At 32.7% G+C, this 72,089-nt stretch overlaps 1 pseudogene; it reads left to right on the top strand.

Annotated features, from left to right (window-relative positions):
* The first annotated feature begins 58,727 nt into the window (after positions 1–58,727).
* On the top strand, positions 58,728–64,562 carry LOC149567551 (26S proteasome regulatory subunit S10B homolog B-like; annotated as a pseudogene).
* The last annotated feature ends 7,527 nt before the right edge of the window (positions 64,563–72,089 follow it).

The raw sequence follows: 72,089 nt of genomic DNA, 5'->3' as shown, positions 1-72,089 counted from the left end.
TTTAAATGCTTATCTAATATCATCATCATCAAAATATTCTTCAAAATTCTTCCAAAATTGTGTGACAACTACTTCTATAGTCATCAATTTGTCCCTTAAATCATCTTCAAAAATCTCTGAACATGCATCACTGTAATGTTTCTCTGCCTCCAAAATTTTCTCTTGGGTTTGATCCTTGAGCTTATGAATATCCGCATGTAATTTTTCCATTACTTTATTTCCATCCACAATATTCTCTATCTAATCATCAATTTTATCTAACTCTTTTTCTGTATATACCTCCATTAACATCTGATACCTTTGACCCTTGATTGACTATAGTACTTGTAGCTCCTTGCCCCAGGTATTTACTTCATCCATTAACCCAAAATCCTAGTTCAAAATGGCCACTAGCTTATCTATATTATTCTACATATGGTGTAGTAGTTTAAGATTTCCATGTATAATTTGAACACCTTTCTCTTCAAAAATTTCTAGGCATTGTTGATAAGCTTTCAAAAATGGATCTAATTGTGCAGTCTCTGTATCCCTTTTCTCCAGTGCTGCATTTAAAGTATCCTCTAGATTTTTAGGATCTAAAGGACCAACAACTTCATTCAGATATCCTTTTAGGATCTCATTCTACTTCTAAAGTGTTATCAATTTCATGGCATCATGTTCTAAGTGCCTAAACACTTCTTTGATTCCCATTGTCACCATTAACTTAGCAGTCTCCAACATGGGTTCCCAAGCACAAACTCCCTGATTTGATAATCTTTCAAAGTCAATTCCTCAATATTTGCATGCAAAGGAGGGATAGAAACATGAGAAAATAAGTCCTAATTCTAATCACTCATCACAAATGCCACTATTTGTGCATCTTTTGGAGGTGACTCAAGCTTCCTGAGTGCTTCAATTAATTCTCTCATTGCTTCTTCCTTAGTATCATATCACTGTCTTTTGTTTCTAAACACCTCTTTCCTCAACCATCTTGGAATATATTCCATTAGAGATTTACCTTTTGATGACAAAGGAGTTTTCTTTGCTATGCTCTTCCCCTTATCACTTCTCTTTGGGGTCTAGTCCCTTTGTGAGAGATCCACATTGTGAGTCTCTGTATTTGTTGAGTCCATAGTTCTCACCTCTATATCTTGGGAAGTTTGCTAAGGCTACTCACATATTTGATCTTCTTTTGACACTTCATTGGTGGGTATTTTTCATGGCTCTTCCTCCTGTTCCACTTGGACCTAGTCTTCTTCATTGCTTCAAGGAAGAGGAGTAACTGAACCTTTATCCACACAAAATGTAGCTTGATTTGGTGATGGTAGAGCTACTTCAGGTCCTTATGGCTAAGATGGAAACTAACTTCATCCCTCCTATTGAGGTTGATTAGTTGGAGTATCCCTTATCTTATCTCCCACTAGTTCAATGCCAATCAACATAAAATCAAATTCTAACATTTGAAAGACATCAGCCTCTTCACCCTCATGCTCATCAATCCATTGTTGCATCTCATCCTCAAGAGTTGTAGATTAAATAGGTTGTGTGGGAATGGATGGTGATGTAATAGTGGAGCTTCTTCTCCATTCTAAATCTATTTCTCTAGCAAGATGATTCCTTCGACTCAAAGGAAGGTTATCTTCATCTTCATCATCCTCTTCTTCCTCTTCTAGAATGACTTCTGAGACTAGTGGAAAAGGGATAACCTTTCTAATCACCTTTTATCTCCTCTTGACTAGATTTTTGGCCTTGCTTCTTTTAGGAGCAAATGGTCCCTCCTTGCTCTTGATCTGGTGGCACTTGAGGATTATCTTGGGTCTACATAGTTTCCACATTCTATGACCCTTGTATATTTTATACACCTTATTGTGGTGATGCTTGGGTTGGTTCTTATTTTGGCTCAACTTGTTGGGGAGAATTTCTCTTCCTCTTGCCTTTACTCTTCTAAGCCTTATAATATCCAACTTCTTTGTCAAGTTGGTGCACTATTTCTGGCCTCACTCAGGAATGAGTTATAAAAGTGGGTACTATAACCTTGGCTCCTCTACCTCTTGTTGGGCAGGCTATAGCAAGGAAAACTATTGCTTGAGGAATTGGATCCAATTTGAAAGTTATTTTAATCCAATCCTTGGTCAATTTGATGATGTGCTTAGCCCTATGATTAATATCTGAGTTTTCTTCCTTATCAATCTCTGCATTCATAATGGGTCGATAAAAAATTTTGTCTCTATTATACAATGCATCAAGGAAATCCTTAGTATCTTGTTGTACTACCTTTAAAGGAACCTTTATTTTCAAAGCACTACTTCCCAAATAGAGAGTCATCCTACAATAATCCCTTATACAAATATTGTAGTCATCCATTGCATTCATCCAATGCTCCTCAATTGCATCTTCATGTTGGAATGTTTTGCTCGCTAAGTACTACATTATTCCAATGTTATCAAAATAAGAACAATTAAATTTATATTCCTCCAAGGGATACTAATCCCATTTAGGCTCAAAAGATGGAATATCATATCTCTAGACCACACTAAACAATCCTATAGTAATGGACCACACCTAGGTTATGTAGACAAGAGATGTCAAGCGATCTCCAATAATAGAAGTCTATCACTTGGAAACCTAGGGAGCTTCTTGGGATTGATAGTCGTACTTGCTACACTCAAATAGGTGAATGTCCAAAATTGGATGTAATAGGTGCTAACTTCCAAAATCTTGGCCACTACCTCATCTAACATCCTTTTCACATAATCCCCTTAAATGAACCAGATAATCATAAAAATAAAAGCATCATTCACTATCCTATATTCCTTGTTGTGCTCTAGAAGCTTTTTCTTCACCAATTGGGGATATACTATATAGGTCCATGCATTTGCATCTTGCATGATGCCCTTTTTGAAGAGTCCCAGATAATTTGTTGCCCTCTCCACTAATAGGTACACTAAATAGGATGTCATGTAGAACTTACAATTGTTCTTAATTGTCACTAACTACTCATCCAAATTCTTACTAAGAATGTGTTGGCTCCTAATTTAATAATTTTACAAACAACTAAGAAACCAAACAAATGCATCTAAGGCTAGAAACTTCCTATGATGGATACACTTGACTATAGTCTTAAGCCAACTATAAGGCTTAATTCCTTCTTCACTTCAGGCTCTGCAAGACCTAGGGGGGTTAACCTTGAGGTTCTGATGAATGGTACCAATGCATTTAAAACATAAATCTAAATCTAATTACTGTAGATGAAAACCCTTATATCTCCTAATAACTCATGAAACAACATAGATCTACAGCAACTAAATGCAAATCTATGAATCTCATAAGTTGAGTGAGGGTTAATTATTTTCAGCCCACTACAAAACATGAAATACTGAATTTATTTTGAATAAAATATTTTGTGAAAATGACATTCATATCAGCTTGCATCTGATTTGGTGATCAGTGCCTTATCCATTGAAACATAGAGCCATTACCAACAGGATGCCCTAACTTGCTTGCATTACAATCAAGTTTATCAATTGAAATCCCCAAATCCCATTCTTATGAAATATCCCCTTCATACACCCAAAAACCCTATCAAAACACTGAAGCATTTACCTAATCTCCTTGAGTCAGAAGCAACAATAGATCTGATACACAAATCATCCAAGCTATCTTAAATTGAATAAACCTTATTTACTCAATTACAAAGTTAATGGCATATGAAGAATTAGGAGATAGAATAAGAAAACCTAGATAAATCATTGTAAATCCCCTTTTTTATTTATCCTTGAAAACACCAAATACACAAACTTGCAACACAAGATGAAGCTCAAGATATGTCACATAACTAGCATCCATTATCATATCTCAGAAACAACACATGAAAATGAAATGCAAATCTACACAGGTGCGGGTGTGTGGTCTTCACTACTAGAGCTCAACTCAATAAACAGGAAGCAAAACCAATCACATCCATGGTTTCATAGTAGAACACTGGAACCTTGCTGGTATTACCCAAAGAAAACTACCAACCTCTACAATGAAGGAAAAACAGAAAGATATAGAAGAAGATGAATTCCCAGATCTGATCTTTGCCTAACATGTGTCCACTTGGAATACAATCTTCTACAACTGAATAACCTCTTTCTTCCTTCTCCCATTTTGATCTGATTTGGTTTCATCATTTTTCTATTACTGATTCTGAAAATATCTTATAACTTTATGAAATGTTGGTAAAACTGAGTTTTTACTGAGTGAATGTGATCAGAATTCTACCCAAACTATTTTTCTATTGCCTTTTAACCACATTTAGATCATTATCATGTTATAAATCAATTCTGAACTGTGATTCCTGAATGTAATTGCAAATAGGGAACCTAGGAGAAAACCTTGAATTACTTGAATAGATGGTGTCCTGTGTGAAAATGAACTCCAAAATCAAAAAGTTCATCTTCTCTTGATTCTGGCGATATATAATACTACTATGTTTGCCTCTTAGAAACCTCCAGGAAATCAGTTTCAAAAATGCCCCCATCTTACAAAGCTCAGATCTGCAACTCTTTGAAATTTTAAATTTTGAAAAATTTAAATGTTCTAAAGTTAAAACTTTAGAAAAATGCCCTTTTGAATTTAAAATGAATTCTCAACGTGCATTCATTTGAAAGAATAATAAAATATTATTTTTATTATTTCCAAATTTTTTGCCTATCCTCTGAATTCGAGGTCAAACCTAGTTTGACCAATCGCCATGTGGTGCTCCATGATTGGCCTGCCTAATCTGCATCATCTGCCATGTCATCAGTTGAGCGGGACCCTTTGCCACATGGTGATCACCCGCATACTCACATTACTTAACCATCGAGCAACTTTTTATTACAGGGATGCCCAAGCCGTCGAATCTGACACATGGTGGCATCTGGTGAATCTGTCTTGAATTGCTCCTTTGGCACCACCTCACAACCAGCTGGGACCCGCTACCATGTGGCATGATCCCACTTTCCCACACTTTTTAACAATCGAGCACTTTGGAAATTCGGGCATAAGGTAAGGTAAGGTAAGGTGGTTTTATAGTCCACGACACTATGCCATAGTTTTTGGGTTTACATATGGTGACAGTGATATGGGACTACCTCGTACTCTTTTTCGAGAGGCGCTTGGCGCTACAAACGAGGCGTACATACCCTACCCCCCAGTGGGATTTGAACTTGTGACCTCTCTTTCAAGAGTACAAGTTCTCCACCACTAGGCCAACTCAGGCTGTACACACAATTGAGACACGTGTCATCATCTAGCGCGATCTTCATTCTTTGTGCCATGTCATCAATCTCTCATTTTTGTTTAAAATTTTATGTTTGTTTCCTTCGGCTAATGTCATTAAGCCCCACCTCGCACCACAAGGCTTCCAAAAGCCTAGTCTTTAAGACACTACACTAGTTGAACTGAATTGTATTTAAATATGAAAAAGTCAATCCACACAAGGAATGTGGGATAATCGGTTTGAGACTCTGCAGTTTTAAACAGCGTTGGTTTTGTTTAGTCTTAAATAGAAATGGCACGATGTTACTGCTAATGTTCTTTCCCTACAACTTTAGGTGCCTCCTCTCCTTCCATGATAACGTGATTGCCTTCCATGGCATTTTGCAATCTGCAGCTTATAACGTTGATATGGCTTTATTTAACAAGGAGTGGGTGTCCTCTATGCATTTCATTTGGAGGCTTCCTTGACTTTGACCTTCATTCCTTGAATGTGTGCTCTTTACAAGCTGCAGCTTCTTTGCCTCACTCTATGCTAGTCTCTTATTTCTTCCACATGGGCTGCCTAAAAACTTTGACCCCGCCCCTGTCCAAGCTTTCGCCCCTGCAAACTACTCCCTCCTATCACACGTGGAGCTCCCTTCATTCCTGTCACCTTGGATTGCCCCTGCTCCTCTTGTGCATGCTCTAAAACTAATTGTTTCCTCCTTATAATCGCAGGCCTCTAGGCCATTGATGTTATGCATTGCCTCAAAAAGAACGTTGGCAATTTCTCTAAAGCGTAGATGCACTTTTACAGACTGCCCCGCCTTCTTCCTCTGTTGTGGGCCTTTCCTTTTATGCTGATTACATCTTCAACATGGAGGAAGCCAACATTTTGTTGCGGTCGTCCAAAGATTTTTCTGTCAACATGGAGAACAAGGCTCCCTTGTCCATGCCACAGCCTTGCTATATTCCTTCAAGTCACTATCTATTGTGTGAGCTATTGCCCAAGTGTAGGTGCTTTGTTCATTTCTTTGTAACTTGGTTAACATGATTTAAAAAATGGTTTGGCAGACTTTATTACTGAGTTCCACTTTAGCCCAATGCACCACATTGTACTGAGAGAAGTCTTATCTGTGCATTTAAGTTGTAATATTTACTGAGTCCCCTAAGCCAGACTATATAGGAAATATTAAGAGCGATGACAGATGAGATATTATGTTGATCTTGTTTGATGTATAGATATAAGTTGTTCAATAGTTATGCAGCACGAGATTGACTATTGCGGGTTCTCCATAATTATTTGACCTTTCACTTCTTCTCTAGCCTCTTGTCCATCATCAACATTATGTCTTATCAACTTTATTCCACAAGTATTACTTTGCAATCTGATGTAGATTAGTCAGGCCCCAAAGTGGGTCCGGCTAAAAAAAATTTCATTTTCAAACACCTGACTTCTCAAACTGGCCTATTGAACCCATCATACTGATTGGAACCCAATTTTGATCCCTAACTGATCATTTAAAACTCACTTTATCACTTTCTTGCACACTGTCAACTTTGTGCCAGGAGGTCCTTTGACTGGCCTTAAAAACTGACCAGAACACTTGATCAGGCTCTGAAAATTGACCCACTGATTCTCTGTTCTACATACTTTCACCCTATCAAATCTCATCTCATGAAAAATTTGGGGTCAAAAGATATTCGTTTTCAAAGTTGACCGCTTAGAACTGCCTGCAAGTAAACAAGTCAGAAAACAATAAACTGGGTTCAGAATCGGCTTCAAAAATTGGGTAAAGTGATACTTGGGGAAACAAAACTTGGGGCGTTGATTCTCTATCATGAGGAAATTATGAGTTTGGGATTTGGGCTCATGAAAAATAATAGGATGAAAATGGCAATCGGTCAAAGTAGGCTACTTGGAATTTGCAAACTGGAAACACTGACAAAAAGCGATTTTTGCAAATGGAATTAACCTAGAAAAGTGTGCAAATAGATTCGTCATGACTCGTAAACTGACACACTTAAAGTATTTTTGAAGGAAAACACAAAGGTACAATCCATTTGATCTAGGCAATCACAAATCTCAAGTTATAATGTCACGAACAGGGGTTCCAATCAATCTGCACTTTGACACCAGTAAAAAGATAGAAATTGCATTTAGAATCGCATTTGAGAACTGATCAAACGGATTCTTCATAAGCTGAAACTTGAAACATAACAAGTCTCTGACGTCTACAATGTAACGCAAAAGGAAATTTCACATTTTGGTCAACTGGGTCAAAATTATAACATGTCAAATAGGGCTTCCTAGAATTATGAGCAATGTGCATCAACATGAAAACAGTAAACTACCAAATTTGAGGGATTCAAAACCTAGTCAAATGGACTCGAAATGACTCAAAATTTGAAACATAGGTTCTTGAGTATGGACATTAGATACTCCCAAAGAAGCAAGTCACAAAAAAATTTTGGGCATGAGATATTCAATGACAAACACAGCCTCCTGTCGCTATTTGACACTTAGGGTAAAATGCAGATTTGGCAAATGCTCAAGATAGGACTTCACGGAATGACTCGGAATGACAATTTAACTTCATAGAACACTTAGAGGCACTGAATGCAAGGTTTTAGAAACATTAAACACCTCACAAGGCTCAAAGGTACAGCCAAGTATACAGGCATGTAAAAGCGTTTATGAGACTTAATTTTCTCAATGGTGCTCAAAATCAGGGCTACAATTTTGAGTGCCAATAGAATGGAAGTCCAATCAATTGGTATCTTCATTATTTTGAGAGACTCAATAAAGTCTACCATCCATATATTCAGGTGTCCTGATGCTGGTAAATCCATGACTCTACTCAAAAGTATTATAGAATATCCAATATCCTCTTTCATATAACCCCTTGTCATGTCCACTTTACTTGCTTTACGTCTGAGAGGAGTTTTCCCGATGAGGTATGAGGATTGGATGGTTTATGATGCTTCTTCTACATGTTCTGTATACCATCTTTCCACCTGGTGATAGGTTAATCTAATAAACTGACCTACCCTTGAAAGATGGAACACCTTTTCTATGTTCTTAGGTCAAAGATCTAGCATGATCTCTCGAGTTTTACTCTTCATGACCCTTTCCTCATAAACATTTTTTTTTCCAATGCCGTGATCAACTTCGAGGACTATGTTGATACTAGGTATAATGTTGCGTTCACTAGTCCCAATTAGATAAGAGTAGATATCAATGGGGACCTTTTTGTGGGTTTATTACACAACACAAGGAATGCATTCTAGTCAGTATGGCCAAGTTTAGTGTCCTAGATCTCTAAATAGTCATCTTGGAAGCATGACTTTGCAGGAACATCTTGAAACTTGAAAATCACTAGTTTCAAGACCATCTTTGTAGCGAGGGAGGACGATGAAGAAGCCATTAAATTTGTACAAAATCAAGATCCATTAGTCTAGAGGATTGAAAAAATTAATTAAGACAAAACTTAAAAAAAATATGACCAAGAAACCATAATTTACCAAAACTAACTAAAAACATCAAAAAACCCTATTAAACTCTTTGAAAAACATAAATGTGCACCTGGCGCACCTCATATGTGTGCTAGGTGCACATTTCTTTACCAAAGCTCTTAAAAATAAGGATGTGCAACTAGTGCACCTCTAGTGCACCCTCATTTTACAAAGGTGATGTTCGCCTTTAGTATAATGTGCTCAACAATGCACCTTGGATAGGTGCGCTGCTGCGCACCTTATACTAGGCAAAAGTTAAACTTAGGGCTTTTAGTTTAGTTAATGAAAAATAAGTTTTTTAGAAATACAAGGTGTGCACCTAGTGCACCTCATGAGGTGTGCTAAATGCACACCTTGTTTTGGATACAATTAAAAAAAAATTGGTTGTATTGTGTGCAGGTGTGAGGAGGCAAGGCACACCTTGGGAGGTGCAGCGATGTGAGAAGCAGAGCTTAGAGGAAGAAAATAAAGGTGAGGAGGGGGGTGGGGTCTCAGGTTTTATAAAACTAAGACTCAACATACCTCTTGGAGTTGCTTAGCTATGCACTTCCAAGAAGGAAGTGATTTCCTTTAGTGATTCAACACACTAGCACACCTGGATAGGTGCGGTAGTGCACATATTTTCCTTAGCAGATTTGATTTTCTCTCTCCAAAACAAGGTTTTTGAAATCTAGGTTTTTAGGCAAAGACCTAGATTGGCCAAAGACATTAGAAAAAACCCTTAAAAAGACTCAAAACCCAGACTAGGGATCTAGAAAGCTAAAAAATAAAGTAGGGGGTCCCCATTTCTAGGCGAAATGGGGCGTGCATTGTGAAGCCACAACACCTCCTCTAGAGTTGTTTTGAGAGGTGCTTGCGCCCTCTTGGCTACTTGCTCTTCCTAAGCTTTCTAGACCAGCATTCCTTTGACCATTCCTTCCATGACCTTTACTTCTTGAGCCTTTACCAAAGCCATTTCTTCCTCTACCCCTACCTCTTGAATTCTCTTGTGCCTTGAAAGACTACTCTTGGGAAGTTGTTGCTGATCTATTAATCCAGTGCTCATGGGTTTGAAAAGTTCCCATCAGCTCATCCATGGTTAATGTAGTGGGGTCCTTTGCTTCCTCTATGGTCATCACAAGGTTGTCATATTTCTATGGTAAACTCCTCAATATATTTTCCACAATCCTCTGCTCTATATAATCTTCTCCATTTGATTTGAGTTGGTTTATCAAAGTGGAGATTTGTGAGTTAAACTCTACAATAGGTTCTTTGTCTTTCATCTAAAGGTTCTCAAACTCTCTTCTGAACATCTATAGCTTCACTACTCTAACCTTATCAATCCCCTTGAAGTTCATCTCAAGGATATCCCATGCTTCCTTTGCATAATTTTTTGCCGCAATCCTGGGAAAGACTATCTCTGTCATTGCTGCCTCAATCAGACTTAATGCCTTTGCATCCTTTCTCCTTGAATCTTTCAACTAAAGCTTATGTGGATTTGTGAGGGTAGCATACAATCCTAGGACTGTGACATCATTAAATCCATTTACCACAAACTCCCACAAATAATTTGCTACCATTATGGTTTTAATCTTCTTTGCCCATGTGTCATAATTAAATCAATTAAAGGATGGTGGCTACTACCATATATTTCCTGCATCTCCTACCATGTCAAATATCCTAGAAAACAAATGCCCTAACTCACTATGGATATGGGGCCTTAAAGCTTTAATACCATGTGAAGAATAAATCACAACATTTAATCATTTTGCTTAGCACAAGAAGGCGTCAAGTGACGATTTTCTCAACACACAAAGGATGCCGAGTTATAGGTAGTAGGTTTCAAGTAAGCTTGTCATATGAAGCAACCAAGTAGCTCAACACAAGGGAAACTTGGCATAGAGTATGTCGAGTCAGCTTAGTAATGTGGATGCTGAGTGAGCTTGATCACCACTGCAAGGTGGAGCTCAGTAATAGGATACCGAGTGAACTTGATAGGAACAGTAGAGAGAGAGAGAGAGAGAGAGAGAGAGAGAGAGAGAGAGAGAGAGAGAGAGAGAGAGAGAGAGAGAGAGATAACTCGGTTAAAGAAAAAACCAAGTGGGTTGTATTTTGGACTTACAGCCTAGATATTTGCACCATTAAAATTATGGAGAGCCAAAGGATGAAGCTTTAAATATGAACTTCTCAAACGCAAAATACCATGCAATGACGAATAGAAGAAAGGAACAATAAATATTTGTATGCTTGCTTGCTTACTTTCTTTGTATTAAAATAAGATAAAACTATTACAAAATCTGGGAGCATTTGGCTTCAACCAGAAAACCCTAGAAATCTTCAAACTGATAAAACTTCAGGCTTCAAACTTGCACCACTAATGGTTGCATACCATAATGCTTGGAGCAATCATTGCTTCACAGGAAAAATTAAAAATGAACTTACAAAATAACAAGAGGATCCAACACGTGCAACTGCAAACATGAAATTGAAACTTCCTTTTGTCTTTTGAACTTTAACTTGATCTATTGATCAACTTCCTTCTCTACTCTGCTTTGCTCTCTTCAAAAACTCTTCCACACACTCTGCTCATTGAATGAATCAAATTCATTCCTTTTTGTCTCTTGGCAAAAATGTTTTCCCTCTCATTTTGAATTTGAACTTACCTACTGAGTTGAATTTTGTCAGGTGGGTAGGTGGGCATTTGGCTTCAGGGGCAACAAACATATTGCATTAAATTTCTGACAATAACTCGGTTTAGTAGAGGACTTCTTTGCTTATACATGATTGGATTATTTAATAATTTGTTTCATGGAAAGCCAAAATTGATTTATGAATAAATAGAATAGAATTGAGTTAATGGAGTTTAGTTTTTAGTGAATTAATTAATGCATTTTTCAAATTTTTTGAAATGAAAATAGCTAGCTTTGTACCCAACTCATAGCATATGCAACATTGGAATTAAAAATATATCGGTTGATGAATTTGGCACTATGTTGATTCCTGTCAGTGTGTTGGCCATAAATGAAGATTGAAAGAATTAGTTTAAATAATATTTCTAAAGCTTGGATCGATTATTTTAATATTGAAATTAAAGATTGAATTTTATGAATGAAATTGGGAAAAGAATAGTGTATTCTTATTAATCAGTGAATATGAGTTTTCATCTCAAAGAATATGAAAATTTCCTCTTTATTGAAAATGATGTGAAAGTAAAAAGAAGTGTGAATTCACATATTTCCAAATTGTTTACAGTTTTGGGAAAGGTATTCAAATGCTTTGCATCAATTGTCCATCGATTCTTTTTAGGCTGCATAACTTCAATCAATATCCATAATATACTTTCTTGTCTTAAAACAGCAAGGATATGAGAAATGATGTGAAATAAATTTTGATTGCTTTATTTAAGATTTTTTTTCCAAGAGTAGGTTTGGTCATGAAACATATAATTGTACTGTATAGTCTATTTTTTAGAGAAATTGTAGTTATCTTACTCTACAAAAATTTAAGCAAATCAAGAAAGAGGTGGATTAATAAAGAGGTCACATTAATTTACAAAAATCTATACACAACTTCCTCTTATATAGACCCTATATCATAAAACATGGGTTCTTTAATTTTCCCAACAATCATACTTCCCTTCAACTAGGATTGGATTTTGAGGAGTAGAAATCAAAAGATCGTCAATAATTTTAAGCATTCAAAGATTGATGAACCCTAACCAAATAGAGGAAATAATCTACTTAAACTTGTGGTAAAAGATATTGATTCATAGGATGAGATAGATCCTCCAATTGGAGTGCACAATTATGCTAACACTAGTTCAAATGTAAAAGGACTATGGAGATTGTCATGTTATGTAATAGAATTTTTGAGATGTAATGATATCCATTATGATGGTTTAAAAGATTAAAATCCATAATTTTTATAATTGGGTTATTATTATGGACTTGTGGAGAACAACTCATAATGTAATCTATTTTGTAATCGATATCTAGCATTGGAAAAAAAATACAAATGCAATTGAGGGGAATCTGAATATCTAATAATATTACAATTCTTGTGTGGCACAAGTCATATTTTTGGACTTACAAATATTGGTTGAAATTTGAATGCTTTAGAAACCTACCTCTATCAAATTCAAATCTAATAAGTGTACATTAAGAATTGACTTGTAATTTTTTCTTTTCAATTCGATTGTGTATGCTTTTTTTAGAATTAATGTTTCAAATCACACTTTGTGATCTATCATCAGGATCCTAATTCTCAACATCTCTAACTTCTTAGATTTGAAACAAATTTCCTTCCCATAATGGGTCTCAATTAATAATATCATATTTCTAGAATCTATTTGTCATGTTTTTGACGTTCTCAAGGTTCTTTGTTTTTGTGATGCAATTGTTAGGCTTAAGTAAATCAATAAAGTTCAAAGGCCATCAAGCAAATCTTTGGCAACAAGAGGGTTATGTATTGTCTAACACTATGCCTTTGAATAAATGAAATCTCATGAAAAGGAATAATTGTAGAATGTGCACCAGATAGATTTGATTTTTTTCCCAAGAAGCTCTATCTATTTTTAACCAATGCCTCACTTTCAAACACTAGTGTATGGTGGATTGCAATTAGATATTTCCTCAAGTGGAATTTTCATGAAATCAAACATTAAAATCAATTATCTAAGCCCTCCTTTCAAAAGAGAAAAATATCCATTCTTTCATTTCTTATAGAAGGTTTATATTTGCTACAAGAAAAACTATCAGTAATAAGCTTATTTACATTTATGTAAACTTTAACTATCCCTAATTCATATGTCAAATCTTGGTGATGATATCTAACCAACACATTGTTAAAAATTAGTTGAAATGGATGATTTTTACTAGACTTAAAATGCAGTCGAGGATGACTATCAAGGATTCTATTGAAAAAAACTATATTTTTGCTTAATCAAATGGTATAGTTAAAATGGATAAGTTTCACCTCTTTAAAGTTCATATTTTAATAAAATTTGAGAGACAATTATAGTAGCATATAGAAGGAAAAGATGTTCTCACAAGGAATTCACATTATTTTAGGATATGCAAAAAATAGGCCTACAACCTAATTGGCTTAGATAAGCCAGTGTATTTATAGCCTGTACATAAAGGCTATGGATATCCATGAAAGGAAGGATATTTTGTGAGATGTTGTAGTTGCAACTACCCTAGTAGACACATATCAAAAATGGAGAAGCATAGATAAGGAATTTGAAGTGTTTGCTAGAATGTCTACCCAAAATGTGGTTTCATGAAATGCCATGATTTTAAGCTATGCACAAAATGGTTTTCTTAATAAAGCTCTACAAAATTTCAATGAAATGCAGGTAGGTGTAAAGCAAAACTTGGCAACCTTTACTAGCATCCTTCATGCCTATTCCATGTAGTGCCTATCCCTAGTTTACTTTTCATGTTATATTGTTGAATTCATTTAGGCCATCTTTTATGGTTATGTATTATCATTTAGTGGTACTTGGTTACCTGATTCAATTGATGCTATTTTATACTTAGATTATATATTTTATGAGCTACTTGATGCTTAGTTATTTCATGTGTTCATGTTTATTCTTTCAAAAATGATGCTTTGTATGTTTCATATAGTAATTTCAATTATTTTCATGATGATAATTAGATGGATAATTTATATGTTGGTAAACATATTGTTCTTTATGATTTTAACACCTAGATGCCCTAATTTGTGAATAATGACTGATTACAATAGTTGGAAAGTTTCTTCTAAAAAGACTATCTTCCCTTTGAATTATTAAGTATAGCTCCCTATTGCAGATTTACAATGAATTTTTTTTATTTCTAACTCTAAATAGGGTATGTTCTTAACTGGAGAATAGGAGAGTTAAACCAAGCTAAACCTATACAAGGTTCAACTCAGGCCAGAAATGATTTATAAAGTTAATTAAGTTTATGGACTCACACATCTTATGAACTCATAAAATTTAATTATTCAATGGTGTATGCCAACTGATGCCAAACTAAACTAATTCAAAACATAAAATGTAGAGAAACTAAGATTAACTTGAAGGAAAAACACTTAAGGATCTCTTTGAACCTAACATGACAATACTTATCACGTTCAACTCACTATCTCAAAACAGGGGAATGAAGCTCTGTTCACTCCTTATTTTAATACAAATAAAAGAGAAAACTAACAATTAATTACTAATAGAATGGAATAGAAAATAATTGATACAAAATACCATTCAATTGACTCTACAACATCAAGTACTTCACACCAAAAATTATCCGACCTTTTATTAATCTTTCATTTCAATACATATAGGATTTTGAGATGACCGTTACAATGGAAGTTTAATTGGTTCATCTCCTCAAAAGAATGACAAACAATGAGGAATCAGTTTGTTATATTACAATGATTATATCAAAATGTGAAAGAGGTAGAATATGAATCACTTTGCATTCTTTCCTTTTTTTTCTTTTACTCTATTGGCCTTAGTAGTGACAATAATTAGAATTAATTATTTATGTCTTTGTACATGCACATTAGTATATCTCAACATCCATCTAGAATGTTCTCTAGCCAAATCTTTGATGACATTCAATCTGTCTTGCAATTCCTCCATGGCCACGTATACACATCTGCCAAGTTTATGGAGTTAGAAAACTCTGTTCTGGTGCCTTGAAGATATGCTTGTCAAACTATATTTAAAATTAGAGAAATTTGTCTGCATTACAGTTATCCCAATTGTCCCATTTCCTTGCCCACTATTCTATGAATCTGTATGTAGTCCCTTCAAGAGTTTGTAATCTCTATCTTAATCTTTCTTTGCCTTATCTTTAGTCTCCTTTAGGCCTTTTTCTGCTACAAGATCATTTCAAACTTGAACTGCATGCTTTGTAGCCATTCGAACAAAGGCTCATCTCCTTTGGGAAATTTTTTAGCTTCAACAGCCTCCTTTGGTTTCATGTGGATGATCATCTTCAATAGAGATACACAATCATCGCTCTTAGTTCTCTCTATGTCCAAGGTATTTCTATTAGATGAAATGTTATCTTTCTCTATTTCTAGTCTTAAGATAACATTTCCAATTTTCTCTATAATGGAGAGCCCTTCTGACTTAAGCTTGTCACTCCATTCTTTACCAATCTAACTAAAATGCTTATCTTCTTGAAGTTGGGAGATAAGTGCTTGAACATTTGTAGTAGTAGGATTACTAGTCATGAGCAACCCAGAGATACTCACCAATGGAATGACCAATTGTCTAATATACCTATTCAATTCTTATATCTCCTCCTTCATCCTAACCTTTGACAATTTGAGGTTCTCCAGTTGTCCTTCAATTACCTTATTTTTTGACTTCCACAAGAAAACCTTGCTATGATGTTTGGCTTCCTCAAGATCTACTAAATGCATGGTGAAATCATCCATAGTCATATCATCAATCCTTCCTTCTTTAGTAGGTTTGGCTATCTCCATTGTTAAATTCCCTATTTCAGGGTCTCGCCAGAGGATAGATAAAGCCTTTGACTTCTTGACCTTACTCAATGTAGATCCAAAGTGACTTGCAAGAGATAAGGTATCCTTTTTGAGAGCCCCTTCATCCTTTCTCTTTCTCTTCTTTGTCAAAGTATCCTCCAACCAAAAATGAGTGCCTATCACCTTGGAAGTCATCCTAAGAGAATCTATGCTAAACATATTCTTCTTGATTGGAGTAGCTACTCTCACTGTCAAAGAGAAGGGATTCTTGGGAGTTTGTGAAACAAGCTTTGAAGATTCTTGGCCTTTCTCTACATCCACATTCTTTTTGGTTGATTCATCTGAATCAGTGGACTCACTATCACTACTTCCTCCATCTCCTAAGTCCACTAACTGCACATGAGGGCTACTGGGTAGGAGAAGTGCAATTCTTATAGATGGAACTAGACTACTATGAGGTGAGGGAACTAGAGTAATGGCATTGTCTTTTGGTTCATCCACCTTCTTCTCTACTTCTAGTTGGGCACCAATCACTGGGAGGGAGCTATCTTGGCAAGTCTTAGTTGTAGGAATGTTTTTGTCTAGAGTTTGATCACCTCCATCCAATGGTTGAGGTGGTCCTTGAGTTATGGCCAAGGTTACACCTGATGTGCCACCTTGGGAGGAAGAAGGAGTTGTAGCTACTAGAGAAGCTTGAGCAGATGTGCTTTTACTTCGACTTCTTCTTGCTATGGTCCGTTCAACCCACTTCCTTTTCCTTTTGACAAATCTAGCCATGATGACATCTAGCTCTTCTCCACCATCTTCATAAGGCTCAGAGCTGATAGGAGTGCCTCTTAACATTGTCACATATGTATTACTATGCATATTTTTCCTATCATCTTCTACTCCTTCAACATCAATATTAATTTGATACAATTTCATTTGATCCACTTTGAATATGGAAAAAGTACATTCTCAACTCTCAAATTCATCTTCGTAATCTGCCCAGTAGTCTTCAACCATGGTGATGTGTTTGATCATGCTTCCAATCTGCAACACTTCCCATGCATACCCATTCAGGTCAAACATAGGTCTTAAGACCTCATACATCTCCAATTTGTATTTCATCTCGAATGTCTTTAACATGTTCTTTGCATCAAAATGAGACTCACAACTGAAAGCTCCCACCTTCATGGGGAACTCATATCCCTTCTTCTTCAAGCTCTCACTTAGCATGTTCACTTGCATTGAATGCCTCATGATCTTGATCAACACAATCATATCACTTGGATATCTCAACAGCTTCAAGGGGAACCCATCAAAAGCTGCAAGACACAAATATGAAAAAGATGAGATTTGGATGAAATAGCTTCCAAACTGACTAATAGTTGCCATTGCTTTTGAACTGAATCTTCTCTAAGCATCCTTAGAGCTCCCTAAAAATTCTCATTGTAAATGCATCATTAACTATTATATATTCTGTATAACTATTTTACAATTGCAAACATGGGTAGAACTCATAAGACTTTACATCATCAAGGAAATTTTCTACCCTCGAGAGGCCTAGCCACAACTATAGAGAAGTTAACATGTAAATGAGAAAGGAGGACATTTAGAATGTGTTGTAGAACTTTACAGAATGAAGGGCATTGGACATATTCTCACTTACCTCGTAGGCCCAATCAATGTATTAGGTATCAAAATAAATAACTTGCACTAAAAAGTAGTATTGTTCAACAAAATTCAACACTTCTACCTCACCTTTCAACCTGTGCAAAAGGACCAATATGTTGATGATCTCAAGCTTGATATTAGTACCAAAGTCTTAGGGACCTTACTCTTGGTGCCTCATGGCTTTTGAAACCATGATTGCATGATCTCCTTTCTCCAAGTCATCTTATTGGTGGAGAATTCAGAAATAGCTCCTCTGATTGTTAAATTTAAAAACTCCTGCTATTCAAGAACTTTGAGGAAATTTACCATAGTATAACTATCAATGGAGATCAAAACTATGTTATCTGGCAATATAATCTATCTGGTGTCCATGTTGTAATGATTTATGCATTCATAGATCAGTTCCAAAGCTTGGACCGCCACTGAGAAACTAGTTTCCTCAACTAGCCTGCATCCTCAGAGCTTCTCAATTATGGGATGAATTAGCTTTGATCTCACTTATTTTTGAATGTCTTCCATATCATAGAAATGGAGAGAGGTGTCCATGAAATCTTGTAATTTAGACTTGATTCCATTCAGCCCATCAAAACTTGAAAATCTAGTTGTCATTTTGTTTGGAGATGAATTTTGAATGTAGGAAGCAAAAGGAATAGAAAATACACAAATACTAGCTTTTTAAAAAGTTGTGTAATTTAACAGAATAATAGTTCAAGAAAGAATGGTAGTTTTTGTAACTGTTCATGTTTCTATCTATATAGGAACTTCAATTCATCCATTGATCTCTAGAATTTGTGCCACATGAATGAATTAAAGGAGAGATCTGTTGAAGCAATAAAGCAAAGTTTTAACGGATGTATCAGTATCTTTTCACTATTCCATTGATCTAATAGTAACTTTCTATCCTCTCATACTTACTTTCCTATTTTCCTTTAAGTTTTGGGAAGTTATGAATAGAGTACTTTGTAAGGAAATATCTGCTAAATCGAATTTGGCTTAATAGATCTTTCCCACAATGGTTAGATTATTTCCATTATCATCTCAAGATATTTCACATATGATTTTTTGGTCACATCCACTTACATACTTGATTTTCTTTAAAAAAGGAAATTTATCCTCATGGGTTGAGAACCCATCGAGGAGAAGACAATATTGATTTCTCCGCTCAAGCTTTCCTTTTAACTTTTCTTTTTGACTTATTCCTTCCTTTGGATTCAGAGATGTCCATAAGGAGTGTGGAGCTTCATTAGGGACACACCTTTCCTTTCCTTTCCTTTAGAATTTCCTTTTGCAGAAAACAAACTTCGTGGGTTGAAAACTTGTCGAGGAGAAGTCAATTTTGAGTTTTCCACCTAGGATTATTTTGAGAGCTATCATGAATCTTTCATACTTCCTAAGGTAGATAATTATAAAGGAAACAAAAAAATAATCATAAAGTAACTCATCATCTTCTTATTATGGCTCATATGCATCATTTGGTGGTCTTCACAGGAAATCACCTTCATGGGTTGAAAACTCGCCGAGGAGAAGGCGAAGTCTAGATTTCTGCAAGCTTCTCTTTTAATGGAAAAAAATGATAGGTCGCAAGAAAATATAACTCTTGTAAATGATCTTTACATGTTTTTTTAATCTCCATTGGATTAGGTACTAGACTACTTGTAACATCCCTTGATACAAAGGAACAACCATCCAACTATGAAATGTGGAGAAGGGGAAGATGAAAAATCTAATGAAGATTCCTTCCACTTAAGGGGACTTATACTTAGACTAAGACTATACCTAGGACTTCTCTAAAGAACAAATTTACACTTAACAAATTCATTAGGGGATAAAAAGTGGGGCAATAGTTGGCTTTGACTGGGGACTTGGGTAAGCCATACCCAAGTGGGGAATCCAAAATCTCTAGTTTTGCAAAATTAAGGGTGCTGCACAACAAAACTAAAGTGAGGAAAAACAAGGAAAATAGGAAAGCAAGGGAAACCTAACTAGAAAAATACAAACAGGAATAAAAATGTAACTATAGTACAACATAGAGGTTACCTATTTTCAATTTGAAATTTGATAAAACTTCAAATTTTGACCATTGTAGGTTAGAGGCAACACCTCACCATCTAGATATACCAATTTAAAATAATTTTTTTGGAATGACTAATGAATAGTAAATGGGCCTTTCCACAAGGTATCAAACTTCTTATGCATAACTTTTGGAGCTCTTCGCTTATCCCCTAGTAACTCACTATCTCCTCTCATGAGTTTTTGTGGTCTTTTTTTTTGTATCAAATAGGTTCTTCATGTGCATCTGGTGTTGCATGATGTGATCTATGACTTTTTCTCTTTCCTCTTCAAGTTTGCTAAAGTACAAAATTCTCTTTTCTAAACCATCTCTATAGACATCATCTTCAATTACTATTCTCAGTTTTCTCATAGCTAACTCCAATGATAATGGAAGATTAGCTTCAGTCCCATAGAGCAATTCAAAAGGAGATATACCAATCACTCTCTTGGGTGTCACCCTATCTATCTACAGTGCCTCATAGATTTTCTTGTGCCAAGTTTTTTTATTATCTGACACTAGTTTCTTGACAATATTCATCAAATTTTTGTTACTAAACTCTGCTTGACCATTTCCTTGTGGAAAATAATCAGATGAATGGCTTATTGTGATGCCATGCTCGAAACAAAAATTGGTGATCTCAATTGAAGAGAAATATGTTGCATTATCCATCACCAATTTGATGGGAACACCAAATCTAACCAGTATGTTTTCTTTAATTAATTCACACACTACTTCAAAAGTAGTTTTCTTAGTTGCCTTGGCCTCAACCCACTTGATGAAATAATCAGTCGTAGTTATAGCATACTAGTGACCAGCACTTGATATTGGGTTGATCAGACTGATGAAGTCAAGACCCCATTGTTGGAAAGGACCTTCAATGATGATAGATCTAAGGGGTAGGGCAGCTAGCTGAGGTCTCCCAATGAACATCTTACATTTCTTGCATTTTGACACCCAAGAGTAGGCATCTGTAAACATTATCGTCCAGCAGTAACATTGTCTCAGTATTTTGAAAGCTATGACTAAAGATAATAAATGCCCACCACACGCTTCATCATAAAAGGTTCTCAACAACTATTCATGTTGTTGTTTGTCTATGCATCTGAGAAATGTACCATCAATAGCCTTCTTAAACAATTTGCTATCTCAGATCACATATTTTGCAGCTTTTAACTTGAGATCTCTTTTTTTTTTTTTGTCATGCCTTTTGGACATTCTTCATATGTTAGTAGGTAACTAACATTTTCAAACCAAAGGTCTTGCATGCCTACTACCAACACTAACTGCTTTTCTACTAATTCCTCTAGTTCTTCTGAGATCTTACTTTTTGTGATCGCTTTACATAAGGCATTACCTCTCACTAGCTTAGTAGGCTTGATTTCAATGTCATACTCTTGAATTTTTGCTATCCACCTTGCTTTTGCATTGCACCCTACCTCTTTTTGTGTCAACACACTTTTTACTGCTACATCTAGTACATAGACCACAGAATGTGAGTGCAAAATATAAAACCTAAAATTCTTTAGTGCCTTAACTATTGCAAAAGCATGTTTTTCAATTTGTGAGTATTTCAACTCATGATTTTTTAGAAGTATAGTCATGAAGGCTATAGAGGCTTGTATCCCTTCTTTTTTATCTTGCATGAGGATAGTTGATAAGGTATGTTTAGAGGCATAAGAATAAATGATAAAATCTAATTTATAATCTGGATGGTATAGTACTAGAGCATTAGCAATAGTAGTCTTTATATTTTAGAAAGCCTACTTCCTTGCCTCATTCCATTTAAAATTTGAATTTCCCTTCATCATATCCACAATACACTTAGTGGTTTCTGCAAAATTTGGTAAAAACCTTATGACGAAATTCACTTGCCTTAAGAATGATTTAACTCCTCTCTTTTTTTATGGTAGGCTTAATCTTTGAATAGCTTTAACTCATTTAGGATCAATTCTAATACCCTCCTAGGAAACTATATGACCAAGAAGCTTTCCCTCTGTCACACAGAAAATGGACTTTTTGGGATTAAGTGAGATTCCATGTTCTTGACACCTTTGTAAAACTTTCTTCAAATCTTCTATGTGATTTTTTCTCTTTTTTGAAAACATGGTGAGGTCATCAAGGTATATGACTATAATCTGATCCTTTAGATTTGCAAATGTTTTACTCATGCATCTTTAAAATGTAGTGCCAGCATTAATGAGTCCAAAAGGCATTCTATGGTATGGAAACATACCCCATGGAGTAGTGAGGGTCATTTTGTGTTGATCCTTCTCCTCTACTTCTATTTGATTGTACCCTAAGAAACTATCAAGCATGGACATCATTTCAATTCCAACTACTATTTGTAATAGGTAATCCATATTGGGAAGGAAAAAATTGTCTTTCAAAGATGCCTAGTTCAAATTCTAAAAATCAACACAGATCCTTATTTCTCCATTCTTCTTCCTAACTGGCACTATATTGGCTACCCAAGTGGAATGATGAATGGGATAGATGATCCTTGCCTTCAGCATCTTGTCCACTTCGTGAAATATAGCATCTACTACTTTAGGATTATAATTCCTCTATTTCTATCGAAAGTGGACTACATCAAGCTTTAGGGGAATTTGATGTTTTACCTTCCCACCCCTATAACTTTTCAAGTCCTCATATCTCCAGGAAAATACATCTTGGTATTCTATGAAAAGTTGTCTAGAAGCTTCTTTCTCCTCTGGTGAACAACACTTTCCAATATTGATCATTTTAGGATTATAAACATCTCCAATATTCACTCCTTCATACTCACCAGTAGTAGGACCCTTTTTTGTCCTCTTTTGCTTTATGTAGGCATCATGTCTATTGAACAATTTTTTCAAAGATACAAAGTATGGGGGAATGACATTACCTCATAATTGGACTTCACCAATTTGATCTTCTTTTGGCTCATGATCATAGTCTCCATTATTGTCTTCCTTACATTGATGTTTGCAAGTAGCATTGTCATTTTATAAGAACAAATTCAAACTCTTGTCATATTCAAAGACTTGCCAAGATTCTGCATTGTCAAGAATAGAGGCTCGATATATGATTTCAAACTGATACTTCTTATCTTTGAATTCTAGATGAGGTAACAATAAGGAAGTAGAAACAACCAATGAATTTACTTTGGCATTCATCTCTCTTGGTACCAATTCAATAGAAAAAGCATCAAACCCTTCTGTTTCATCCCAAAATCTATTTCTATAGTTTTTTCAACTTATGAATTTTTACAGAATATTGCCCTTTAATTTGTCTTACAATGAGCTCTACATCACATTAGGCCTTTAGGATCTTTATTCCTTTCTCCTTTGTTGCTATTATCCCTAGTAGTAGTGCTTCATACTCTGTAGTTTTATTTTTATTTCCAAACTCCAATTTGAAAGCCATGGGTTTGGGTTCTCCCTCAGGAGGTATTAACACCACACCTGCATCGAATCCTAACAAGGAACAACTTCCATTCAATTCCAATGTCCATACGGATGATGAATCTTTTTCATCACTGGGGGCTTTTATTTCTAAATCTTTAGTTTCTTGCTCATTCAGGGTGTCTTTAGTAAATAGCATGTAATTGCCAAACTCTAGTTCTTGATAGAGAATTTGGACATTAGGGTCATCTGACTTCAAGATAGTAAATTTTTCATTTTCCTCAAGTTCCAACTTGACTTTTGTACTCCCTATAGGTATGACTTCTTGAGACCAATCTAACTTTATCTCACCCCTAGATCTCTACAAAAGCTTTTTCTTAAGAGCATTCCATAGCTTGTCAGAATATTTGCAACCAGAATAGTTAGTAATAGTTTCTTTTCCAGATGAGAGGCTAGGGCTACCTAAACATCTTTAATTTTCCCAAGTAATGGGACCTTCTTAGCATCCATTGAATAACATCTTCCATGGAATTTAGTAAGGGTCAAACCCAAGGCTTGAGCCATAGAAAAAGGCATCACATTATTAGATGTGAGTGAACTAATTATGTAGTTACTCAATTTGCACCTGTTAATATATAATGAGATGTAGAATGGATTAGGTCTTTGACCAAGAAAGGTTGCCAATATAGTGGAGTCTTCTTGATTAAATAGATTAGATGTCAAAGGCTCATCTCCTTCCTCTATAGTGACATTGTGATTTAAATCCAAAACACCTCCTTTGCAATGGTCTACTAATCTTTTCAACTCAAAAGGATGGGATGTCAAATAGTCTAAAGGGGAAATTTGGATCTTTGACTCTTTATAGAATTGAATAAAATCAAAAGGGCTCTTATCCTTACCTATTTGATATTTCGATGATCCTTAAGAAATATGAGTGTTATTTGATGGAGAGGTGGGATCATTTATTGGAACATGATTTGAAGATTGATTCTTCATCTTTTGACTCTGGGTCAATACTGTGTATGAGGTTCCATCAATAGTTGCATAGCATTAACCCTTAGGTTTAGAATCTAATTCATACTTGAAAAATAAATTTCTAGAGTCACCATTTGAGTACAAATTTGACTTCGAACAAGGAGTTTTAGTGTTCAATTTATTGGTGGATAAAAACTACATCACACGAACAATTTTTGAACAACTCTCACTATCATGATCTGTTGTCAAATGAAACATATGTTTCCTTTCTTTGGTGTGGCCTCAATTGCCAACCTTGGTTATGAACCTTGTGGAAATTTCCCATCGTTATTCCTTCTTGGTGGATTTTGATAATTCTATTGGTAGGTTGATTAAACCTAGGTAATTGTCTCTTCACTGCCACCAATTCATTTGATAGCTTCTAAATCATTTCATTAGATAATGTGGTATTACTAGAACTTCCTTTAGTTTGAAGTTCTCATTTCCATTTTTCTATGGAAATCAAGTCATCTTCAAATTCAACTATCTTCTTTTGTGCATTTGCCAAATTTGTGGGATGTGCCCTTCTTAAGTCATAATTGATATATGGGGGCATCACACTTATGAAGAATGTTTTCAGATTACCAACAGTGGGTTTGTTAGTAGTGGGGATTCTACTAGTGATCTTATTGAAAGTCACAACGAAATCCCTCATACTCATGGTGGGTTGTTTTTTAATGGATGTCAATTGTGTTAACAAGATGTGTTCATCTTCCATCATTTTGAATCTTGTCTCAAAGGCTATTCTCATGGTATCCCATTTAGTAATTGAGCCATCATCACAATGATAAAACTAATCTACTACATTTTTTATAAATAATCTTACATCTACATCTTCATGAGCAACCCCTAAGATGTGAGTAGCTGTGAAGAAGGCCTTAATATGTTCATCTATAGTCACTTTTCCATCTCCTAAAAACTTAGGCAAATTCATTCTTGAACTAGTTGGGAGTGGGTGATAGGATATTAATGCTAATGGACCTATTGTTGTAGCCCAAGGAGCAGCCATAATTGTTTTAGCAAGATATGGTGGAAAATTGACAACTGGGGGAGTAGTAACTCTGTGCAAGGCCAATACCTAGTAGGTAGTATTTGAAGAGCTTTGATTTCTAATAGGTGAAGATGGTCTACTCCAACTTTTCCTTTCACCTTTATGCTTAGGAAGATCTAAGATGGAAAAATAAAGTTCTGTGAGTTTATCAAAAATAGGGTCTTGCCCACCCTGTTCTTTGGTACTTCTAAGGAACCTTTTTTGATCTAGGGTGCTAGATTAATTTTATCATTGAGCTTCATATCTTAACTACCTTTTTTCCCTTTAGGTTTCTCTCCTCTGAACAACCCTTTCTAATGCTTTAGCCCTACATTCTTCTTCTTCCAATACTTGGCTAGTGTTCCTATAATGTTCGACGTCCATCCTATTTCTCCAAACAAATGTATTAAGAGATGAGATTATGTCTTCTTGGTCATCTTGAAAACCAAGATTAAGTTGGAGCACTAGAAAAATGTTCTCATGAGGTAGTACCATTTTTCCTCGTGATATAAACTTGTTTTTCGTCTCCCCAACAAAGTTGCCAAAAATCTGTTGGTAAACAGATTGTTCTTTATGATTTTAACTCTTAGATGCCCTAATTCATGAACAATAACTGATTACAACAGTTGGAAAGTTGCTTCTGAAAAGACTAACTTCCCTCTGAATTATTAGGTATAGCTCCCTATTGTAGATTTGCAATGAATATTGTTTATTTCTAAATCTAAACAAGGTATGTTCTTAACTAGAGAATAGGAGAGGTAAACCAAGCTAAACCTATACAAGGTTCAACTTAGGCCAGAAATGATTTAGAAAGTTAATTAAGTTTATGGACTCACACATCTTATGAACTCATAAAACTTAATTATTCAATGGTGTATGCCAACTGATTCCAAACTGAACTAATTAGAAACATAAAATGTAGAGAAACTAAGATTAACTTGAAGGAAAAACACTTAAGGATCTCTTTGAACCTAAGATGACAATACTTCTCATGTTTAGATCACTATCTCAATATAGGGGAATGAAGGTTTGTTTGCTCCTTGTTTTAATCTAGATAAAAGAGAAAACTAACAATTAATTACTAACAGAATGGAACAGAAAATAATTGATATAAAATACCATTCAATTAACTCTACAACATCAAGTACTTCACACCAAAAATTAGCCCACCTTTTGTTAATCTTTCATTTCAATACATATATGATTCTAAGATGGCCATTACAATGGAAGTTTAATCGGTTCATCTCCTCAAAAGAATGACAAACAATGAGGAATATTTTTGTCATATTACAATGATTATATCAAAATGTAAAAGAGACAAAATATGAATCACTTCAAATTCTTTCCTTTTTTTTCTTTTTCTCTATAGGCCTTGGCGATGACAATAATTAGAATTAATTCTTCATGTCTTTGTACATGTACATTAGTATATCTCAAGAGCCATCTAGAATGTTCTCTAGCCAAATCTTTGATGACATTCAATCTATCTTGTAATTCCTCCATGGCCACATGTACACATCTGCCAAGTTTCTAGAGTTCATAAACTCTATTCTGGTGCCATGAAGATGTGCTTGTCAAACTATCTATAAAATTAGAGAAATTTTTCTACATGACAATTATCCCAATTATCCCTTTTCCTTGCCCACTATTTTGTGAATTTGTATGCAATCCCTTCAAGAGTTTGTAATCTTTTTCTTGATCTTTCTTTACATTATCTTCAGTCTCCTTTAGGCCTTTTTCTACCACCAAGATCATTTTAGACTTGAACTACATGCTTTGTAGCCACTTAAACAAAATCTCGTCTCCTTTGGGCAAAATTTTAGCTTCAACAGCCTCCTTTGGTTTCATGTGGATGATCATCTTCAGTAGAGATACACAATCATCTCTCTTAGTTCTCTCAGTAGCCAAAGTATTTCTATTAGATGAAATGTTATATTTCTCTATTTCTATTCTTAAGATAACATTTCCGATTTTCTCTATAATGGAGATCCCTTTTGACTTAAGCTTGTCACTCCATTCTTTACCAATCTAACCAAAATGCTTATCTTCTTGAAGTTGGGAGATAAGTGTTTGAACATCTGCAACAGTAGGATTACTAGTCATGGGCATCCTAGAGATGCTTGGCAATGTAGTGACCAATTGTTTGATATACCCATTCAATTCTTGTATCTCCACCTTTATCTTAACCTTTGACAATTTGAGGTTCTCCAATTGTCCTTTAATTACCTCATGTGTTGACTTCCATAAGCCAACCTTGGTATCATGTCTGGCTTCCCTAAGATCTACTGAATGCGTGGTGAAATCATCCATAGTCATATCCTCAATCCTTCCTTCTTTAGTAGGTTTTGCTATCTCCATTGTTGAATGCCCTATTTGAGGATCTTTCCCAAGGATAGAAAAAGCCTCTTGCTTCTTGGTTAATGTAGATCCAGAGTGAACCACAAGAGATAAGGTATCCTTGTTGGGAGCATCTTCATCCTTTCTCTTTCTCTTCTTCTCCAAAGTGTCCTCCAACCAAGAATATATGCCTATCACCTTGGAAGTCATCCTGAGAGAATCTATGCTGAACATCTTCTTCTTGATCAGAGTAGCTACTCTTGTCGTCAAAGAGAAGGGATTCTTCTAAGTTTGTGAAACAAGCTTTGAAGAGTCTTGGCCTTTCTATACTTCTGCATTCTTTATAGTTGCTTCATCTAACTTAGTGGACTCACTATCACTACTTCCTCTATCTCCTAAGTCTACTACCTACACATGAAGGCTACTACGTAGGAGAAGTGCAGTGCTTGCAGATGGAACTGGACTACTATGAGGTGAGGGAACTAGAGTAATAGCATTATCTTTTGGTTCATCCACCTTCTTCTCTACTTCTAGTTGGGCACCAATCACTAGGAGGGAGTCATCTTGGCAAGTCTTAGCCATAGGAATTTTTTTGTTTGGAGGTTGATCACCTCCATCTGATGGTTGAGCTAGTCCTTGAGTTATGGCCAAGGTTACACCTGATGTGCCACCTTGGGAGAAAGGAGCTATAGTTGTTGGAGAAGCTTGAGTGGATGTGCTTTTACATTGACTTCTTCTTGCTATGGTCCATTCAATCCACATCCTAGTCCTTTCAATGATTTTGGCCATCATGATGTCTAAATCTTCTCCAACATCTTCATAAGGCTTAGATCTGATAGGAGTGCCTCTTAACTTTGTCATATATTTATTACTATACATATTTTTCCCATCATCTTCTACTCCTTCAACATCAATATTAATTTGATACAATTTCACCTGATCCACTATGAATCTGGTAAAAGCATGGTCTTGGCTCTCAAATTCATCTTTGTAATCTACCTAGTAGTCTTCAACTATGGTTGTGTGTTTCATCACGCTCCCAATCTGCAACACTTCCCTTGCATACCCATTTAAGTCAAACATATGTCTTAAGACCTCATACATCTCCAATTTGTATTTCATCTCGAATGCCTTCAGCATGTTCTTTGCATTAGAATGAGACTCACAACTAAAAGCTCCCACCCTCATCAAGAACTCATATCCCTTCTTCTTCAAGCTCCCACTTAGCACGTTTACTTGGATTGCTTGCCTCACGATCTCGATCAGCATAATCATATCGCTTGGATATCTTGGCAGCTTCAAGGGGAACCCATCAAAAGCTACAAGACACAAATATGAAAAAGATGAGAATTGGATGAAATAGCTTCCAAATTGACTAATAGCTACGATTGCTTCTAGACTGAATATCCTCTTTGGGCATCCTTAGAGCTCCCTACAAATTATCATTGTAAATGCATCATTAACTCTTATATATTCTACATAACTATTTTCTACTTGTAAACATGGGCAGAACTCATAAGACTTGACATCATCAGGGAAATTTTCTACCCTTGGGAGACCTAGCCACAACTGTAGAGAAGCTAACATGTAAATGAGAAAGGACGAAATTTAGAATGTGTTGTAGAACTTTGCAGCACAAAGGGCATTAGATAGATTCTCACTTGCCTTGTAGGCCCAATCAATGTATTGGGTATCAAAATAAATAACTTGCACTAGGAAGAAGTATTGTTCAACAAAATTCAAAGCTTCCACCTCACCTTTCAACTTGTGCAAGAGTACCAATATGTCAATGATCTCAGGCTTGAGATTAGTACCAAATAGAATCTTAGGAACCTTACTCTTGGCACCTCATGGATTTTAAAACCATGATTGCATGATCTCCTTTCTCCAAGCCATCTTCTTGGTAGAGAATTCAGAAATGACTCCTCTGACTGTTAAATCTGAAAACTCCTCCCATTTAAGAACTCTAAGGCAATTTACCATAGTTTTTCGATCAATGGAGATCAAAACTGTATCATCTGGCAATACAATCTATCTAATGTCTAGGTTGTAATGATTTATGCATTCATATATCAATTCTAGAGCTTGGACCGCCACTGGGAAACTAGCTACCTCAACTAGCCTGCATCCTTAGAGCTTCTTAGTTATGGGATGAATTGGCTCCAATCTTACTCTCTTCTAAAAGTCTTACATATCATAGAAATGGAGAGAGGTGTTTGTGAAATTTTGCAATGCAGACTTGATTCCATTCAGCCCATCAAAACCCACAAATCTAGTTGTCATTCTATTTGGAGATGAATTTTGAATGTAGGAAGCAAAAGGAATTAGCAAATGCACAAATACTAGCTTTTGAAAAAGTTGTGTAATTTAACAGAATAACAATTCAAGAAAGAGCAATATTTTTTGTAACTATTCATGTTTCCATCTATATAGGAACTTCAATTCATCCATTGATCTCCAAAATTTGTGCCACACGAATGAATTGAAGGATAGATCTATTGAAGCAGTAAATGCAAAGTTTTAACAAATATCTCAATGTCTTTTCACTATTTTTTTTGTCTAACAATAACTTTCTATCCTCATACTTACTTTCCCATTTCTCATTAAGTTTCGGGAAGTTATGAATAGAGTACTCCGTAAGGAAATATCTGCTAAATCAAATTTTGCTTAATAAATCTTTCCTGCAATTGTTAGATTATTTCCATTATCATCTCAAGATGTTTCACGTAGAATTTGTTGGTCCCATCTACTTACATACTTGATTTTCTTTAAAATATGGAAAATTATCCTCATGGGTTGAAAACCTGCCGAGGAGAAGACAATTTTCATTTCTCCACTAAGACTTTCCTTTTAACTTTTCTTTTTGACTTATTCCTTCCTTTGGGTTTGAAGATGTCCATAAGGAGTGTTGAGCTTTGATGAGAGCCATTTATTATCCATATTCATACCATCTTTTAACCATTTAACATACCATCATATTCATTTCCATATTGTATTCTATTCCATTTCATCCATATTTTTATTATCTTATGTTGCATATGGTTAAATATAAACAAGTAATACTTAATAAAGTTTTTAGATATATTAATAAAACTTTATAATTGATTTATTTTACTAATCAATATAGTTATTTTATGCCTTGAAATACATATATTTATATATCTTGGAGCATATAATACAAGATATGTTGACTTATGGAAAAGAGAAAAATCTGCTGATTAAAAATATCATAGTCTGTTTTGCATTTCAATTTGTAGAAAAATGAGGATGAATTCAAAAAATCCATGATCTAGGTTTTGTGTAGAATGACACCATTTAACTTTCCAAGTGCCAAAATCTTCAGCAACTAAATCATTTGGATGTTACATGCCATTTTCTAAACATCATAATTTTTAAATTTACTCCAACAAATGCTCCACGTTTTTCTGCAATGGCTCGAATCATGTGGAAATTGATTTATGGAAGATCTAATTTGCTAGACAATCTATGGTACATATGATTACAAAGATGGACAAGAATATAACCATTCCCATCTCTATTTTTTTCTTGTTGTTACAATATATTTATAATGTGGCCAACAAATGGAATTATATGTGAGCCATTCCATTGTGATATTTGTTGATAGCTGAAAAAAAACTATTCTCTTTTCCTTCAATTAGTTTTAATTTGTTATAAGAATGATATTATATATATGGTCTACTGAAAACAAAGGGGGACAGATTAATATCAAATATTTTGGACCTCTATACGTAAGTTTCCTGTAGCAGTAGTTTGTGTAAACTCTATATTATTGGATGAATAAAGAAATATCATTATGATCAAAGGAGTGTAGAAGAGCATTAATTTTTCATCACCAGATGTACTAAGGAGGTAGGATCTACTTCTCAAAATGACTGGTGATTTGTTTTACATTTGAGTGTGTTTTATTTCATGTATATTTTGATTTGATTTCTTATATAAAATTCTTATATTAGCTTACTTGTTTTAATTCATGTTATTGTAATTAATTATTGATTCATGTATTGTTTAAGATATAAGTGTGCATTAAGATTTATGTGGTTACTTATTCATTTTATGTAATGTTAAATTCTACATTAAACTTTACATTTATAATTTTTTCTAGTGTTTATAATAGTTTTCTTTTAGATTTAAATGTTTAATTCTTATCAGAGGAAGTGATAGTTCCTGTTGCCAGCTATGTTTTGATTTATTGTAGGTTTCAGCTTAGCTCCTATCACCATTTTTGTTTTGGTTTGTTGTAGGTTTCCTTCCACATGTTTGCAGTTGCATCCATCCCCACTTGGCATGCTATCTTCATCCCTTGAGCATATAGCCACTATAGCTTTCACAAGTTTATGACCTTGGATTGATATTTAAATGTGAGATGAACTGGCTCTTAATCCTATCATTTATCCTTAATATTTGTACCACAATCTCACCCAATAAGCTTCATTAGGGATCCACCTTTCCTTTCCTTTCCTTTAGAATTTCCTTTTGTGGAAAATAGACTTAATGGGTTGAAAAACTGCCGTGGAGAACTTAATTTTAAGTTTTCCCCCTAGGATGATTTTGAGAGTTGTGATGAATCTTCAATACTTCCTGAGGTAAATAATTATAAAGGAAATAGGAATTTATCATAAAGTACCTCATCCTCTTCTTATTGTGGCTCATATGCATCATTTGGTGCTCTTCTCGGGAAATCACCTTCATGGGTTGAGAGCCCATCGAGGAGAAGGAAAAGTCTGGAATTTTGCAAGCTTCTATTTTCATGGAGAAAATGATAGGCCGCAAGCAGATATAACTCTTGTGAATGATCTTTGCACGTTTCCTGAATCTCCATCAGATGAAGTACTAGATTACTTGTAACATCCCTCAACACAAAGGAATAACCATCTGGCTATGAAATGTAGAGAAGGGGAAGATGAAAAATTTGATGAAGACTCCCTCCACTTAAGGGGACATAGACTTAGACTAAGACTATACCTAGGACTTTGCTAGAGCACAAATTTCCACTTTACAAATTGATTAGTGGATGAAAAGTGGGGCAACATTATATACATTTTTTATGGTTACTTACCCCATACTTGCATGTGTATGGTATACATGTATGTTTTACTTAATGTTTAACATTTTTGATGTGGTTGAGGGAGGTAGTTGTAGTCACCTACTAGTCAGGATCTACATGATGTACCACTCCCTACCATTGCCTATTTAGTTTAGATATATATACATATGTGTATGTTTAACTTTTATGCAGATTGTAGATACGAGGCATCATCTTACCTGAATTGCTAGGATGAGCATGCCCTATCACAATATCTCAATGGTAAAAGAGGAGAGATAGTTCTCAAGTCCAAATCCTAAACCTGAGACAATTGTCCTAAAATATAGGACAAGTATCTGAGTTGTTTACCTTTCTAAATGTGGCAAGTGATGTGAATTCAAGATTTTGACCCTTAAGTTTGAATGTGTACTTTGTCTTTTAGATGAGCTTTTTTATTAAGTTTGTGGGTCTGGTGTGATTTTTGGTTTTAGTTAAATCAAACAAAGATATATTAAATGATTTAATTAATCAAAAGTATTATAAAGAAAAATCAAATTTTAATTATATTTAATTAATTGGGAAATTAATGAAATAGAGGAAATAAATTGAAAGTTTTAATTAGAAGATCAAATTTGGCATAATTATATTTATTTAATTTTAGGCAAAAGCCTATAACACAATGGTAAATTGTGAGCCTCTCATATGGGAGGTCTTGGATTTGAGTCTACTTGAGCTTAATACATGATAATAATTAATTTCAACAAATAATAATAAATAAATAAATAAATATTACTCAAGGCTTCGGCTCATTACCAATAATTATTTATTTATTTAATAATAATAAATTTATAAGTTTCATTTTAATAATAAACTTATAAAAATATTATTACTTAAATTAATTATTATATTTTCTAAATGTATCTTATCTTTTAATAATAAAAAAATGAAAATAATTTAAATAAACTTTATTCTAATTAAAAGTAAAAAGTATGCACAAAGAATTAAATAAATTTAAAAAATAAAAGAAAAGGCTTTTGTGTGTTTATAAAACCAAAACCCTAGATTGATAAATTCTTTATTGGGAGTTTAGAGCTCATTTCTCCACACAGATGTTTAGAAGATAGACACGAATTGTGGCATTCTTCAAGTGTTCTTCAAAATTTAGCATTAGATTGAGGTAGGAATTCTGTAGATTTTATCACACTAAATCTTTCAATTTACCTCTATCTTCTTTGTGCCTTTTATACGAATCTTGTTATGGAAATCGTATTTCAAAATGGAACCTTTGTTTGAAAATTATTGGTCTCCATTATAGATTATTAATTATTTTATTTTTCTTATGGATTATATTTGGATAATAATAAACACAATTTATTTGGGAAGGTCTAGGAATATTAAGATATAAACATGAAATTTATAATTTGATTAATCTGAAACTTGAAACCTCAATCCATCTATGAATGATTATGAATTGAAAACATTAAATTACCACAAACTGATTGTTATGAATTTATATCATAACCAAAATAACTAAATGAATACAATTGTTTTAGATGCATGTCGAATTGTCATGTTTTATCTTGAAAGAGGTTTTGGGAAAGACCTGGTATTTTGGCCAGTAAGCTATGTTTACTAGAGGCTTGGGAGGTGTTTGATTTATGATTTATAATGTTGTAATGTTCTAATTTTTGTAATTTCACCTTTGAGGAATTGATCAATATTTATTGTGATTCCCAGTTGCTTATATAGGATTGATGTGGACATTGTAATTTTATGAGATTCTTTGTTATGAATTTAGGGTAGGTTATCTTTATATATGCCTAGAAGTGGCTTGCAATGGAGATCGAAGCCCTAAAGATGTCTAGGTAATCCATTGTAAGTTGTATTAATAAGTGATAACATTTCATTAACGAGGTTAATAAATTAACAAGAGTTAATATATTTACCTCACCCATGCTTTGATTGCTAATATAGGCTAGGATGTGACACTACAACATTTGGAGTCAAATTTCAATGGCAATTTGCAGCAATGGTGTAATTTGTGGTTATTTTCATGTTTTTTTTGCAATTATCCCATATGTCATCGCAATACTGACTTTAACATCATAATTGTGACACCCACATGAACCTAAACAAAAAAAAAATGACATAAATCATTCTCCGTTGTTTTTTATGGACAGTTGCACATGAAAGAGGTGAAGAGATCTAAATGAGGATGGAGAGCTGTGAAAATTTCCGTGTCATTGTGATCAATGTATTTCATTGATGTGCCCTTGTGATCTTTGCATTTCATTGTCATGCCCTTGTGACTCTGTGATTTCATTGTCATGTCATGCCCTTATGATCTATATGTGTCCTTGCTCTGTGATATCCTTCAAGGCTGAGAATAGGTACCTATCTAAATGTTTTTTCTTTTCCTTCTAAACATGTATGTCTTTATATTTCCTTCTAAACATGTGTCTCTTTATATATTCAGAGAGATGCTTTTTAAGGTGCTTATTACATATTATGTCACAAGAACAAAATTGATCCAATTGCATACATATTCTAGAATCCAAATAATATAACAATAAAACTCACTCAACCCATGCTAAATGACTTACCTCAAGCTCCCACCAAAAAAAAATGTAGACCACAAAAAATGGGTAGAGTTTGCAAGAAATTTTACAAAAACATATCATAGCATATATTTTTAGAAATAAACAAGCCATAAGCTAGTCTTTACATATACAAAGAAATATTTTTGAAGGTTCTTATTACATATTAGCACAATAGAAAAATTGATCTAGCTACATACATATTCTAGGATCCAAAAAATTAAACAATAAAACTCACTCAACCTATGCTAAGTGACTTAGCTCATAAGCCTACACAAAAATAATGTAGACCACAAAAAATGGGTAGAGTTTGCAAGAAATTTTACAAAAATGTATCATAGTAGATATTTTTAGAAAGAAACAAGACATAACGTAGTTAAATTGGTCTAGTTACTGATTACTGGGTTGATTACAAATTCCTATAAAAGTGTCTTCAGATTAGGAACAATAAAATGAACAATCAGTTGTTCCCAGCTAGTAGGATCAAATACAATTTTTCAAGGTGATAAAATTGCATATACAGATGCATCACTTGCATGTGAGGCATGAAGTGTGTTCCCCAACTTATAACAAATGGTTGGATATAAAGGTTCCATATGCTAGCCCAAAAATGGAAGCCAAGGATATAACCATGCATGTATAGGCACAGTCTCCCTACGAAGATCCCAAGTATCTATTGTTGCTACTAATTTGGGCATCCTATATGATCCAAAATGTTATGAAGTACTAAATTTTGTAGTAATTTCTCCCATGTCTCCAAAATTTTTTGCATAGGTTCAGGGTCCCTTGGCTCCTAGGAATTTGTAGCAATTATTCTCACTACTAGAAGAATAACTTCACTGAAGAGTTGAGTGAAAGGAGTTGATGAAGCAAGTTCTACTTCTATGTAAATCCCATTATGACAAGGCTCATTCCCTTGCAAAATCATTTTCCACAATGACATTATCTCTAAACCATGCAAACGATGTCAATGTGGTTCCCAACCTTGAAACACTCTTATAAGAAATGGAAAAGCAAATGTAGATGCAATAATGAAAAATTCCAAGGTGATCAGATCTTATTTCCAAGGTGATCATGAAAAATATTAATGTCTTAATATCTTAAATGAAATAAATTGGAGGGTAAGAATCTTTTGAGAATTGTATTTTCTTTAAAGATCTCATGCCAAATCCAAGAAAGAGAATTGTTTGACTATAAAAAATTAGAGAACAAATATAAGCTCAAAAATTTCAAGAGAGTGTGTTGACAATTAGTATGAATGAAAGTAGTGGTCAATGATAGAAGTAGGTCATATAGTTGAGTTACTATACCCTCTAATTTATTGCATTTAATATATTAGGATATGTTGGTTTAAGCAAATGCAAATGCTATTTCCAAGGTGATCATGATACAACAAGAAAGAATGTAATTCCTGCTATAGATTGGTCAAACAAAGATGAAGTTTTGACACAATAATGATTCATTTTTAACACCATTCACTTATAGATGGATAAGTTGAAGGAAAAAATAATTCCATTGAAATGTGAACTAATAGAATATGTAGAAGAACCAAATGAGGAACCATGTGAATAGCTCCCTAAATGTTCAAGAAAACAAGAAGGCTAAAACAAGAAGAAGAATGAAGTGATAAGGAGTTACAACCAAGAGGACAAGGGGCCATCTCAAAAGAAGAAAAGGTCACCCTTATGTCCAAGTAAGAAAGAGACAAATTCCCCCTCTAATGAAAGTAAAGAACAACATATTGAGAGACATTTTGTGGTCAACTTTGAGGCCCTTTCAAATAATAATCAAATAGGGCCCTAAGGCGCAAATGTCTTGGACATTAATTTGAGCACCCAAGATCTTGATCAAGGAATTCAAAGTCATGAGGATGAACTAGGTGAGATCACCTCCCTAACATGGCTATCAAAGTGAATGCGATGGGAACAAATAATAATAGCCCAATGCATTAGGAGTTAGCAAGCTAGATCTAATATTTACCTTTGGATTTAGTTTTCTTCATGCAATCTTATTTATCGCAACACTTTCCAAGATTCTATGTAGCACTCCCATAATATCTTCTATGTTGTCTAGTTGTTATTTGTGCCATGCAGTCTCTTTTTGAAGCTACTCCTTCTCCTTCTAGAATATTGCCACAAACTCTCTCTCGTACCTTAAATTTTGAGTAAACATCTTAATATTTGCCTCTACCATATCTAAAATCAACTTCAAATTTTTTTGTAGCTCTAGTATAGTTGTTTGATCCTTGATAGATTTCATTTCAGCATTCAAATTTTCAAGATTAGTCAACAGCATCACTTGCAAACCTCTCATGTCAAGCACTTTCTGTACTATTTCAACACCATGCTCTTTCTTCTAAGCTAACAATTTTTTAGGTGCATTTTCTTGTAAAACATTAATTTTGTTGAACAATTGTAAACTCTTAGACAATGCATTCTTTTTTTTATTTCCATTGATGGGATTCCCTTGAACAAAATCAAAATGAAGAGACATAAATACACCAAATTTTTCTTTCAAAACCATATGTGCAAATATAAACATTAAGTACAATATGTCCAATATTTTTGAAGATATACACAACCAACTCAATAAGGGTAAAAGAATAACTTATTCCCATGAAGAAGGATCATGTCAGATAATACAAGGGAATTTGATCAAAATAGGGAGATAATCACTAGATTGTTGTCTAACTTTCAAAGAGAAGGTGATGATAAATGTTATTATCCTTGCAAGAGTTGTAACGACTTAAAGACAAGAAGAATCAAAACCAAAATAACTAAGACACATTGTAGGGAGAATGGTCACACTGAAGGTGCATTTTATTATTATCCATTGGCATGTTGTATGTTATATTGTTTTTGCAATTAATATACATATGAACCACAGAACAAGGGTTTGATTATCATCATTTTTATATAGGTTGGTCTTCCCAAGGTAGTATGTGATATGGACCAACACATCTCAAAGGAACATGGAGGTGTGAAGATGGAGGAACATGGAGATGTGAATATGAAGGAACATGGAGGTGTGAGTATTGAAGGAGAAGACCATAGTCCCATGCAAGATGACGATCATGTGCTAGAAAACACATTTGAAGATTATGGTACAAATACATTGATCCATGACACAATTGGTATTGGTTTTGTTATTTTTGATGATGATGATGATTATGATGAGGATAAAATTGAGGCCATCTATGATATACCTCTACTTGAGAAGGAAAACATGACCCTTTACGAAGGATTCCAATCAATTTGTCTCTCTATTGTATTATTGTTGGTGAATTTGAAGGTTATGAATGATTTATCCAACATAACAATCTCATGTATGTTAAGGTTTGTGATTTACATCATTATAGTATATAAAAGGTGAAATATGTACCATTAAGTTTGTTTATATTAATGACTTATATTTATTTTTCTATAGATTGATCGGTAACTATTTGTTACCACCATCAAATGTTCTCCTTTGCTTGTACTGAGAATTATGTGCCACTATAATAATGGAGTACCAATCAATAGATGCTTCTCTTCAAGATCATGTAATTTATCATAAAGAACATGAAAACACAATATAATACCCTGAATTCCATATGAGCAAATATCAAGATGATCAAGTGACAGAAAAGGTGTCTCACAAGGTTCTTCATTACATCCCCATTATTCCACATCTTAAATAATTATTTAGGTACAGTAGCTTGGCACAATTTATGGATTACCATGCACACAATAGAAGTTGAGATGACATTATTCAAATTCCTATAGATGGTTCAACATTTATAGACATAGAGGAAAAGTGGCCACACTTTAAAGAAGAACCTCAAAATCTCAGGCTTTCTCCACAACTGACAATGTTAATCCATTTGGAGAGATGAGATTCATTTACTCGGTGTGACATGTTTTTGTTATCAATAATAACCTTCCTCCGTGGATGTCAATATAGAGGGAGCACATTATGTTGGTAATGATTGTTTTAGGTATTTTATTATTTTATTGTTACCTACATGTAATTATAGGTCTTGGAGTAAAATTACCACAATAATTAACTATTTTTTTTCATTCAACTAGGTAAGTACCAAGTGAAAAATATGAATGTATATATTGCACCTCTTATTGACAAGTTTATGGTGTTATGTAATGGTTTCACTATGTATGATATCCATAGAACAATTGGACAAAAATGATTTCAATTCCATGTAATGCTTGTTTGGACAATTCAAGATGCCCCAAGGTTGACACATTTCTGCAGTATGTCATACTGAAATCTAGTTGTATGTGATAATACTAATTCTAAAAATGAACATATTTAATCCAATTGCATCATTATCTTGTAGGTCTTCAAACAAAGGGAAAATTTGCAAGTCTAATGTGTGGTCCAAAGATGAAATCTCATCATTCCAAAAGTTTAAGAAAGAAGGTGTTTGATGAGAATAGGAACTTCCTCCACAAAAATCATAACTATTGAAGTGTCAAAAAATATCTTTTTAATGGGAAAGAAGAGAGTACATAAAAGCCACAAAGAATGACACCTCACCTATGGAATTTGGAATATAATAGAATTCAAGGTTGTCAAGGCATCAGTACTGATGACCTTCCAAAGGGACTAAAATGTTATCCCAGGAATTTAGTAGGATTCCCTACTACAAGTAGCTACAAATTGTGTATTTATTTAATACTATGCATACTGGAAAGAATGTAACAAAGACACTATGGAAAATATTGGATGGAAGTCATGACAAAGATAAACTTGCCAAAATCTGTAGTGACATTCATGATTGCAATCATGAAATGAAAACTATCATTGAAGAAACAACAATGGAGACCAGATTAATGCAAGTGCCCTTCCTTGGTTATTAATGGAGAAACAAAGTAATGCCATAAAAGAAGTCATACAAAAAATTTAATTTCCTACAGAATTTTTTGTGAATATAAGAAATCTCATATCAAAGAAAAGTGAATTTGGCCCAGGGCTGAAAATGCATGATTGGCATACCTTCATCAAGGTAAGTCACAGTCTTTTGTATTTACAATATATTTGTAAAACTATATTCAATTTTTATTGTATTATGTTAGAAAAGAATGAAATGATCAGTTGACAATTGTTTTAGTATGTACTACCCCTATCACTCCCAACAACTTTGACAATAATATCAAACAAGTGATATATGATCTTGGAAAATAGAAGAGGTAAGAAGTGATATTTGTTCAATATATCAAACAAGTAATATATTGTAATGTCTCATATTTATATTTTTTTTTCCTTGAATCCCTTGTAAGTGTTTGTCATCTAAAGAAATCCATAAAGAAGATGTTAAATATTGGAAGAAAATAATTCATCTACGAGCATGTGAAATGCAAAAGTGTTTGCCTTCAACTTTTTTCAATGCACAAGAACACTACCTCATCAACCAAGTTGAGGAGATTGAATTGTGTGGACTTGTACAACCTAGGTCAATGTGGATGGTTGAGAGACACTTGAAATTTTTGAAGGGTTTTGTTTGACAAAGAGCATTTCCTAAGGGTTCTACGATTGAGGGATATATGGTATACTAGCAATCACACTTTAGTGTGCAATGGCTATGCCTTAGAGTTATGGAAACCCATTTACAAATGTTTCCCTTTGTTCACCACACCCTTATTCTCTTTAAATCTCCTCATTTCTCTATCAATATATATCCCCATCCATATATCTATATATTTATATCTCTTCCTCTTTATCCCCCCCCCACCTCTCTCTCTCTCTCTCCCTCTCTCCCTCCTTCTATATATATATATATATATATATATATATATATATATATATATATATATATATATATATATATATATATATATATATATATATATATATATATATATATATATATATATATATATATATATATATATATATATATATATATATATATATATATATATATATATATATATATATAACTCTATATTTGACTTCCTCTTCCCCATGACCCTCCATTAATAAACACATCTCCTCTCTAGAGCCATTCATTTTATTCATCACCTTCTTACTATAAGTTTAAAACTCTACATATCCATATTTCTTCCTACTTCTCTATCTCTATCTCTATCTCTATTTATCCCAATATATCTCCCCCTTTCTACATGTCTCTATATATAACTTTCTACCTCTACCTTTAAATCACTACATCTTCATTTTTCTTCCCCATCTCTGTGTTTATCTCTATCTCTATCTTGTTATCTTTATATGATCCTTATATGTGTTCGTTCCCCCATTGCAACCCGCTCTTCCCTAAGAAGATAATTCAACTCCATCTCTAATAAGTTCATGTTGTGTGTGAATGAGAGAGAGAGGGGGGGGGGTTTAAATTTTACTCAAATTATAAGATTTTACTATAGTTAAAACTTTAACTTATACAAAATTTCATATTCTAATATAAATTATATTAAAATATCTTTTCTAAGACAATAAAGATTCATTAATGAGAAATAATTTAATAAATTAACTTCAACTTACCTATATGTTCATTTTTTTATAAATTATAATATATAGTCTTCCCTATCACAACAAAGTCACTCACAAGAAATAAATTTATAAATCAAATAAAAGATCTTCTCTTACACAAAAGAAAGGCATTGATGAATAATATTCTTTAGATATTAATTCTATATTATTTCAATTCCAAATCATTAAATATCCATGAAAACCCATCATGCGTCAAGAGAAATGCCACTTAAACAAACAAAAAATGGATGTGTTCATTATTTAAGAAAATCTCTATAGGAAAAAAATATTATTCAAAATAAATAAATTAAGTGAATTTTCAAAGGTATATTTGTAAATGTATATGTTTTTAAGTGTTTTATCTTTGGCATGTATATTTCAAAGTTGTTTGGCATATGCAAAGAGGATGTTGATAATTAATGATCATTATCCATTAGTGGTTCTTGCTCTAAAATACATCCATCCATCTATACTAAAATTGTACACATCATAAATTATATTTTCAATTCCTAACATACTCAAACCATGTTCACAATGTGCACTTATCATGGAGATTCATTTAATACAAAAAAAAATTATACTAGTATATTTACAATCTACAAGAGAAAATATTGTTGTCTGAATGCAACAATTATTGATCTTATTTATTTTGATTCCATGAAATTATTTAGCCATTGTCTTTGTTCACAAGATTTTTGCACTATAGAAGAAAATTAAAAGTGTTGGCATGATAAACTTTCTCAGTAATTGCAGCACACACGATGTGAAGGTGAAGACAACACACCATTATTTGATTAGGAAGCTTATAAAAGAGAGTTGCATCCATTTGTTGATACTCTTTATTTTAGTAGTGATGGTTCATTGCCAATGAAGGATGCTTAGAGGGTATTTTGCATGGTTACATTTCCTAGGAGGACATGGGGACGAGGAAGGGAGGGCGGGGGGGGGGGAGTCAATTTTTTAGGAGAAAGGAATATAGGGGCCTTAATTTTTGGGGAAGGCAAGGGGATGGCAGGGGGGATATCAATGGGGGGGGGGGGGATTGCATTGAATTGGAACATCAGAAATTGAACATAAATAGTCAAATCAGCAAATAGTTAACACTAAGACTTTCCCTATCCTCAGTGGAGGTAGTGGAATCTGGTGGCACCGTTAGGGACAAAGGGAACAGAGTCCCCAAGTCCTCGGTGTGTCCTGGTCCCTAATGCGTGGAGAAAAAAGAGGGAGCTATGTCCCCATGTTACTATTGTTACTATGGTATTTTGTCAATGAGGCTTCCATTGTGACATGAATCAGAGACCATGGCAAATGAGGCCCCTTTTGGTACTTGATTAGCAACTAAAGTTGAAAACACAACCTAGTTCCTTGAGTTAGAAGTCATTGAGATTGAAAGCTAAGGTAACTTTAACATTATGAGTGAATATTTTTTATGAAATAGTCAACCTGTAAGGTGATTGAAATCACATGGGACAATAAATTCGTATTTCTAATGATGAATTGGGACGATTGTTTCATGGCATCACTCTTCACCTTTTAAACCTTTTCCACCAAGGCCTTGCTAACATTTTACCCCGTGGACTTCTTATATGACTCCTTTGTACTGTGTCAATTAGAAGCTCGATATTCTCCTTGTCATACCCAAAATGAGCAAGTAGAGTGATTTGCATGCCCACAACATTGTTTGCACAACCATGCAATTCATATGTGTTGGGATAATTTGATTCCACCAACTTTGTTTGCCCTTCTTTTTTCTCTGGACTAGTCAAATACAAATAAGATCTCATTACCACTCTTCTCTTTTTGATTATTTCAAATTTCAATCTTCCCACATCATCCTAGTAAAGAAGAGTTAGTGCCCCAACATCATTGTTCATTCTTATGCCCAATGATAACTATTCAATCGTGCAATTCTCATATAGTCTTCACTAAATCGAATCTTCAGTAAACTGGGCTAAGTGTAATGAAGTGGAGCACCCTCTTCAACAACTTCCTAGCAGCATTTGTGTATGCTAGGCAAGCTTCTTTGAAATGAGTCAGCCCATCTGGTCACTAATTAGTGCCAATCACCAAAGTGTTGTTGAGAGGGTCAACAGAGATAGGGTCCCTTGATCTCCTCGCATTCTGACAATGATGCCTTCAATGCGGAGTGAAAAAGTTCCTTTTATTTCTTTAATCCATGAATGGTAAGGATTGCCTTAATGGTAGTCATTTTCATTTTTGTTGATTACAACCATTGATGGACATATTTAGCTCAGCTCCTTTCATATGGAAAATGCCTATGGTGTAACAAGATGATGGTGTACATTATTCAACATCTTCCTAATCTTGCAGCAAATACCCATATAGATTGCATTTGGGATCTCAAATCCATTAAAAAATTCGAAGGGGAGTACTTGGTGGAGAATGGTAGATTCAGGAAAGTGAAAGGTAATAAATTTTGAGATGCTATTGTACTTAATTAATTCTTAATCTTCAAAATAAATCTATTGTAAGTCATCTATTTATTTTGTACATCTACTAAAGAGTGAGATATAATACATTTGTTTATTACAAACAATCAAGATTGGATGACAATATGGATTGAACGATGACAACATTATGGTCATAGATTAAATGGGAATCCATGTCTTTATTGGTTCAACAAGCTCATTGCAATGGAGATCCCAATGTTACACCAAAGGAAATAGATCTAGCATATGGTTTAAGAGATCTCCAAGTACTTATAAGTTTGTTAATCAATCATATATTTTTTAACTCATGATGCAATAACTTATACATGTTTGACATTATTGTAGGTGAAACACCACAAGTCTATGTTATGCAATGGTTATAAATTTTGCATCAAATATTTAGATAACATGAAGAGAACTTGTGATTCTGGATAAGTGTAGTCTTCCAAGGTACCAATATTTTAACTAGAAATGACTTGCATCCTCAAGAATCTCAAAATCAATACTATGGAATTTTGGTTGATATACTTGACTATGACTTTAATTTCTTCAAGTTAGTTCTCTTCGTCTTTAAATGATATAGACTATGACTCAATCAAAATGATCCTAATAGAATTTTTATTGAGCATGAGAATGGATTTCCAATGATTAATACAAAGTTTTTTGAGCCAGTTGGGGATGACCCCTATGTTCTTCCAAGCCAATGTGAGCAAGTATTTTACTCACAGGTTCCACATAAATCAGGTTGGCCATTTGTTGTTAGAAATTATCCAAGGGGAATGTTGATAAAGTATAATGCAATGGAAGAAGATGTTGAGGAAGAGGAAGAAGTGGATCATGATCGAGAGTTAGTCAATGATGCTCCTAATGAAAATGATGTTGCTACTTATCAAGATGATGCTTCTACTGATTATGATGATAAAGAGGAAGAGGAGAATGATGAAGATGATGATGATGACAATGATGACTAGGATAGTGGTGGTGACGATGTTGATGACAACGATGATCTAAATGATGAGATGGATGAAGAATAACATCATTTATTGTAGTTGTAAGGGATACAGAGGTTGTTCTTGATGAGTATGTTGAGGTCCAAGCTAGTGGAAAAGATGATGTGGTTGGACAAGGTAAAGAGCGCTACAATGTTCTTTAAAATATTTAAAGTCAAATTTTTAAAATTTAACTCTTTTATTTTTTATTGCAAAGGACCCACCTTTGCAAAGGATAATGAGTGCACATTTATGGGTGAGAAGAAATATCGATGATGACATGGATATGCCTCTGCAACAATATAGGGAAGGACAAAAAAACAAAAAAACAAAAATGAAATGATTCATATGAAATTATGTAACTTATTTGATAATGACTGATGTTTATGTCTAGATGTTTTATTTATATTTTTTTCAATTTTCATGTGAATGTTCTAATGAATCTTATGTTTTAATGTTAATGTGAATGTTCTAATGAAACTTATGTGTTAATGAATTTTATCATGTGATACTTCATGAATGTTGCATTTTATTAATAGAATGAATGAATTTTAAATTGTAATGGAGAATTTAGATGTTGGGGGGTGGGGCCAAATCAGCTGCCACCTTCACATGGTTGGCCCCATTAGTAGAGAATATTGGACTAAAGTTCAACATTAACCTATGATTGCATGATAACTAACTATGTGAATCTGTTGGTTTTAGGTAATGCAAAAGGAGGCCATAGTCAAACTCATTGATTTATGAAATTTAGTTGCAATGTATGAAGTATTTGAAAGAATGGCTTTCTATGGGATTGCCTCAAAGTATTCCTCTCTAAGGTATTCTATTGTTTCTATTTATCTACAATCATGTTTTATTGCATTGTTATTTTTGCACCAACATCTTGGATCACATTCTATGATTTATCATATAAATAAGAGAAAGATATTAGAAAGCATGATCTAATGTAAATAATATAATTAAAGTATTTAGCTTGATTTCTTCTAAATTTCTTGTTGAATTGATGTTGTTGAGGAGTGTTGAGGAGACTGAAATGTTTCAATACATAGAAAGCTCATGCTCATAGCTTCTTGTGAAACACCATTAAGATGGAGCTTGGCAATTGGTCATTGTGCTTCAAAGGTAGAATTTTTTTCTTTTATATTTAGACCAAATGGAGTTATTTTTCTAATGGAAAGAAAATTAAATGATCTTGTTCTTTCTTATTTTGATGCAGGGGAAGGTTCCTCTTATATCACAAGATGGACTCCATCTACTACATATCTTCATTTTTGTATTGGCAGTTTCTCATATCTTGTCTTACATTGTAATTATGACACTGCAATGGGCAAAGGTATGAGTCACTAGGCTTTCCTCCTCTTATTGTTGTATTTTCCATTTTCTTGTTGAATGATTATTTTTGATAACTTTGGTTATAAATTGAGAGACATGAAGAAGAATTTGAATAGTGGAAACAAATGATATTAGATCATTTTCAAGTATACATTGATTCATGATATATATTTTTAAATTTTAAAATGAATCTTGTCATACAAATTGACTTGATATGTTGGGAGGTAGTAGACTTAAAGGGTGAAACAAATCTTCTAGAGTATATGAATACACCATAATTCATGTGCTTGTGCATTCTATTGCTTCACAATGTTATCATGAGTTTTTCTCATTATTTCTTTTGAGTGTGGTAATATGTTGAATAATATTACAGGGAGGAAGTAAATGATCCTAGAGTCTAGTCAAAGATTTGTCTTGAAAACATGACCAAATTAGCAAAGGAGGCCACGACAATACGTCGTGTACTTGAAACTATGTTTCATTTTTTCGATAGTATGAAACATTGGTCCCTTCATAATGGACTCTCACTATGGGTTCTATATGGCATGCAATGCTTAATGACATGTATCCCAAACATAGTTTTCTCAGGCTAGTGAAATATGTGGATGGATGGTATCTAAATTTTAATGTTACGAGTGACATAGTAGTTTCCAAATCATAGGAATGATTTTTTTTTAATTGAGTACAACCCATCTATGAGGCCTCATCCAATCTGCCCTAACATAGAGGACATATTTGCATTATGATACTCCTAATTCAACATTTTGATACACTTTTGAGACTATAGGGTTATGTCATTTTAATATATGCATTTTGATGATCTACACTTATGTCTACATATTAGGACTTAATTGATATATTTAATGATCTCATTTCATGTTCTAAATTATTTCAATCATTTTAATAGAAAATAGATTGTAGAAAATGCTCAAAATGTCAAATTGTAATGTTTGGATAGAAGCTAGTGTTAAAGGATAGGTTGAGATATGCAAACAAACCCGATTCACATGCCTTGTAACTTAATAGTCATGAACTCAATATTTCATCACTATGATAGAAAATAGATTATGAGGTTGTTCAGAATGTTAATCTAATCACAATACATAAGAATCAATGTTGATATGCAAGGATTGGTATTTTAATTTTTTGGGAAAGTTAATTGGAATGATGAGATATGCAAGCCTAATGTTGACTATGAAAGTGGTTTATTGTACTTGTTTATATATTGCTTATATGATTTTCTTGGACTATTGATGCTCGAGTTTAGTATGTAGGAATTTGACCATGGGATTTAACAAGGGACCAAGTCTCAAACCCATGTGAAACATGACATGGCTAAGGTTGGATCTGTGGAAGGATTTAGATCTCTTTGTAATGTGTTTTATTGTGTAATGTGAATGGCATGTGGGTGATAGTTGAATGCATGTATTATTGGAGAAAGGTCATTTTTAAATGTAATATGTTGTGTTGTGTCACTTGACACTTGTGTTGTCCATGTGTTGATGACTTGTCATTTAGAGTTTCAGGCAAAAGTCACCTAACCCAATGTAATACCCAAGTTAACCCTTTATGGTAGAGTGTTAAGAGGAGTCTCCATCAAAGGGAAATTCGAATTCCAACTTCCTATTGACTTTTAAGGATTAGAAAGTGGTCCTAGGGAGTTATTTTGGTGAAAAATAAGTCCTCTCATGATAGTACTATGGGTTGGGGGTCTAAATGTAACCTTTAGTAGGCCTAGATGACCTTGGGAACCCTCCAAACTTGTCACTTTCTTAGAATTTCGAAATTGAAGAGTTCACATGTTTTCTTCCACTTGGTCAAGATACATGTCATGCTTGACCACTACTTGGTTTACTGCATTTTAGGATTTTGTTGTTTTAAGAACCTTTCAGATGATATGTTCCTGTGATCTGATGAACTTGGGTATTATATGTCTTTTGGACATGTGTTTATGTCTGAACATTTTGTTATGTTTAGATTTTTAATATGATTACTTTGGTCTTAATGATATTTTTGTTATGCAATCATTTGTATTAAAAGGGATTATGATTTAAGGTGTATATGTTTATGACATAGGGTAAGGAATGAGGTTATTTACTTTAAATAATCTAAGAAATCCTAAATTGTTTGTTAACCTAGTATATAATATTTTGAATTAATTCAAGGGCAAACTACCCTAAATTCAATATCATGTATTTTGTTTAAGTATTTTTATTAACATTTTGGTTTGAATTTTTAAAAAAACCTAATGGGCTTTGCATGGGATATTATCTATTTTGACCATGCCAAATGGCAGTGATCGTGGCTGAAGTAATGCCAATTCTGTGCTAAGTTACGGATAATTTAATGAAAGCTTTTATGAAGCTCATAGTGGCATTGAATTTGGTCGGCCATTCTGTGTAGTTGGAGTTTTTGTGGAAGCAATGCCGAATTCAAGGCTATTTTTGCTTGGGGTAAACATTACACTTGGATGAGTAACTTGAGCTTCGACATGTTTGGGGCTTTCAGTTGGAATGAAATTCTGGCTTGTGCAGTTAAGTATGGGAGTTATTTCGCCAAAGTTTGTTTGTTGTTTTGGTATCTGGTTTTTGTCGGTTTATCTCCATTGTTGTAGCTATTTATGAGCTAGATCAGTGTTGGCTTCGTGGGCTTTGGGCTGTGAGCATCATCGCAGAGCATCATTTGTCTTCAAAATTGAGTAGGGGGCCTTTCTTAACCCTATCCTTCTCGATTTTATGTTATTTTGTTTGAATAAGAGCAAAATTTATATGTTAAGATTTGATTGTTAAGGTGCAGATTTTTATCATCTCCCAAGCGTGAGTGTATGCAGGGCTCGGCAGTCAAATGTTGAACTCTGTGTACATCCATACTTGCGTGATGATATAAATTTGTTGTTTGTTATCATTATACACTTTGAATGTAAGTTTTCTTGGCTTTTAATTATTGAAAAGAAAGTTGGGAATTACAAAAGTTATCAGCTTCTGAGAATACCGTATCATGTTAAAATATTGTTTTTTAAATTCGAACAGTTTAGAGTGAATTGGGCAATAGCTATCCATTAAAGTTTGGAAGTGAGGGAATATTGTTATGTTTCAAGTTCTGTTTGTTCACTGTGATTGTTTAAAAACATATTACAATTAGAGATTATTTAAAAGGGTTACAGTGTCTTTAGTTTTAAATCACTGTAAGTGATATCGACATTTTGTCATGCATATAACAGACATTGCAAGACACAGTTGCAATAAGGATTTAGATTTGAGTTTGAGGCTTGAGTTTTGTTTGAATTAGTTTGAAATATCGATGGATAAAACTTTGAAGATTGAAATCTCGATGAACAAAACTTAGAAGACTAAAATATATTGATGAACAGAACGTAGACATTATAACAAACAATTGTCTTGTAACCTAAGAGAAACTTTCTTTTCTAGCTATAGTTCAGTTTTGATTGGTTTTTGAAGAATAAATTAGTTAGAGGAAAACGTCTCAATTGAATAAAGGGAATTAGTTTATAAGATTCGATTGGTTAAAAATTTGATAATCGGTTAACATTTCAAATATGCATTTAGATGTTAATTAGATGAGGAATATAGTATCATGTTGCATGTGCATTCTAAGAATATCTATTTGATGTGTATTTTAAGAATAATTGTGATGAGCATATGTCGAGGTGGCTAAATATGGTTAATCCTATTCAGTATTTAATTCAGTGAAAACGTTAAATAAACTGGGTGGGTTAAATTTATAAGTAAAGATAAATGGCCTTACCTAAGACTTGAACCTAAACGGTTGAGTACAGAGAACAAGGCAAAACTCTATTACATCGTTTGATGAGTATATAGAGAATTCCACTATGTGTTGACTATGAGCATATCATAACTTGGATGCAGAACCATAGCATTATAGTGATGACACCTCAGTATATGTATGATTCATTTACAGGTTATTCTTAGTGCGAGTTTAATTGTGCATTGTTAAGTAGCTATTTAATTCATGCATGTTAATTACTGAACTGCACTTTGTCATGTGAATTAGATATCTACATTATGTATTTATATATGATTAACTATCATGTATGCAGGTGGATTATTCATTTGATTCAGTGTGTACTGAGCCCTCTTGTTTTGTGTTGCATTCTTTTATGTGATCACTTTCAGGCGCTTTGTAATGGCTAATAGGTATCTGAGGATTACTATTGAAGTTTACTTTATTCAGAAAACTATTTGTTGAAGAATACTCGGAGGGAACTTGATAATATATTTAAAAGGATGAATATGTATCTCATTCTTATTTTGAACTCCATATGTATTTGTGTTTCTATGGAGATGTGTGTAGATGGAATTCTTTATTATTATGAAGTTTTCGCTTTAAGTGTGGATAGATCAATGTATGGACACATATATTATGTTGAGTAATTAAAAAAAAAATTGTGTTTTTCTTTCTAGTTTTGTTTCATTATTTTCTTCTTTATGCTTGGGTGGTCATTACAATACAATTTTAGAAAGGGACAAGGATGTAAGAAAAGGGAGGCTTCTTGTTTGGGCCATTTTTAGCAGAATGACAAGTTGGAGACCTTTTAGAGGGCTTTGGAGAAAATTAGTGGGTTGTCTACCCACTCTCTTACTTTAGAGACTCTTAGGGCTTGTAAGCTGGGGAGGGAGCTCTTCTACAACCATTCATTACCATTTTGCAAAAGAATTCAAGGTTGGTTTCTTCTTACCCATGTATTATTTTCTTCAAAACTTGCATAATGGTATTGCATTCATGAGCATGTAAGGGTGTGAATTCATATTGTGAGGGGACTTCATGGCATTGTATTGTAATGTAGTATTCATGTAAATGTTTCAATGGTGTTCTTACTAGGTAGTCAATTTGATTCCATTTTGAAATTGAATCTTGGTATTGTACTCATGAGTATGTAGGTAAGGAGAATGCCATTCTAAGAAGAAATGTGAGATATCATCTTGTATCTTGTTGTGTTGTATTGTGTTGTGATGAGCATGGAATTTGGTTTTTCTTTGTCCTCTTGTTTTTTTTTCTTGAGTTCCTTGAATTGTGCATGAGTGTTGTTATGGGTGTGAGGTCTTCACTCACCCTTTGGGAAGGGAAGAGAAGTCCAGGGTGAAGGGCCTAGTTGGGCTTGAAAATGTATTTGAGAACCTTGGAGTATGGGCTCCATTGTATGCCATAATCATTCATATCTTGCTGGGGGTGATAAGGAAGTTATGGTGTAGAGAGGAAGTTTATGGAGTATGGGTTTCAAGGAGGCTAGAGCTGATGGTAGTGGGTTTGGAGGATGATTTGTGAAAGCCACAAAAGGGCATGAAAATTGTTGATTTATGATAGCCCCGAAAGGGCATGAAAATTGTTTATTGTAGATATTGTTTGATATGGCAAGTCTCCATTTTAAAAGCACACTTGCACCCTATGTTTATGGTTCCATTTGTGAACCATTGTGAAATATCCTTGGGAGGGAGTTGCTCAAGTTCTGAAATGTAATGTTTATGCATGTGCAAGATTGTATGTGAATCCTGGTTTGAGCCTTGTCCCCCTAGCATGGGGGTGGTCTCTTTGGAGGCCTATGGTCGGGTGGAGTGCACCCATGGTCCTTGTTGTTTTGTTGTGATGTATTGTAGATTCTGTGCTAAAGGGAGCAAAAAGAAAAGCTTGGAAAGACCATATTGTAAGTATTACTTGAAGGAGAAATCAAGTGTTTAAATAGAGACCAATGGTTCATGTCTTCTCAAATGTGTTGTGATATCAAGTCTACATTGTTACTCATTGTGATGTAAAGGAGAGCTTCTTATCATTGTTTATTAATTGAAATTGTGAAAGGAAAGATTGAGAGATGGTGTATATTTTATTTGTAAGAAATTATTCTTTATGAGAGTTGATATATTATGATGAACTTATGAGATAAGTTCCTTCTTCTTGTGATATATGTAGATCATTTGATAGAAATATCTCATAAACATTGAGTGAATAAATATTATAGATAGAGCGAATCAATTCAAAATATAGAGGATTGCATTGTAAGTTTATATGTTAAGTGTTCAATATAATGGAAGAAGATTAGCATGCTAATAGTTCATTTCATTTGTATGGAAATTAGCTATTTTGGATTCCTAGTTCTAATAAATTCCTAAGTTAGAAACGCCATCACATTATCAAACTTGGTCACCAAAATCCCATGGTAGGAATGAAAGAAATTAGCTTGAGATAAGAATAACATAGTCCAAATGCCTAAGTAAGAAAACCTCTAGGTGGCTTTTAATCCTTTGGAATTTATATGAGGATTGGTAAAAAATCCACCCCTATTATAGTCTAATATTTAATTCAGAAGAAATATTCTTAGGGCCTTGCCTATAAAACAATATTGGGACAATATCTTGATTTGATAGAACAACAAAAATAAAAATAAAAATTATAAAATATCCTATAATAACCACCTAGTCAAAATATTGAGAAGGAAAACTTCCATCAATCAGGTCACTATGTTACAATAAACTAGGAATAATGTTGAATCTCGAATAAGTAAATTAAAATAAATATAGCCACCTATTACATAGACTTGGGTAATATTCATATGAAAATCCCACCCAATCAATAATAAAATTTTAAATGCATAATAAAACAAAGGTAAGCAACCATATTACCTTTCCCAAGCGCATACCTTTAAAGCTATGGAGTACGTGAGCACAGTGGACTAAGACAGGGAAACATATACTGACATAATGACAGGGTCCCTCCCTAGGGGCCTCCACCTTGGGACATAGGGCACTGGCTAAATAGACACAAAAATGCATCCGGCTATCAACCAGTGCCGTGACTTACTCTGTCTCCATCTACGTCTATCAGCCCCTCTCTATCTCTGTGCACGGATATGAGGTCGCAGGTACATACGAGTACTTGCACACAGCAATGCAAACGGATTTGTTTTGGGTCGTCACAGCTCGCACGGTCTTTACATGCACCGTCAATGGATTAAGACTCCTGCGTGCCCGCACTATGATAGTTTAAATAGAGATAATAGTTTAAATCGAATTTTCTTATACAAAATCTTTGTATAGCTTGCCATAATAAAACTGAATATGCTATAAGCAAAAATATGAAAATTTTCGACCTCATATAAGATTTTATAATAAAATAATTTTGAAGAAACATAAAATTATACTTGTGAAGATACAAAGAACATTAATAATTTATAAAACCAAAAGCAATATATGCGTGCTTGTTGAGATCTCAAACCGTTGTTTTGCAAGATAAGGAAAGAGAGTGAGTTTGAACCATAACATATACATTTTTGGTCTATTAGGAAGGTGAATGTTTATTGTGTGAAAGCCATTTTTTTTCTCCTTTCAAAATTTGAAATAGAGATCACTTGAACAATAAGTATTCATTTAAATTTTATGTAAGTTCTAAAAAATTTAAAATTTAAAAAGTAAAAATTATGTGGTTTCAATTTCTTTAATTAAGTGGTAATAATTTTAAAATCAAGTTTTGAAATGCAATATAAAAACATAGTTTGGAGTGAAAATATAAAAAACTATTATAAAATAATTTTTAACTTAAATATTTAAAATAAAAATTATATTATTATTTATTTTATTATTGTGAATGTAGATATATATAAAATATTAAATAAAAATTGATTAATAAAATATTCAAATCAAGAATTTTTCTTTTGAACTTAAAAATTACAAATTCAATAATCATATTAAGTGTCATCTAAACAAATGACAATAATAAAATTGAAACTCATGTTTTATTAAAAATTTAAAAATAAGCACATCTAAATTTCATAAGACATAAGATATTAAGCATTATGTTCTTGCATTGAATAAATAAATATATTGATTTTAGTTATTTTGATTAAATTTATTATAAATAAAAAATAGTATGAATATTATAAATTAAAGCTTTAATATTGTTTCAAAATTTTTAAATTAATCTATAAGTTAATAAAATTTATAGTGTTATAAATATTTAAAACAATACTTTCAACTAGGGGATACTATTTTAATTTTTGTTTTAGGTTTAAAGCAATTGGAAAATATCATATTTTATTTTACTTAATTATTTATTTTAGTGTTATGTAGTGCGTGACTTCTCCTACTCTTATAAGAGGTAGTTATCTAAGAAGAGAGTAATGCACAATTTTTTGAGTATGAGATTTTTGAACAAATTTTGGATCTCTAATTTTATAACTTTTGCATTGTAATATATGTTAATTCCTTTGACATGGTAAAGATGATTAATCTTTTTTACCAATTACATTTATTGGTCACCGTAGTTTATTTACATTTGTTAGTCAAAGCTTAGATTAATAATTATTTTTATTTATTGTAATTAATTATTTTTATGTGTTGAGCGAATTTAAACCGAAAACTCCATATGAGAGGCTCACAAGTATTATGATTTGAAGAATGAATAATTCTATAATTAGAATTATATTGTTCAAATATCATTATGGTTGTGATACAATATAAAGGTTATTTTTTATTCTAAAGATCATTTAAATCAAAAATAGTATTTTGAGAAGGATATTTCATAGTAATTATTTTGTTCACATTATTTCATGATAGATTAATCTTAATTATAAAATTAGAAATAGAATGTTATTTTTAATTTGTAGTAGTTTGATTATTTTGAAATAAGTATTTTACTGTATAAAATCTATTAAATTAAAATAATGAAAAGTTCATATTATTCAACCAATTATGCTTAAATTGTTTTAAAATTAATACCTTAACTTTTATTTTGATAATTCGATTAATAGATTTCATTCTTATAATGTCCAAGTTACAAATTGAAATTAACCTTGATAATGTTTAATTTAATGTCAAGGTATAGTTGTATAGTGGAATATTTATGGCTAATTCGAAAAATTAAAACTAATATTGAAATATTATTTATTAATATTAGGGTTGGGTCATACTTGGAATTAGAATCAAACTGTAGTTGTTCTTATGCATAATAAGGGTTATAGTTGGGATTATATTTATAATATTTGAAAATTTTATTTCTACATTTTTCTTTAGTAAATCTTTAATGCAATTAACACCGATCCTTTTTGTCATTATAAAATACAAAAATGATTATTTATATGATAAAAATATATTAAAACAATCTCTTAGAAAAACTTACGAAATTTAAGTTTTTTAGAATTATGTATATAGAAGTTAAACACAACTTTATCTAATAATATCTATCTTTATAATTTAATTAAATTTTATATACTCTAACATTAAAATTAAATTAAATTGTGTGTGTATCATTATGAGGTAGAGAGAAGAATGGTGGGGAAAAATATGAGATATAGAAAGAAAAAAAAAGAATAATAAGGTCATAAAATAGCTCAATATTCAAAGTGAGAGAGAGAGAGAGACAAATGGGAAGGAGGTAGTAATAATAAGGGAGAGACATTATCTAAAAAATGCAAATGTTAGGACATTATCTAAAAAATGTGATAAAAATGTGTGTCTACATTTTTATCACATTTGTAAGTGTTTCTCATGATTTTAATCACACTATTCCACACATTTTTTAATATGTTACATTCTAGATAATGTCCCAACATGTTTTAATCACACCATTCAACACATTTGTATAACTATGCTATAGTAATATTTTATGATAGGAGAAAGAAAAATTAGTAAAAAAATTTCAGAAATATATTTGTATGCAATAAATTATAAAATTATAAAACTTTCTTATTTTGAATAGTTACACATTTTTTATATCTAAAAGTAAAATATCCTAGAAAAATGAAGTTATACAAATGTGTTGAATACTTACACACTTTTTTAACATCTAAAAATAAAATATCCTAAAAAATGTAGTTATACAAAAATTGTAGTTATACGCTATAGTAATATTTTACTTTTAGATGTAAAATATCCTAAATTTTACTTTATAGTTCCTAACATTTATATTTAGAATAAATGAAAGTCATTAAGAAATAAGATTTACATATAAAAATATTACCCATTAAAATTTACTTAAGTGTTTCTCATGATTTTAATCACATTATTCAACACATTTGTATAACTATGTCATAGTAATATTTTACTTTTAGATGTAAATGTTAGGACATTATCTAAAAAATGTGATAAAAATGTGTATCTACATTTTTATCACATTTGTAAGTGTTTCTCATGATTTTAATCACACTATTCCACACATTTTTTAATATGTTACATTCTAGATAATGTCCCAACATATTAGATAACATCAATCTCCAATGTTAAACTTATATCCAACCCCTTCAGTGCAGTTTGACCATAACTACCTTGTGCTTGATAAAGCCATGAAATGCCCAATATAACAATTAAAAAATTCTTTGAACTTACTTTCAAAATCACTAATGTCATCATGAAGTTATACCACATTGAATACATTATTCCTACCCACTAATGATTCCTAATCCCCCTACTTGAATAATCATCCACTTCCTTTGCAATTTCATGAATTTGGGTTCCCTATTTTGTTCTCCAAGAAAGAAAATAAACCTTTATGACATCTTCTTAATACTTTGACTTTCCATCTACACTTCTTCCCAAGCCTACCACTCTCCTCTATATTAATGTTCCTTTTCCCTTCCCAAACTTCGTAAACATAATGGTACCACTAAAAATACACCAATTTGAATGTAAGTATGCCAATTTGGATCAATGCTTAATGCAATGAGCATGGAAAATCACATTCCAAATCCAACCTTTATGTTTCCTTTATGGCTTTCATTCTTCACATCCACTTAGATGCTCAATCAACTTCTTATTATAACATATCCACTATCCTTATCAACAACATATATCAATAAAGAAAGCTAAAACTATTTTTAAAATGTGATAGATATAACATTTAGTAAACTTCTCAAAACAATTATCAAAATAAAAAAGAATATTACAAATAAAATAAAATTAATCATATACATAAGGCAAATTCAAATTAATTATATACATTAGACAAATAATTTTAAAGTGAAATAAACGAAAATATATAAGACTAAAATAAATAATTAAGTAAAATAAAATATGATATTTTCCAATTGCTTTAAACCTAAAACAAAAATTAAAATAGTATCTACTACTGGAAAGTATTGTTTTAAATATTTATAACACTATAAATTTTATTAACTTATAGATTAATTTAAAAATTTTGAAACAATATTAAAGCTTTAATTTATGATATTCATAATATTTTTTATTTATAATAAATTTAATCAAAATAACTAAAATCAATATATTTATTCATTCTATGCAAGAACATAATGCTTAATATCTTATGTCTTATGAAATTTAGATGTGCTCATTTTTAAATTTTTAATAAAACATGAGTTTCAATTTTATTATTGTCATTTGTTTAGATGACACTTAATATGATTATTGAATTTGTAATTTTAAAATTCAAAAGAAAAATTCTTGATTTGAATATTTTATTAATCAATTTTTATTTAATATTTTATATATATCTACATTTAAAATAATAAAATAAATAATAATATAATTTTTATTTTAAATATTTAAGTTAAACATTATTTTATAATAGTTTTTTATATTTTCACTCCAAATTATGTTTTTATATTGCATTGTAAAACTTGATTTTAAAATTATTACCACTTAATTAAAGAAATTGAAACTACATAATATTTACTTTTTAAATTTTAATTTTTTAGAACTTAGATAAAATTTAAATGAATACTTATTGTCCAAGTGATCTCTATTTCAAATTTTGAAAGGAGAAAAAAAATGGCTTTCACACAATAAACATTCACCTTCCTAATAGACCAGAAATGTATATGTTATGGTTCAAGTTCACTCTCTTTCCTTATCTTGCAAAACAACAGTTTGAGATCTCAACAAGCACGCATATATTGCTTTTGGTTTTATAAATTATTAATGTTCTTTGTATCTCTTCACAAGTATAATTTTATGTTTCTATAAAATTATTTTATTATAAAATCTTATGCGAGAGTCAAAACTTTTCATATTTTTGCTTATAGCATATTCAGTTTTATTATGGCAAGCTATACAAAGATTTTGTATAAGAAAATTCGATTTAAACTATTATCTCTATTTAAACTGTCACAGTGCAGGCACGCGGGAGTCTTAATCCACTGACGGTGCATGTAAAGACCGTGTGAGCTGTGACGACCCAAAACAAATCTATCCCCATCGCTGCATGCAGGTACCCGTACGTACCAGCGACCTCATATCCGTGCACGGAGATAGAGAGGGGCTGACAGACGTAGATGGAGACAGAGTAAGTCACGACACTAGCTAATAGCTGGGTGCATTTTTGTGTCTATTTAGCCAGTGTCGGGACATAGAGGAGTGAACCACCCTAGATCCCTAGGCGCCTTTGGAAAAAGTGTCCTACAATGGAAACATAAAGCCAACACCAAATTGGAGGATTAAGGAAGTTGTTATATTAGGAAGATTTGCTCTTATGTTGGGAGAATAAGGTAGGTGGGGAAGTGTCACATCTCCTTGCAAGGAGTTTGAGGGAACACATGACCCTAGGATTGGTGGAAAAATTAGCATGCAAGGAAATGTGTAGTTTTGGCATGGGGTTGTTATATAGTTGTTGGGTATCATGTTATAGTATAAAGTAGGGGTATTAGTAAGTATAAGGGGTAATAGATTTATTGGTAGGTTCAACTGCATGAGTGACCTTATTTTATAGTTTTTTTAAACATATATAGGTTTGGATAGAGTATTAGTTAATAGAGTTAGGTGGGAAGTTAGCGAAATTTTGGGTTGGGATATTTATTTTTATTTTTAAAGTTTTATGCTAGAAATAAATGTACCATTATATGGGATAATATCATGGATTCATAGGGGTATTGGGTAGAATAAAAATACAAGAGTTAGTGTGGAGTTAATAACAACCATGGTCTAATATTATTAAACATATACACTTGTATCATAGTTATTTGTATTTGGTGCATTGTTTTATGTCAATTAAATAATAAAACAATGATATATCGTAATTATAATGTAATACTTATGTGTAAGAATAATGTATTAATAAAAGAATATAAGTTGTATGAAGATGTAAAGAAGCTAATAATAATTTAACTATTTAATTTATCTTCTTCTAAGAGAAAATAAAATAAAATAATCCCTAGCAGTAAAATATTGTGCCTAATATGTATGCCATAAGGCATCAAATAAATGGGGAAGCACATACATGGACTTGCATGGCTTCCTTTGTGTCTCCAACAGAATATAAAATTATAAAAGTTTTACAGACATATGTACACACAGAACTGTATATAAAACTTATGCACACCTCCAATAAACATTTAAAACTCCTCCTACAAACATGTATACAATCAACAACAAAAAATACGAGAATCATGATGCTGTGAGTAAAGGAAAAGAGAGTGCATGCATGGACAAGCATGACTCTCTCATTCAAAGTTTCAACACCATTAATCCTTCATTAAAACCCCACTTTCAACCTGCATCAAAACAAGAAGAACATGCTAAAATAGATGAGAAATAGAAGGGAAACATAATGGTTTAAGACCCTATTCAAAAAAATAAAAATAAAAAAAGTTGCCTCCTCCATTTTTTAGCATTCTATAAAATCTGCAACACAATGCAAACCAAATAAGCAAGAACAAACAAGAAAAAAATCAGGCTAGATATTAAGCACATAAAACAAAATGAAAAGAGAAAAAAAGAAGCTTTCTAAAAAAAATTGAAAACCCTAACTAGGTTGTAGGTTTTCTAAATTTTAATGAAGATTATGAAGATAAGATTTCCCCCACACTTTTGTTTTCTTTGAAAATCATTGAGATTAGTTTTAGAATGTTTCTATCAAGCTTTCTTTCAAAAAGTCACTTAAAATATAGAAACTTTTGAAATATAGTAAGATGGGGGTGGTATTGAAGGAAATATTAGATTTTAAAATATGGGTTAAAAAGTTGCATTAGATTAGCAAGTAATATTAAGTGGGTTGATTAAATATTGTAGTTAGAACTTAAGAGAGATGTTATTATTAAATTAGAAGATTAAATATTGTAGTTAGAACTTAAGAGAGATGTGTTGTTATAATAATCATGATATAATAACCATTGTAATACTTTGATAAAAACAAGTAACATTAATTTTAAAATTGTTATTTATTTATTTTTAAATTAAAAAAATTATGTTATAATGTCAAATAAATTCAAAATTTTAACTTAAAGCTTTTGAACAATCAAATTATGTGGAATAGTATTAAGATTTGTTCCTTTTAAAAAGAATTATTTTTTTTTAGGTTATAGATATTAGAAAATCCTAACTAGATTTCTGAATTTCATATTTTTAAGAACTCTAAATGGTGACTTAAGTTTTATTTGATTCTTACTTTTTTGATTGTTTGTAATTATATCAAGGAAGTGTCGAAGTCTAATATGTGGGTACATGTTAGTTTTAAATGATAGATCTAAGGTTAAGCTAAATATTTTTAAAATAGGTTAAATTTATAAATAAGAATTATTTGCTCACCATTAAATAGAATGTTCATAACAAGTATAGATTTATTAATGGAAACTTAGCAGCAAGACTAGAAGGTGCAAAAGTATATTAATTGGTTTATTAGAAAGAACTAAAGAATTTTACTATAGTGAAGTTACCTTTAGGAAATATATTAGAAATTATTATATTGAGTTTATACCCATTATTATGCCATGACATAACAACTACTAAGCCCTAATGTACAGTAATATCGAGAGCTTAAAGAATTGATTTCCTTTTTAATGTTGCAACAAAAATAAAAAGGATATTATCCTAACATCCAGTGCTAATTAGAGATGCACCCTAGAACATCCCAGTAAGGATAACTTTGCATAGGGAATTGAAACTTGTGCAACCCTACAAACATAACTATTATATATCACAAACCTCTAATCACTTGATAATCAAATTGGCAATGTATAGTCCCTTATGAGCATTCCTAAGTTATCTTTCAAAAAAAAAACTATTGTGTTTTTGCCAATAAATTGTGGGCATGACACCATCAGGAAAAAAGAGTTATTATAGTTGGTTCAAGTAAATCAAGGAGCTTGATTAGTAGGGTCCCCTAGAATAGGCCTTGCTATTGACATTGCACAAGCAGTTATACAAAATAGAATAACAAAAATGAAGTTTTGAAGGAAAAGTAAATAGTTGAAGAAAAAAATGGTCCAATGGACCTTTTAAATTTTTAGCTTTTCCATGTAACCTTTTCCATTTATTATCACTTCCAAATAACAACTGAAGTGTAATTATGTATTATAGATACACGTTTTTTTCCATAATAGAGAAATATATTGTTCTATGCTTAATCTCTCATTTTATTTTATGTACTGGTGTGTATGGGTAGTTTATCTTCCTTTGAAGGTGACAAGTTCATAGAAAAACATACTAGCATATTGGTTTATTACTTAACAGTTTCCTTAAATTTATACTTGGTTCGATGTCATACATGGTTAGACTCAAAAAATTGGTCAATCACCATTAGATAGTTTTTCCTCGATTGTCATTTTTGTCTCAATAATCCTGACATTTACATATTTGACATGCAATCAACTATTTAAATAGTTTTGGAAAGGTGACTAGATGATATATTATAGTAAGTATGACATCTTTCAATATGAGTACAATTAGAAAAGTATGACATGTTTTAACATGGGTACAATCAGAAAAGTAATTGAGGTCCATTAGATAGTGTTTCCTTGATTGCTTAATATTAATATCACACATTCAATATTCATGATATTTACATATTTGACATGCAATCAAATGCACACATATTGTTGGAAAGGGGACTAAATGATATAATATTGTAAAAATGACATATTTTGGCATGGCTACAGTTGGAAAATTAATCAAGGACCATTAGATAGTTTTTTCTTTATTACTTTGCATCAATATCATACATTCTTATATATGATATTTACATGTTTAACATGCAATCAAATGCATAGATGTAGTTTGAAAGGTGATGAAAAGATATAATTTAATAAATATGTTCATATTTATTTTCTAGGTTCCTTATCCCCCATTTGGATGCATCCTCATCTCTTGCTCTTATCCTTGATCCTTGTTATTTCCATTTTGAAATATTGTTCCTATAATTTTTTGGGCACTTCAAAAAATCCCCTTCAAACATTCTTACATTTCTCAAATTTTTCTAGTAGGGGAATGTGGATGTGGTAGGATCATACTTTATTTCACTTTCATTCTAATATATGTATCAACTATGAATCTATGATTCTATCTCTAGTGAATGTTCATTTTTCAACAAGTTAATAGTTAATTGTTCATGCTTGTGCTATTGAAGTAAATCAGTTTTTGTAATTTTGGGATTATGAATTTTTCTTTGTACAGTAACTGTGAAAGCTAGTAGTTGGCCAAGATATGTTGTTGGGTGCTACAATAAGGTAGATAAAGATAAGCTCATTGTAGGCACACATGTTGTTCTTGACATGACAACACTTACGATAATGAGGACTCTTCCTCGTGAGGTACCTAGCATTAGAATCTCACATCAACAAGTTGTTAATAAGAACAAATTATATCAAAATCTTTGAAGGGATTTTCTAGAAAAGGGCTAATCATTTTGTTTGTGTATATTAGATTCAGGTGGACCCTGTCGTTTATAATATTTTCTACATGAGGATCTTGAAAATGTGAGCTACTCAATAATAGGAGGGTTAGCAGATTAAATCAGGGAGCTAAGACAGTCTATTGAACTTCCTTTAATGAATACTAAACTCTTTCTTAGGGTTGGAATCAAACCTCCTAAAGTAAAATTTGTGTGGGGTGTAAATTAATCATAGTAATTACTTGTTTATGTAAAGTTCAACGTGCATGTTTTATTTATTCTTGTTGGAATTCTTTCATAGAGGTTTGATTTATGCCTTCTTTGTGTAATACTATTTTTCAGGTGGTTTCAAGTGCTATAATAGATAAATATATTGGCAAAAGTGACATGGAAATGTTTGGTTATGCACAGGATCACCAGGTATGACTTCTTATTCATTTGAACATCAAAAGACTAATTTTTGGTGTTTGTTAATATAATTACAAATGCTAACATTATATATATATATATATATATATATAATAGTTTTTTTTAAAATTTCAAAATATTATGTATGTTGAATTATTAGCTCATCGCATCTAAGAATTTGAAGGTATTGACACTAAAAAGTATTTCTTTATATGCTTGCAACCCTATTCCTCTTAGTAATTGCATTGCAATCTACTAACAAGTACTATGATTAATATAAATGAAATGCTTAATGTTATAGTGAGGCTTTGATGCAGTTGTGCATCATATTTATGGATGAAATTGATGCAATCGGTGGACGTCATTTTAGTGAAGGAACAAGTGTTGATCAAGAAATTCAAAGAACTTTAATGGAATTGCTTAACCAACTAGATGGTTTTGATCAATTAGGAAAGGTATTTTGTTTTAAGGTGTTTAAGCTGATGTAATTGTCAATCAACTACATTAAACAAGAAACTATGTATTTAACTTATTTAAGATTCTTGAAGGTAGTGTATTTTTTATTTGACTTGAAAATCTTGTTAATTTTAACATTAAATGTAGGTAAAAATGATCATGGCAACAAATCATCCTAATGTACTAGATCCATCCCTGCTTAGACCTAGTCATTTGGATAGAAAGATTGAGATTCCACTTCCAAATAAACAAGCAAGAATGGAAGTATTGAAAATACATGTTGTAGGGATTGCAAAACACATAGACATAGGTTATGAAGTTGTTGCAAATCGTGTTGAGGTATTGTTCTATTTCTTTAATAATTTGAAATTTATCCAAAATATTTGATTTTTTATCCTATACTACATTGGTATGTTCTGGAGTTGGTAATTGTTGTTTGATTAATTACTGTATAGCTGAGATTATTCCAACTTTTACCAAGGCTCTAATGGAGTAGATCTTCATAACATTTGTACAGAAGATGATGTGGCAACAATTCGTGTCGTGTGTGATTACGTAATCCAAGAAGATTAATGAAGGTGAATTTTCTTTCCCTTTCTATTTAGCATTTTATAAAATTAGAGTTTCTTGTACTTTTTGGCTTGTAACTTGTACTTATCTTTTCCATTTAGGTTGTTCGCAAGTTGAATGAAGCAAAGAAACTAGAGTCAAGTTGTTCAAGAGTTGATCTATGTATTAAATATCTATTGTTGAATTTAAAATAAACATTTAAAAGTTATGGTTGGCCTTATTTGAGCAATCTTGTATGTTTAAGTGGTAGACAATGTGATCTAAACAATGTGATCATTGCACCAGTGTGGTCCTTATTTTTCTTAAGACTTAAGTCACATTTTTCTTTTTAAAATTTTGATGTAATGTTGTTAGCCATTGTTTGAATCTCCAATACGATCCATATTGTTTCAATGACTTCAATCATGCTTTAAAAGATATTAAATGTTGATTAAAGGCTTGTCCTCTAGCCCATGAGTCGAAATGAGATTTTGGGTGTGTCTACATGCATGGAGACCTCAACCAAGGTGGAGAAAATATAAGAGGTGGTAGGGTAAAACTTTATTCACTTTGTGCACTTTCCTACAATTTCACCTTGCATCTAAAATGACTTCTCATAGGACACTTTATCAAATAGTCTAGTACCCCATTCCTACTGCAACTAGAATGGAGAGAAGACATTTTAAGTGAGAGATCTACATATGTTGAACACATCTTTTTACAATTTGTTCTACCAACTTCTTCATTTTGTCACTACCAAAAATTTACAAGTGAAGTCTATGATGATAGATGAAATAGGAAATTGAACCCATGTGGAAGTATGTTGAAGATGCCTATGTTAATTTGGGGAATTTAGCTAAAATGGTATGCAAGCCAAATTTATTTAAAAGCAAAAAATTAAAACATCGTTACAAATGCCTCAAGATGCCTATGCCTCTAGAGTTCTCTATCATGGGAGGAAATAACAATAGAATATTGGAGCTACCAAAAAAAAATTGATAATGCAATGATCCATCGCAATTGTGACATCTTACCTGACAGGAAGTCATCACTCTCATACCATTGTCATTGCACACTATCATACCTATGACAGTAACATCTATTGGATGACCGTCACTCGAATAACATTGTTGTCGCATGTCATCATTGTTGTGACATCCAACCCAACAAATGCTCATCAGGCCTACAACAACTCCATCAGAAGTGCGATGGTGGACTAAAAATGTAGGTCATCATAATTACGACACTTGACTGTCCAACTCACTACATCGTGAAGAGGTACACTTCTTTTTTTCTTTTTTCCAAATTGTGATGGCTTTCGGTATCCCAATTGTGATGGACTAGCTTGTCATTGCAATTTATGACAAAAAAATTCTTTCACTTGTTCGACGAGGGCTAATTCGTGCTACTGTCATTTTGGCGACGGGTGGCTATTGCAATTGTGATGGCCTGCCATCATAATTTGAGCCCAAATGTAGTAGTGGAAGTAGAGAGGATGCTTCATTGCAACCTTTCCTTGTTCATATTGCTTGTCCATAAGAAAAGATATTGATCATGATGCCGCATAGAGTAACTAGGGGGTTAGAGTCTAGAGAGACTACTAGGGTAACCTTAGAGTTGGCTCATGTAATGATGCTTTCCCACTTACATATTAGGTTTCCTATGTGTCTTTTTTTCCTATGGGATTAGATATTACTTGTGTACTTCGTATCCTTTGAGATAGATTTCTATCGAAATTCCTTGACCTAGATTCTTGTTATGACTTTGGATTGTCATCTGTTTGGGACTTGAGATTATCTCCTCAACATGGTGGGTGTAAACCATTTAGATTCCATGAGGTTGGGTGGTAGTGTTCTTATACCATGTAGATCCAACAGTTGGATGTTGATGTTGGATGTATTTGTGCAATTGTTCTATTATTTTGATCTTGTGATTGTGTTCTATGGTCCTATTCTGATTTATTGTACTTTTATTATTTGAGATCCTATGAGATGTTGTATCTTATCTTGATGTATATTCATTTAGCATTTCATACCCTATGACTCAAGTACAGAGGATGATCATGCATTTTGGTTATGCCATGTGGCATCTTATGTACTTGTATATTATCTCATTTGATTTCATACTTCTGGTTATTCTATGATGTGGACTTTATATATCATATTTCATCTTAATAAAACTTATGTATTTGATTCATCATCATGGAAACCTTGAGAGATGTAACTATTAATGTATTACTTATGTATGTATGTGAGTTATTGCTTTCGCTATGTTATCTCTTGTTGTTTTAATTTTTCATAAAAAAAGTTTAGCAAGTGATATAATAGGTTAATTTCTTTGGGTTCCCTAGCAGAGCATTACATGCCAAATTGGGAGATTTGAAATTGGGTATGGCCATCCATCAAAGCATGAAGAATACAAGGATTTTGTCAGATAGTGTAGTTATAACTTCCTGTGTCGATATGTTTGCAAAATGTGGAAGCATAGACAAGGAACATGAACTATTTGATAGAATGCCTCAAAGAGATGCATTCTTCTGGAATGCAATGTTTGCAAGTTATGATTGAAAAAGCTTTAGAATTTCTAATTTTATGGATATATTTAATTGGTCTTTATAGATCTCCAATGAATGTAGGCTTAGGAGTATTCACACTGAAATCTACTTTTTAACCCAATTCTTAAAACATATTGAAGAATAGTGGAAGCTTTGGTCATAAATGAAATTGACAAGGAAAAGCTTTGACCCTAGTTTATTGGTGAAGGGGTTAATATAACATGGCAGTACAATAAATGTTGAAGACATGATATATCAGTAATGTTTTAAGGTTGTCAATGTTTAGGTGTAGTTTGATTAGGGATAGATATAGAGGTTATGCAAAGTTTAGTTATTTGATGAGATATACTATAAATAGATACAATTTAGAGGGTTTGATAGGAGGAAGAAAATGCATACCATGCTTGTCATTTCCTTTGGAAGTCATTAGCCTTGGATAAATTCAAACTTTTAGAGTTCAAATAAATACAAAGCTCTTGGTTGTAGCTAAGCTCAATCAAACACCTCTCACTAGAAAACAAACAATCTGCAAGCTCCTAAATCTTGGTTTTTGAGGCCAAGGAAACTCTCCCATTGGAATCCATAATCTTGGTTTCATTCACCAATGCGACAAGGAAGCATGGATTTTACTACCATCTAGATATGCATTTAGCACTGGCTAAGGCTCATAAGCAACTTGATGTTTGGTTTGCACTGACAACCCTAATCCCCTCTTAAATAGATATATTAAATCTTTTTTAATTAATATAATTATAAACTTTTAAAGTATTAGAAATGATAAAAAAAAGTGAATGTTTAAAATAGAGTAAATAAATAAATTAAGTATGATTATGTTATAATTAAATATAGATATAATTCTTTTGTGCTAGTATCAATTTCACTATCTTATAAATGAAGTTTAACATAGTAAATTAGTGGTTTTAATAATGAGTTATTGTTTAATTAACAATATGAAATTTTTATTTATTTTATTTTAGTCAAGGTAATAAAATTTGATTTTATGTCTTATTAGATGAAGTAAATCATATTTACATTTATGGTGAAATTCAGATAAATTAATATTAACATCATATCAATTAAATAATAAAATATTATGTCATAGCTCATAAGGAATATAACTTATATTTATTTTGTTATGATCTTGAAATTGAATTCCTAGTTTAGTGTTATTGCATTAATAGTATAGAAATCTTGAATATAATTTTAAAAACTATATATATATATATATATATATATATATATATATATAGTTTGTTATGAAAAAATTAAGAGATGATTGAGATTGTGCATTAGTTGATATATTTGAATTTATTACAATTTTTATTTGATAACTAACACAATGGAAAATAATTTGATTATAAGTATTATTAAAAAATGTCATCATAGTTCTTAAATATTTATACAACACATTACACATGTGAAATTCAAAAAATAAACAAAATAGCCAATTTTCCACATATATAATGCTTATCCAACTCAACAAGTAAAGCACAAACATAAAATAATGAAATGCAAGTTAACCCTAAAATAAAAATCCAATATATAATAAAATATAAAAAAGTAATACAAATGTGAACGGGGGTAGAACCCACAACTATAAAGGGCACCATAATCTCTCTAAATGATAAGATAATGGTTTTGGAAATATTGACAAGATTTCTCTCTAAATCTAGAAATATTGACAAGAGTAGAATAAATAAATAAACTTGTGACCACAAAAGGCAACACGTACACTACATAAATTATGTGAATGGGGATAGAACCCACAACTATAAAGGGCACCACAATCAGCGAGCCATTTCAAGTCCCGAGCAATAGAAATTCATCATCTACTAGGGGGTAGAAACCAAAAGTGTTGGTGAGGAGTGTCACTACTTTGTTTCTTCAAGATAAGAACTTCAGTTAAGAAAGATGACATGAATGTAAAGAATACGGTATCTATGCATTTTGGAATGGACCTAAGAAAAGAAACCCCGAATTAGATGAATCATTGGATTCATTCAATTTGGAACATGTAAGTATCCTCTCCCTTTCTAGTTGTTTAGTCTATTTACATTGCAAAAATAAAACAATTAGAAATGATATTTTATCAATTCCATTATTATTTTATAAATGTTATACAATAACATTTTTCCAATGGAGCCTGAACACTAATGAGCAAATAGCTAGCCATCTAAAATTTCCGATTTGGATAGTTATAAAATCCATTCATGTAGAAATATTACATTCTCATATTTTGAAAAGGATTGGATCTTCTCTAGGCAAACTTCTAGGAATGGACATAGAACATAAAGATAACAAAGAAATCAAACTAATAATCAATCTGAATCCTAGAAGCATGTTTGATAATAAGATCACAGTTATAACTAATAGGTTACTATATGAATTAAAATATTCAAAATTTGAAGGTTATCCTAAGAATATTTCCATTTTAGAAAAGGAACACAGTAAAGGGGATAACTATTCTAGATACAAATCAGTTCACATATATTCAAACCTTAACAAAATGATTCTAAAAATGAAACCAAGAGATATTTATAGGTACAATAAGGTAGGACATGATAACTCTGCCTCAATAAAGAACCATATATATAATCAACACAATATTAGTAGCAAAGAATATTATAGAGAGGAAGGTGAGATTATCGAGGAGGAGGGTTTTGATGTAGGAGCATCATGGGTGTAAGAGTAATCTTGCATCTCCCCAAAAATATTTGTATTTCAGTCTTTTCTATTTTAATAAGGACTAGTAGACAGGGTGGTTGCTATTTGTGGGAACTTACTATTTTTAGTAAGTTTGTCATATGAGCTTGGAATGTTCTCATTTTCTACAAAAAGGTTCATTTTAGAGTTGTAAGCCTACCATAAAAATCTCATTGCTCAAGCATAAGTATCAGAGAAGTTATTGTGGATTTTCGGTGGAAAAATTTGTAGAAAAATCTTCAAACTCATCATTGGAGGCCTTAGAGTGCCTAGATGAGGTCTGAAAACTTGATGGAAGGGCACTAGCACCATTCCTCACATGTAGATTAGGAGCTATCATTTTTGAGAAGTGGTTATAATAGCCAATCAGAGCAACGGTTCGTGAGTTATGGCCTTTCAAAGTTGGGCTACCCATAATATCTAAAATAATTGCTAAAGATGTATTTGGCTAACTCAATTGCTAAAGATGTATTTGGCTAAATCTATATGTATTTTTAGGGTCTATCAGCCCTATGTATTAAGTTTCAATGTCTAGAACCTTCCTCGATGGCATAAAATTGCCTATTTAAGAAAGGCTTGAACATTGTCTAAGACAGCTCTGCGGTGATAGTTCATAGCTTGTCTTGCAGATTATTGTAATGAAGGCACCAGTGTGGGTTAGCATATTGTACTTGAGTATTTTGTACTTCTACATTTGTGGCGCAAATAAGAATTCCATATTTTGTTCTCACACTATTGTTTCTTTGTTTCTATTATGAGTTTATAGCATATTGTACTTGAGAATTTTGTACTTCCACATTTGTGGCGCAAATAAGAATTCCATATTTTGTTCTCGCGCTATTGTTTCTTTGTTTCTATTTTAAGGGGAGCACCCTTCATCAAGTGGTATCACAGTTAGAGTTCTTGAGTGTGTGGATAGATTGTTGATTATGAGGCAATTCACACCAGGACTATGGTTTGGGCTAAGTATGTAGACAAATCATTGATTGTGAAAAAATTTACACTAGGGTTTCAGCAAAAGCGTGAAAATGCTTCCATGAAGAGAGCGTGGCAGAAGAGTTGTAGGTGTTACACCTGAGGGTTTCTGAGCCCTCCAAAGGCAAATGCAAGCATTTGAAGAAAAAATGTGAAGAGGAATAAATCTTCTTGTGAGAGATGAAAGCGAGGATGAGGACAAAATAGAAGAAAATGTTAAAACAGAGCCAGTTCTAAACCCAGAGGAAGAGAGGCTTTTAGGGCCATCTCCAAGATTGGAAAAAGACCTAAGTTTGAGGTTCCCACATTTTTAGAAAATCTTAACCCAAAAGAGCTTATTGATTGGATCAATGAACTAGAGGAGTACTTTGAGTATGAAGATATTGAGGATCCAGACAAGGTTAAGCTTGTGACAGCAAAACTGAAGGTAGATGCAAAGATTTGGTGGCAAGAGGTTCAGTTGGAGTGAAATAGAAAGGGAAAGGACAAAATCACTAGATGGGATTGGATAATAGCTAAAATGAAGCAACAATGTATTCCTATGTATTATGAGCTTGATTTTTTGAAGAAGATGCAAGGAATGGAGCAAGCAAGAAAATCTAGTCAAGAGTATACTGAAGAGTTCTACCGAATTCTCAATAGAATCGGCCATGCAGAAGCTAATAAGGAGAAAATTGCATGTTATCTTAATGGGTTAAGGCCAAGAATTTAGGAAGAGTGGAGACTCATTCGAATGAATTGTATTGAAGAGGCATACCAGTTTGCCCTAAGAGTTAAGGAGAAACTGAGCAAGAAGTCTGATAATATGAATAGTGGAAGAGATCATAGTGGAAGATCTGGTGGATGATCTTATGAAGGCCATAATGATGATCAGAAGAACAAGGATGAGGCTAGAAGTAGCAATCAGAACCAAAGGGGAAACCATTCCAATCATTTCCATGATCAAAACAATAGAGAATAGAGAGGAAGAGGTAGAGGAAAAGGAACTGGAAGAGGAGACTTTTGTGGGAAATGTTTTCACTATGGAGAAGAAGGGCATAAAGCATTTGAAAGTACCCAGTACCAAGGAAGGACATATTGAAGAACTAAAGGCCCAATTAGAGTTGCACATGTTGATGAACATGTCAAATCCTCACATTTTGAAGATGTTGAAATAGCAGAAGTCCTAGTTAACATATTATTTCTCCTGAGTGGTGAGAATGAACCTAATCAAAGTTGGAGTTTGTTTCATACAAAGTGTAGATGTGAAGATAAGTGTTGTGATGTGATCATTGATGGTGGAAGTACTAAAAATCTAGTGTCAACAATGATGGTCACCA

Source organism: Cupressus sempervirens, chromosome 3, assembly GCF_028749045.1.
Source record: "Cupressus sempervirens isolate cs-2001-9-10 chromosome 3, ASM2874904v1, whole genome shotgun sequence".
NCBI lineage: Eukaryota > Viridiplantae > Streptophyta > Pinopsida > Cupressales > Cupressaceae > Cupressus > Cupressus sempervirens.
This window is presented reverse-complemented; position numbering and strand designations above follow the sequence as displayed.